The sequence below is a fragment of the Mesoplodon bidens genome (assembly GCF_964165515.1).
Source record: "Mesoplodon bidens genome assembly, chromosome: 2".
Taxonomy (NCBI): domain Eukaryota; kingdom Metazoa; phylum Chordata; class Mammalia; order Artiodactyla; family Ziphiidae; genus Mesoplodon; species Mesoplodon bidens.
Genome location: NC_138177.1, coordinates 88,033,385 through 88,105,473, shown reverse-complemented (window position 1 = coordinate 88,105,473; position 72,089 = coordinate 88,033,385). Strand labels below are relative to the sequence as shown.

At 41.5% G+C, this 72,089-nt stretch overlaps 2 protein-coding genes and 1 pseudogene across 3 annotated transcripts; 2 read left to right on the top strand and 1 right to left on the bottom strand.

Annotated features, from left to right (window-relative positions):
* Positions 1-3,106: 3,106 nt before the first annotated feature.
* LOC308607755 (acidic mammalian chitinase-like) lies at positions 3,107-13,685 on the top strand. Its single transcript, XM_081219975.1, has 11 exons — positions 3,107-3,163; positions 4,361-4,390; positions 4,975-5,176; positions 6,289-6,345; positions 7,034-7,199; positions 9,746-9,870; positions 10,052-10,175; positions 10,672-10,857; positions 11,369-11,488; positions 11,576-11,717; positions 12,466-13,685. The coding sequence occupies exons 1-11, from the start codon at positions 3,133-3,135 to the stop codon at positions 12,717-12,719; spliced, it is 1,437 nt and encodes a 478-aa protein (XP_081076101.1). The 5' UTR covers positions 3,107-3,132; the 3' UTR covers positions 12,720-13,685.
* A 9,889-nt stretch (positions 13,686-23,574) lies between these two features.
* On the bottom strand, positions 23,575-57,166 carry LOC308630162 (acidic mammalian chitinase-like; annotated as a pseudogene). The gene is made up of 7 exons: positions 56,994-57,166; positions 55,679-55,803; positions 54,934-55,057; positions 54,605-54,772; positions 53,772-53,888; positions 25,420-25,558; positions 23,575-24,176 (listed from the first exon to the last, which is right to left on the bottom strand). The product of its transcript is annotated as an acidic mammalian chitinase-like (transcript).
* CIMAP3 (ciliary microtubule associated protein 3) lies at positions 46,560-51,250 on the top strand (the record flags this gene model as incomplete). Its single annotated transcript, XM_081218281.1, has 6 exons — positions 46,560-46,578; positions 46,816-46,958; positions 47,588-47,686; positions 48,421-48,551; positions 49,944-50,061; positions 51,060-51,250. 6 exons carry the CDS (start codon positions 46,560-46,562, stop codon positions 51,126-51,128), a joined length of 579 nt encoding a protein of 192 aa, XP_081074407.1. The 3' UTR covers positions 51,129-51,250.
* Positions 57,167-72,089: the final 14,923 nt, after the last annotated feature.

Below are 72,089 nucleotides of genomic sequence, written 5' to 3'. Positions count from 1 at the left end.
CATCAGTGGACCTCGATTTCCTGGGTCATGGTTGTACAGCTGGATGGCCTGGAAGTGCAAAGCAGCATAAGGGCAATCAGGTCTGTTTTGCTTAAAAACAAAATAGTTATTAATATGAGACATATATTATAAATTATAACTCCTATCCACAGGAAAATTATACTCCATTTGCATCGAGCTAAATAACTACAAATATGTAAGGAAGAAAGGCATCTTTTTTTGCAATATTTAAATTCAGTTAATCTAATTTTGAATTTCTTCTGTTTTAATTTTTTTTTAAAGTGCCAACATTTTAAAAAGTCCAGAGATCTTAATCTCAGTCAGCAGAGGCTTTCCGCTTTCACGAGAAGTCTGATAAGACATCTTTCTCATGCAGCAGGTCAGTACTCTTTACAGCTGGAGTAAGCAGAGGAAAGAAGTAGCATTAGAAGACCTATGTAGATGAGTGACCTAGGGAAAGTGAACACACCTCTCTGAGCTCAGTTTACCCATCTGTAAGACGTATATCACAACATCTACTTCATAAGGTGCGTGCAAAGACTTTGAATGAGGTAACGTATGTCATGTGCCTGACTTAGTTATCAACCAGTAAGTGTCAACTTCTTCTTCTCTTTTTTTTATACTGAATATTTTCATCTATGAAATAAGAGGGCTGACCTAATTAATTTCTAAAGTCTCTACTAGCTCAAAACTTGTAGAATACTTAGTAAAGCAATTTCTACACACATAAAGAAAAAAGATCAAACCTACCTAACTTATTTGGTTCTGCGTTAACCTCACCATGAACTCCTTTTAATTATTAATGGATTTTCATGGCAACTATCCATCTGATTCCCAAATTCTCTCTCATTCCTAATACCTGCTTACCTCGATACAATTAAAAATATTTTCATTCATTCATTCTTACATGCATGCATTCATTTATTCAATAAATAATTTATTGAGTACTTATTGTATATTAGTTTAGTGGTTAAAAGTAGGACTTTGGAGATAAACAAATTTGGTTTGGCTTTCTCTTTAGCTATATGCAAGCTGCATGCAAGTTGTTTAACTTCAGGCAATTTCTTTTTTTCTTTTCTTCTTTTTTTTAGGCAATTTTTCTTAATGTCTCTATGCTTCAATTAAAAAAAAAACTGTACAATGAGGCAAATAACAGAATCAACCTAAGGATGAAGTTGTGAGGGCAGGCAATGCAAGCAAACTTTTTAGGTAGTGCTGATGTGCAAAAAGGACCTAATGGTTGCAATAATTATTGTTGTATATAAACGTTGTCATTATTATTAGGTAAATGCCAGGCTTTGTGCCAGGTGCTATGCAGCAATACTTAAAAATGTGTAATGAACAGACTTGCTTCTAAATTTCTAAAGAATGTTTGTCTTTCCTAAAATTGGAGGCTTCTGCCCAGAACATCAGATGCAACTGCTCCCTAAAAGAGGTATCCTTGCTTTTCTTCTAATCACTGTGAGCATTTCTGAAATATAAGAATAAAGTTACAAACCTACTCCTACAATGTTTTTCAGATAATAGTCCAAGTTTTTCTATCTCCTCCACTGTGCTGCTGAGATATATGCAGGAACCAAATCCTCAATTTAATTTTTTTTTCTTTTCTTTTTTTTTAACATCTTTATTGGAGTATAATTGCTTTACAATGGTGTGTTAGTTTCTGCTTTATAACAAAGTGAACCAGTTATACATATACATATGTTCCCATATCTCTTCCCTCTTGCGTCCCCCTCCCTCCCACCCTCCCTATCCCACCCCTCTAGGTGGTCACAAAGCACCGAGCTGATCTCCCTGTGCTATGTGGCTGCTTCCCACTAGCTATCTATTTTACGCTCGGTAGTGTATATATGTCCATGCCACTCTCTCACTTTGTCACAGCTTACCCTTCCCCCTCCCCATAACCTCAAGTCCATTCTCTAGTAGGTCTGTGTTTTTATTCCTGTCTTACCCCTAGGTTCTTCATGACATTTTTTTTTCTTAAGTTCCATATATATGTGTTAGCATACGGTATTTGTTTTTCTCTTTCTGACTTACCTCACTCTGTACGACAGACTCTAGGTCCATCCACCTCACTACAAATAACTCAATTTCGTTTCTTTTTATGGCTGAGTAATATTCCATTGTATATATGTGCCACATCTTCTTTACCCATTCATCCGATGATGGACACTTAGGTTGATTCCATGTCCTGACTATTGTAAATAGAGCTGCAATGAACATTTTGGTACATGACTCTTTTTGAATATGGTTTTCTCAATGTATATGCCCAGTAGTGGGATTGCTGGGTCGTATGGTAGTTCTACTTTTAGTTTTTTAAGGAACCTCCATACTGTTCTCCATAGTGGCTGTACCAATTCACATTCCCACCAGCAGTGCAAGAGGGTTCCCTTTTCTCCACACCCTCTCCAGCATTTAGTGTTTCTAGATTTTTTGATGATGGCCATTCTGACTGGTGTGAGATGATATCTCACTGTAGTTTTGATTTGCATTTCTCTAATGATTAATGATGTTGAGAATTCTTTAATGTATTTGTTGGCAATCTGTATATCTTCTTTGGAGAAATGTCTATTTAGGTTTTCTGCCCATTTTTGGATTGGGTTGTTTGTTTTTTTGTTATTGAGCTGCATGAGCTGCTTGTAAATTTTGGAGATTAATCTTTTGTCAGTTGCTTCATTTGCAAATATTTTCTCCCATTCTGAGGGTTAAGAAAAGTTTTAAGAACAGCTAGTACCTTCCAAGGGTTTTTATTGTTTATTTTCCAATAAATATGTGCTTTGATGCCAGGCACGAAATGTCCACCTCATGAAAACCACAATGTTTAAACAGATACTTATCAGCCCTGAGGACTGCCAAAAAAGCTAATAAGCTGGTGCTTTTCATGGTGATGGTCTCTACCACCCTGTTAAGAGCCATGACATTTTGTCCTTATTGAGCAAAGAAGGTGGTGGTGAGGGGAGTGCAGGTTGGAGGTACACAAAGTGGTGTTTGTAGGGGAGGAGGTCTGTTGACTTACTGATTAGCTATATACACATCTGGGTTAAATGCTCTCCACTTGGAAGATATCCTTTGTGATAACCTGGTACTCAGATGGTATAAAAAGAAAATCCAGGCTCTGCTAGACCAGTGCCAATGGCAACCATGGCAAAGCTTATTCTCACAGGTGAGTCTGTAATTGGAGATAGAGCCTTGCTCTTACCTGATTTCTTTTTCTCTCTGCATCTGACAGACATGAAATAGTCTTCATACACACCTCTATGCTTTTCTATTGTTCTTTCATCATTTCAAATTTCCAAGAGAATCCAGACATACACAAATAAGTCTACTTCTGATTCTCTTAATCTCAATTGACTCTGACAGCATTTCTACCTTCATTGATGCCACAAGCATGGTCCTAAAAGAAAGGCTAGTTTTCTTCCAATGCTTGTCTTACACTCCCATTCCTTGTTGGGTTGTTCCCATTTCTCTATTCATCTTTCTGCACCACCTCATTTTAATTGATATTATTTTAATTTACATGTTTGTGATTTGGGTCTATCTTTTTCAGAGATGAAAATCAGTGGGAACTGAGAGACAGTTATGCAAGTTATCTTTGTTCTACTGTTTTCAGAATTATTTCTCTTTAATCCCTTACTGTCTTACTGAGTTGCTCATGTATTATAAAAATATCAGTTAGAATTCAATCATTTAAAGGGGTTGATTCAGTACATTGTTTAGAGCCAATTTGTATCCATAGCTTATTAGTTGCTCTAGAGCTGAGATTTACAAACTTTTTATAGCTTCAGAACCTTTTCCAAATGAAACCTCTAGCTCAAGTTATAAAGCAATCAGGTCAAAAGTGTCCTGGTAGAAGCCAGGGAACAGCATCTGGAGCCTTGTCTAACAGTTTCTAGTTCTCTTATACTGTAAGGGCTCTTAAAGTTGGTATAAAAAAAACTCGAAGGCCCCAAGAGATACTGAATTCACTGATTTAGAGGATGCTTTGTGTGTGAAGCTGTATTCATCCCAGTTAAGGGTGGTGAAGCATGGATGGGTGTGTAGTCATTGAGTAGAGTAAATTTTGGGTAGTTTCAGTACATAGATCTTCCATAGGTAGTAGACTTACAATTCTGCCTTCCGTAACATTTGTTACTGACATGGAAGATGGAAGAAGAGAGAACCATGCTCATTTTCGAGTAAGAGAAGGGAAGTACAGATTTATTGGTGCCTTCACTGAAAAGCCTACACTTTGGCATAACCCCTAAGTGCCACTTGGGCTATAAAAACCTATGACCCATAGGATGGTACCCAAGGCCTCAGAATTATATTCTACAAGATATAGACACTTTGTTCAGGATACATGTGTTTTCTTTCTCTCTAGGTCTGGCCCTTCTGCTGAATGCTCAGCTAGGTAAGTCATGGACTCCGTATCGTATCCTTGACATAATTTTTTCCTACAATAAACCTAAAATCTTTATAAATTATTCATAATGCAATTGTCTGCTTAATGTATTAAATGTGATTTTTTCATATTCTAATATTACTTTTTAAAAAGCATATCAAGAGACAGATAAGCTATACTAGGAAAGAAAGCTACTGTCTTCTTTACAGACAGGTGGATTTGATGTTGGGAGAACCTGTTATTTTGTATTGGCTGCCACTGTTATTCTCTTCAGCATGACCACCTGAGAGTTGTAAGTTGGTATTCACTGGGCTTCATAGGACTACTGGGCATTTTTTCTTCAGTGGTTCCTAGGCTTCACCAAGATCCCAAAGTGAATCTGTCAAAGTTAAAAATAACCAACTTGAAAGTCAGTGACTAGTTTCCAAGTTGGAAGCTTTGAAATCATTTGCAAGATTGTTCCTGTTAACCACCCTTACACAGAGATCAGGCATCTGAGGCAAAGAGAGGGAAACAGAAACAGGGCTAAAACTTACAGCGCATTTCAGTGGCACTTAAGTCAGGCCATTTTTCTTGCTTCTTACTACTCTCAGGTTCTGCCTACCAGCTGATATGCTACTTCACCAACTGGTCCCAGTACCGGCCAGGCCTGGGAAGTTTCAAGCCTGACAACATTGACCCCTGCCTCTGTACTCACCTGATTTATGCCTTTGCTGGGATGAGAAACAACGAGATCACCACCATTGAATGGAATGATGTGACTCTCTACCAATCTTTCAATAGCCTGAAAAACAAGTAAGAGAATGGGAAGATATCTAAGTTGGTATCTCTGCAGTTCAGGTTCAGTGAGTCTGAGGTGGGAACCAAGACTCTGTATTTCTAATAAGCTTCCTTATGATGCTGATGCTTCTGGTCCAGGAGCTACACTTTAGGTATCGAGGATATAGATAACGTAGCACGTTGCCTGCTCTAGTTAGTATTAAAAAATAGTTCTGTATCTTCCTTTCACTGTAATTAATATTTTTTTTTATGACTCAGGAAACTGCAAACCATCTTAGCTACTTGCATCAGAGAACAGGAGGCAGAGGATACCGAAGATTAGACATTAACAGAGCCCAAGAAATCAGAAGAGTTTGCTGTATTTTAATAGAGTTCTGTTCTGTGTAAAAATGAAACAAAACAAACAAAAACCCTGGTATCTTTTAATTTCTAATTTGTTCAGTTAGTTACATCCAGGAGAAGTAAGGCTACAGGCCATTGCTACCTTCAGTAGTGGCAGTATCTTGAATGCAGCCCCTAGAATTTGAGTAATGATACCTAAGAAGAAATAAACCCCTTCAGAGTGGTATTTCTCAAAGTGCGATCCATTGACCATGCATCAAAATCACATGAGTCACTTGATAAAAATCTCAATCCCTAATCCAACGGAATCACAATCTCTGAGAAAGGGGTTAAAAACCTGGAATTTTAATGTTGTCTTCCAACTCCGGTCCTTGTACTTCATTCTTATATAGACTGATGTTTGAGAACCACTATTCCAGAAAATGTGCAGGATTTTAAGCCAACTGATTTATATTCATTATCATAAAGTCTGAGAAAGTAATTATGTTCAAGCAATATTTACCATTTCATCTGATAGAGTAGAATGTAAGAATTGCCAATACATTCCTATTTTTAAAAAACCCGGTCTCTTAATTTAGATTTTTCTAAAGAACTCTGAGTGCATTCATAATGATAACACAAATAATTTTTATAAAGTGTTCAGTAGTGAAGGAAAATTGTTCTACAGAATATTTTATCAAGGCAACATCAAAGTTTCTGACCAGGCCCAATACCGAAGCAATGTTATTTTAAATTGAGGAACTCATGGATTTTGAAGTTTTTCTTTTCTATCCTTTGCTTTAAAGGAACAGCCAGCTGAAAACTCTCCTGGCCATTGGAGGCTGGAATTTTGGAACTGCCCCGTAAGTCCTCTACGAGAGAGCCTGGTGTTCATTTGTTATGGAAAACAAGTTAGCCCAATGTGACCTATGTCCCTTCAGATTTCACAACTTAAGACAGGATATTAAGGATATACATTAAACAAATATGCTACTTAAATAAATTACTACACCAGAATCTCAGTATTAATTAGAACACCATTTATTTTGTATGTTTACATTTAGATGGATATTCTGGGACTACATTCACAGAAGCTTAGTTACTGAGATTTCAAAACAACCTCTTCTCAAAGTATTTCAGAAGTACAACCCCTGAGGAGAGTGTTATAGCACTTCTGTCTATTTACCTTCTGGGAGAAGGGAAGAGAAAGTCATGCAAATAAACAAGAAGACTTTTTTGAGGGTATACGAACATCAGGGACTATCTGGAGAGACAACACAGTGAGCCAAGGTAGCCAGGTGTTCAAAGCAACAGGTACAATTTGGGAGAAAGATCAGAGTTGGGTGGATAACAAAACACAGAGAATACTGAGGTACCATGGCTGACAGAGCAGTGATTACAAAGTAAGTACAGGAGAAAGCCAGGAACATAGTTTTATCTGGGATGTGGATCTTGGTGAAAAGCTCTGAGGCAGAAATATAGGAGTTTGACTTCACTACAAGATGTTGGGACTACCAAGGCCTCACCCTGCCTTCTTTGGATCTCCTTCAGTTTCACTGCCATGGTTTTCACTCCAGAGAATCGCAAGACTTTCATTTCTTCAGTCATCAAATTCCTGCGTCAGTATGGATTCGATGGTCTGGACTTCGATTGGGAGTACCCTGGCTCTCGTGGAAGCCCTTCTCAGGACAAGCATCTCTTCACTGTCCTGGTGCAGGTGAGGAGGGAGGTGGCAGTGTTTAGCCCAAGAAAATTCAAAGCCTGTTCTTTTCAAGGAGAACCTGGTGGTTCCAGAGTGAAACTAAACTGGAATTTAGAATTTTGGAAACTTTACATTGCAAAGATTCTTAGATATCATGCCTACCTTCAACAGCATTTAAGAATAATAATAACATTATCATGTGTGCTATGTGTCAGGCACAATTCTACAAGCTGTTTTTAGAATCATAACTCATTTCATCTTCATATCTAATCTATGATATAGGTAGTGTAAGTACCATAATCTTTATTTTACAGACGAGGAAGCTAATATATAGCGGGTTTAAGTAACTTGCCTAATGTCACACAACTAATAGGTGTTGTAACTACCCAAGTAGTCTGACTACAGAGCCCATTGCTTCTAACCTTTATACTAGACTGCCTATTATCACTGAGCACTTACACCATCCTAGACACTGCATTAAGTGTCAGGCTAAAGAATAAGACACAATCCTTGGCTTTAAAGAATACACAATCTTAGGTGGAAGCCTGAAAAATAACCAACAATTGCAGTACACTTAGGTAAATGTCATGATAGAGGTATTCAGAGTGCAAAAGCAGCACAGAGAGAAGGTACCTAATTCTGCTCTGGGGCAGGATCAAGAAGAGCTTGGTCTTGAAAGTGGTGTTAACCAATTAAGTGATGATGGGATTGCACAAATGGAGACATGTAGATATGTGTGAGCAGGTATGTGAGTAATGGATTATGAGGCTGCACCAGAGACAAGTATCAGATCATGTAGGATTTGTATATTATGTTAAGTAATTTGGACATTACATTCAAGGCAACTTTGAAGTATTTTCAAGTAATGGAAAGATATGACAAAGCTCATGTTTTAGAAGGATGACTGGCTTTAACCACGGCAGATGAATTAGAAGAAGGTAAGGAGGCAGGGATAGAGTTAGGAGGCTATTGCAATAAATTGAGCAAGAGATGACACTGGAAGTATATAAGAGATATTAGGAGGGTAGAATCAATAGGATTTGGAGACCAATTGGAAGTGGAAAAAGAGAGAACTTCCAGTTTTCTGACCTTGAGAACTAGTTTGACTATGGTCCTGTTAACTAAGATGGTAAATACAGGAAAAAGGGTAGATTAGGAGCAAGGAAAAGGACTCATTAATTTGTCTTTGAACAGTGCTGAGTGAGAGGAATCTGTAGGACATCCTATAGTTTTGCCTAATAGACACTGGATTAATAGATACTGGATGAATGCCAAGCTGGAGTTCAGAACAAAGGACTTGATTTGATATACTGTATTGACGTCATCAGCAAAGGTAAATAATTAAGAGATCACCAAGGAAAAATGAATGGAGTGAGAAAAGCCAAGGATGGCTTTTAGATTTACTCTCCCCCAAGACAGGGTTTTTTCCTATACCATCTGGTATACCAGATTGTCAGGCAGCCTCCAATAGTTTCAATATTAAGTAACTCACTGGTTGAAAAATAAACCTACTTACTTGTTGAACAGCTCTAGAGGTAAAAAAGAACATCTGTATTCTTAGTCAATACATGCGTCCAGTCATAATAACTTCCAGTTAGTGGTTCTTGCTATGCCCGCTGAAGTAACATAGAATGAAGCTGCACCTTTTGCAATATATTAGTTCAATATTTGAAGACGGCTATATCTTGCCTATAATTTTTCTCCTTCCAGTTAAATAACCTAGTTCCTTTAACAAGTACCCATACAACAATTTTCAGACGCACTCTTCACTGGAACACACTCTGGTACACCCTAATAATGCAGTTATAAAAACTGAATCCAGGGCTTCCCTGGTGGCGCAGTGGTTGAGAGTCCGCCTGCCGATGCAGGGGGTGTGGGTTCGTGCCCCAGTCCGGGAAGATCCCACATGCCACGGAGCAGCTGGGTCCGTGAGCCATGGCCGCTGATCCTGCGCGTCCGTAGCCTGTGCTCCACAACGGGAGAGGCCACAACAGCGAGAGGCCCGCGTACTGCAAAAAAAAAAAAAAAAAAAAAAAAAAAAAAAAACAACTGAATCCAGTGCTCCGGGTAAGATTAGAGTCACAAAATAACCTCTAGCATTGAACGGGAACCTATCACCTGGCTGTTACCACCTTCCTCACTGGCCAATTCAGCATTTCATTTGATGGGATGTCAGTCTTATAAAGTAGCTCATTTACTGGACAAAGGGAAGCAAATCTCTATATTACTAAAAGCTGGATATGGGTTACTGTAGCAAGTATAACTTCAAAGTGCAGTGATATAAGTAGAGCTCTGACTGGTCATCTGGGACCTGGGTTCTGGTCATGACCTGGATACTAACTTGCTGTGAGACTTTGGTGAAATTGTCTAACTTCTATGCATATTAGCTATAAAATGAATACCATCAATTCTGTCTACTTTATGGGGATATTGAGAAACTAAAGATAAAATATGTGAAAGCACTTTGAAAAAGAAAAGCATTATACAAACATATATTTATTAATATTTAAGGGGCTGAAATCAGTTTCATAGATGTCCTACTATAGTTGATTATTCTATAGGAAATGCGTGAAGCTTTTGAGCAGGAGGCCATCCAAACTAACAAGCCCAGGCTGCTGGTCACTGCTGCAGTAGCTGCTGGCATCTCCAACATCCAGTCTGGCTATGAGATTCCTCAGCTGTCCCAGTGAGTGACTCACCTTATCCTCAAACTCCTATAGGTATCAGTTTTGCAAAGTAGACTTGTCCTTCGTCTGTCTTGCCACTCAGGGACTTTGTTTAAGAGGCATTGGAAGTGGTATCTTTTGTCTGCACAGGTGTGGGAAATAACAATTGGAAATGCTTTTAAATGCTTTATCCCACCTCAGGTACCTAGACTACATCCATGTCATGACTTATGACCTCTATGGCCCCTGGGAGGGCTACACTGGAGAGAACAGCCCCCTCTACAAATACCCAACTGACACTGGCAACAATGCTTACCTCAATGTGGTGAGTACCCACACAGATGCAGGTTCAGACCAGAGATGTTGTAAATCACATGGAGGTTCAGAGACAAAAGAAATATAAATTCTGCAAAAGTCTCATTTGGACAACTCTCTTCTTAAGTGGCTGATCATATTTCATTAACTATAACCTCACCAAAATGTTTCAAAAAATACCAACTGGTCTTCCCTGGTGGCGCAGTGGTTGAGAGTCCGCCTGCCGATGCAGGGGACACGGGTTCGTGCCCCAGTCTGGGAAGATCCCACATGCCGCGGAGCAGCTGGGCCCGTGAGCCATGGCCGCTGGGCCTGAGCATCCGGAGCCTGTGCTCCGCAACGGGAGAGGCCACAGCAGTGAGAGGCCCGCATACCGCAGAAAAAAAAAAAAAAACCAATTAATCTATCTGTTATTAGCATCATTCAATTTTACCTGTTAGGTCAGTGGACTAGCATAACTAAGCAATGGGTCATCAGCAGATGATGCTTACCTGCTACATTTTCAGGATTATGTCATGAACTACTGGAAGAACAATGGGGCCCCAGCTGAGAAGCTCATCGTTGGATTCCCTGCCTATGGACACAACTACATCCTAAGCAACCCTTCCAACAATGGCATTGGTGCCCCTACTTCTGGTGCTGGTCCTGCTGGGCCCTACACGGGGCAGGCTGGGGTCCTGGCCTACTATGAGGTAGGTAGCCTGGATTTTACAGTTGAAATTCTGTGAATTTCATGCCTTGTGCTGCACAGTAGCCTTAGGGCTAGAATCTGTGTAGGGCTTGAATGTTCATTTTGTCCACTACTTACCTACTGTAACACAGATATTACTCCAAGTGCTTCAGGTGTTTAAGTAACCTATTCATTTACCTAATCCAGTATGAAGAATATTTGTAGTGTGCAATATCCCTTCAAACAACAGACTACATACTTAAGGTCATTTGTATTAGCACTTAAGGGAAATAAATAACTGTATCTCCCATACTAACATGGGTTCTCAAAATCAAGCACTAAGAATAGGGATAACATCTGAGTATTTCAAAAACAACTTGATCTTATTTACTGCAAATGAAAACCCATAATTAGAAATCTGATGAAAACCCCTATGGGAGGCATGACAGAAAAAAAAATCAAAGAGGAAATTGTATGTTTTCTCTTTTTTGGGAGTCATACTTAAAGGATTTGAATCTCTTGACTTTTTAAAGATCTGCACCTTCCTGAAAGATGGAGCTACTCAGGCATGGGATGCCCCTCAGGACGTGCCCTACACCTATAAGAGCAATGAGTGGGTTGGCTATGACAATGTCAAGAGCTTTAATATCAAGGTAAGGTCAGCCCCTCCAATGTGCTGTGAGCTCAGCCCTGAGTCCCCCAAAATAAAATGACTCCTGGTGTCCTCTATCCTTAAACAGGCTGAGTGGCTTAAGCAGAACAACTTTGGAGGTGCCATGGTCTGGGCCATTGACCTGGATGACTTCACAGGCACATTCTGTAACCAGGGCAAGTTCCCCCTGATCAACACCTTGAAGGATGTTCTTGGCCTGAAGAGTGCAAGTAAGTGACAGCAGGGGGATGCCCATGGTGTATAAGTGTTCCTTTTCCAACTCAAAAGACAGTCTAACATCTTCCCCCTTTGCCCCAGGAGTCTCTTCCCATTTTACCTCACTGTTCTTGCCTGCCTGAGAGAGAAGTTCTATATTCTTTCCTTACCCTTGAACGTCCACATCAGGAATTTTATGTTCTTATGAGAAACCAGGCCTACTGGGTGGGTTTTCCAGGTCTACTAATTCTTAAAGGTGTGGAAAAGCCTCAAGAAATTAGGCTGACCTTCAATATAAGCATTTATTTTTCTATGAACCCCTTATTAAGAGTCTCCTTCAGCCTGCCTGGGGAGATTGAACAAAAAAACCTAAGCAGTACTGAAATATTTCTAATCTATAATTCAGGGCAAGTACCAATTCCCTAAATTTTGTCCAGATTTTCTCTTACAGCTTATTTGCTTACTGCTTATACCCAGGTCCTAGAAAAGCATTTCGCATATACTGGGTGCTCAGTAAAATTTTTTTAAAATGATTTTAACATCATAAGAGAGAACTTTTAAAATTTAAAACTGGGCTGGCTTGAAATTATAGCTGTTCCTAATTCCTAAGATGGAGTTATCTTGTGAGCTCCTCAGTTACAGGGACCCAGAGCGAACTGCACTCCACCTCTAGACCTCACCCCAGGTCTGCTAGTTCTTCACCTCTAGGTGAATCTGAGAGCTTCTGCCAGGTCCACTAGTCTGCTCTTCATGCTGTTTCAGGTTGCACCACCTCTACTCAGTCCAGTGAGCCCAACAGTGGTACCGGAAGTGGGATTGGAAGTGGAAGTGGGAGTAGCAGCTCTGGAGGGAGCTCTGTGGGTAGTGGATACTGTGCCAGCAAAGCCAATGGCCTCTACCCTGTGACAAATAACAGAAATGCCTTCGTGAACTGTGCAAATGGAATTACATACGAGCAGTATTGCGGGGCTGGGCTTGTCTTTGACACCAGCTGTCAGTGCTGCAAGCTGGCATAAACCTGACCTGTGTCTCCATTCCCTAGTGTGCTGAACAGTCTCCTTTGCTTAGCACACCTTGCTCCTACCTAGAGTTCTGCAATAAAATCCATCAGTCAAAACATAAGTGTCCTTGGTTTTAAGCGATTTGGGTGGAGACCTTTCTAGATGTGAAAATACAAGTTGTGCATGGGGGTGGAGTGGCAGAAGAGAGTGTGTGAGGAAGTGATGACACCAACAAACCCACAAGCCTTCTACTGGCTTAGGTTGATATGCATAAAGGTTGGATGCTGTCAGGAGGAAACATCTGAATGTTTGGTGTTGGCATGGGATGAGGACATGAAGAAGATAGGTCTGCATCTTGGTGACTGTTCTCAGTAGGGAACCAAAGTGATTCTGGGAGACTCGGGGGCACAGGCCTGTTTGGCTTGCTCAAGGAACAGAAGGCCAGGACATTCTTTCCATGTCTGCTGAGGTCCCAGAGCTGGTCCAGCTCCCCTGAATTGGCAGCATTGGGAAGGTCTTTGCAGTGGGCTCCTTTGGGGATGTCTGTCTTTCTCAGGAGTGAAAGCAGAGGTCCTTTCCTTGAAACCATAGCTGTGGTCCCTAGCAGCTGTGGTTTTACTGCATTATCTCCTCCTCTGGCTTGGCTGATTGACTGGCATAGACATCAGATTCAAGAGGGCTTATCAGATTATCACCCCTTGGAATCTGCAACAGAGAACAAGGAATGGCTAACAGTCCCTGAGACTGGCTTTGCCTATATTATGTAAGCTCAGGATCTGTAGTGAGGAACTGAGGAGAAGGGAAAGTTGCCCTGGATGCAGAGCAAGAAGACTAAAGGGGAGCAATGGAGAAAAGCCACGATGAAAGATGCAGAGAGAACATTTATCAATAGCTTTCCAACTCTTCATTCTAGCTCCTTCCTGAGGCCCAGATGCATTTCTGCCTTTGGGTTCTGTGAAACACCCCTATAACTATGTAATAAACTGCTCTTTGCTACATAAGCTGGCTTAAGTTTGTTTCTTTTATTTGCAACTGAAAGAATCCTAAGTAATAAGAATATAATGGCTCCTATTTTCGGGCATGCTTACTGTATGTCAAACTCCATTTTAAGTGTTTTACATGTATTTTGTTATTTAATTCTCTCAGCAACTTTGTGAGGAAGATAACATTAACCCAAGAAACCAAATAACCTGCCCAACATCTCACAGCTAATAAGTTGCAGAGCCAGATCCAAAAGAGTTCACAGTCCTAACTACTATGTTTTACTGCCTCCTTTGACACAGATCTCAGTGTTCTCATGGTAGATGGCAGCACTGGTGGTAATGATGAAGCACATGCAGCTTTCTGGGTAATGACTATTCATTCATGAGTTCACAACATTTCTTGATTATTTATTATGTGCCAGATAATGTTCTAGGTACTAAAGACATAGTGGTGAATAACATAAAGAGTTCACCCTTATGGGGATTATATTTTGCTGATGGGAGTGTTAAGCAATAAATTAGCAAAAAAAAAGAAATGAGGAAAGTGAATCAGTGATAGAAAGTGACCAAGGGAGGAGCCTATTTTAGTTTGAGCAGTCCAGGAAGGCATCTCTGGAGAGATCCCATATGAGATGAACCTTGATATTAGAGAGGAACCAGCCATTCTGAGATTTGGGAAAAGCGCAGAGGTGTAGCAAGTACAAAGTCCTTGAGGTGGAATGAACATGGCATGTTAGGAAAAAGAAGATCAGGGGTGACGTCAATATCATGGTAGTATGAGACAGTCTGTTGGTCTCTCCTCTTCAATCTACAAGGAGTAAAACGTTCATAACTCAACAAAGGTTCCTCTGGTCCAACACACTAGGATTCTGGAGACATCCACACATCTGTACATCTGAAGATAAGTAGACTGGAACAAATAGACGAGGTGGAATTGGGAGAACATCAGAGGTGGTACTTGCAATCTGGACTCCATGGCCATGACAGTACTGAGCCAACAGTTCCAGAGGACCCAGTAGTAATAGGGGAGGCAGCACACACAAATTAGGCCTCCAGACTGCAGCAGTACCCCAGACACAGGGAACCAGGCATCAGCAGTGGAAAGGCCCATGACCTCAGCCCCTCCAGTTCTGGTGGTGCCTGGACTCTGGCACTCTTGCATCTGACAATCCCAGATGCATCAAAGGCACCCATGACCCCCTTCCCACACCACCCTCCCTCTGCCCTTGCTGTGGCAGAGTTGCCCACCACCCAAGCATCCCTGGACCCAGTGGAGGTGCCCACAATCTTGATGCCCTTGGCAGTGACCCTGGCAACAATGGCAACATTGGCAACAGCAAGGCACCAGAGATTCTGGAGGCAAAGCAGCAAGGGCATAAGTGACACCTCTGGCAGAGGCGGTGGAGGGTGGAAAGTCAATTTTCAAATATAGCCAGAGACACTTCGGGTAAAAGAAACAAAAACTTGTGCTATAGCACTACCTACTAGAAAAAAAAAAAAGGCCTCTAATAACCAACATGTTGAATTGTTAAAATCAAAGTGAAGAAACTTAATATAAAAAACTAAAGAAGAAAAAAAAAATCAAAGTGAAAAGAGTTTTACCTAATTTAAAAAGGTGTTTGCTACTTCAAAAGTGCCAGCGGAGGAACAACTCATTAAGCACCATGAAAAACCATGGTAACATGGTATCACAAAAAGAAAATGGCAATTCTCAGGAAACCAAACTTAAAGTCATGAAAGAGTGTGAACTAACTGATAGGGAATTGAAAATATCTGTCATGAAAGAACTCAATGAGCTACAAGAAAACTCAGAAAGACAGTTCAATGAGCTCAGGAATAAAATTAATGAACAGAAGGAATGCTTTACTGAAGAGACTGAAACTCTAAAGAAGAACAAAACAGAAATTCTGGAGCTGAAGAACTCAATAAATTAGATGAAGAAAGCATTAAAAGCATTGGAAATAGAGCAGACCATAAGGAAGAGAGAACTAGTAAGTTCAAAATCTACAAATGATTCAGGTAGAAGAGAAAAGAGAACTACAATTTTTTTAAATGAATAAATTCTATGAGAACTACCCAATTCCATTAGGAAAGGCAACATAAGCCTAATGGGTATCCCAGAAGGAGAAGAGAGGGAGAAAGGAACAGAGAGTTTATTTAAAGAAATAATAAGTTAGGACTCCCAAGCCTGGGAAAGAACTGGGTATACAAGTTCACAAAGATAAGAGAACACATCATTATCTCAGTGCAAGAAGACCTTTTTCAAGACACATTATATTAAAACTGTCAAAAGTCAATGACAAAGAAAGAATTTTAGGGCTTCCCTGGTGTCGCAGTGGTTGAGAGTCTGCCTGCCGATGCAGGGGACACAGGTTCGTGCCCGGGTCTGGGAAGATCACACATGCCATGGAGCGGCTGGGCCCGTGAGCCATGGCCGCTGAGCCTGCGCGTCCGGAGCCTGTTGCTCCGCAACGGGAGAGGCCACAGCAGTGAGAGGCCCGCGTACCGCAAAAAAAGAAAGAAAGAAAGAAAGAATTTTAAAGGCAGCCAGGGGGGAAAAAAAGACAGTAACCTACAAGGAGCCCCCATTAGGCTATCAGTAGATTCCTTAGCAGAAACTCTACAGCCCAGGAGAAAGTGGGATGACATACTCATAATATTGAAAAATTAAAAACTGTCAGCTGAGAATACTCTACCCAGCAAATTTATACTTAATTATAACAAAGAAATAAAGGTTTTCCTAGACAAACGAAACCTGAGGGAGTTCATCACCACTAACGCTGCCTTAAAAGAAATGTTGAAAACACTTCTCACTACCTCTACTTCAACTACGTTGGTGTCTTTGCTGTTTCTTCAATAGTCCAGGCATGTTACTGCCTCAGGGCTTTTGCACAAGCTAGAATAATCTTTCCCAAGATTTCTATTTGACTTTCTGCCTCACTTCCTGTAGGCCTTTCCTTGAAGCCACCTTCTCAGTGGGCCCCTTCCTGGCCATAAAACTCCCTTTTCCCTTCTTCCCTGTCTGTGATTCCTTTGTTTTTCCTTGGCAAAATCAATACCTGACATCCCATACATTTTATGTATTTACCATTTTTATTGCCTCCCCTGCTAGAATTAACCTCTAGGAGAACAAGGATTTCTGTTTGCTGCTATATTCCCAAAGCCTAGAGCAGTACCTGACATATTATAAGAGTTTAATAAGTACCTGTTGAATGAATAAATCCATGAGGGCAGGAAGGAAAATAATGAACAAGTTGAGTAAGCCAAGCATTGGACTTTATATAGGTTATCTCCTACATGGTGAATATTGTCCTTGTGCTACAGGTGAAGAAATTGAGATATTGTGAGGAAAATTTGCCCAAGATTATGAAGTTAATAGTTAGCAGAGTTTATTTTCAAAGTTGGGCTTTTCTGGCTCCTTCTACACCATAATGTTGCCTTGTAGAAAGCAATGTCACAATGACTTCAGGGGTGGGGGGGGCTGTTGCTTAGCAGCCACTCTGCGTTACACCCATCAAATTCCTGGTTAAAGTCCACTTGTAAGAGTGGTCACTCATGGAGATGGTATACAAGAGAGTCAGGGTTTTTAAAAGTCCCTTTGATAGAGAGTTCTGGTCCAGAGCTTCTCAGAGATCTTCAAAGTTCATGCCATCTGGGCTTCCCTGGTGGCGCAGTGGTTGAGAGTCCGCCTGCCGATGCAGGGGACACGGGTTCGTGCCCCAGTCCGGGAAGATCCCACATGCCGCGGAGCAGCTGGGCCCGTGAGCCATGGCCGCTGAGCCTGCACGTCCAGAGCCTGTTGCTCCACAACGGGAGAGGCCACAACAGTGAGAGGCCCACGTACCGCAAAAAAAAAAAAGAATCTCTGAGTGGGATGGTGGGATGGTGGGATGGTGGGATGGTGGGGGTAGTAGCTGCAATAAGTTACCTTGGCTCTCTACCCACCTTAGGTTTATTTCTACATCCTAAGCCTTAGGTACTTTTAGGTAGCTGAACCATACATACCCTTTTCTTAGTTTTCTACCTACTATAGACTTGTTTCTAAACCATAGCTGATACATGAACACAAAAAGGATGATTTTGTTTCTCTACTTAGAAGGCTTTTCATGTGTGTGTGTGTATATATATATATCACCCTCTAACATATTGGTCTTTTTCTTGGAAACAGGATATGACACCTTACCCAGGCATGTACCAGACAGTCAATCCTCGAGAGCAAAAACACAAACACAATTTTGCTCCATTTAATTCTTTGCTGCCTCGATTTAGGACATACTCAAAGGACTCTTGTTATCCTGGGTATGTGTCCCTCTTTCTGGTGCACTTCAACAAATAGCAATAGGAAAGGAAGTACAAAAAGGGGTTTCATCCCAACCATGCCCTCTAAATAAGAAATCATCTATCTTTAAAGATTCAACCTCTTGCCTTCCAGGTCTCTAGAATTATAAAATTGTAGAGTATAGTGATTCATTCAATAAATATTTATAAGTAGCCAGGCAGATTTGTAGGGTTCAGAGATTTTGCATTAAACCCATCACACAAGCTTCCTGATTTCTTCGAGCTTATATTCTAGAGTCCAAACAATGAGAAGCAAATAAACAAGAAAATATCAATGGTAATAAGGAGAGTGACCACATTATTTGTTAGTCAGACAGTGACAATTCTCAGAATGAAGGGTGTCTTATTAACAATTATACCAAGATGGTAGCCATAAACTAGGGCTGTCATGGGTGCATCAGGAAGTCTGGTGACCTGGTGATGTGCTGAATAAAATCAAACAGGATGATGATATCATACAGAGTGGTGGACTGGAATCTACTTTGGCAAGGACTGTCAAGACAGGTCTTTTTGGGGAAATAACACTATATGAAATCACAATGACAAGACTGAGCTGGCCCTGTGAAGATCGGGGCCCAGAGCTTCCCAGAGAGGAGGAATAGCAAGTACGAGTGCTATAAGCTGGGAAGGAATTTGGTGTGAGGAAAAAAGAAAGAAGATCAGTTTGGCTAGAGTGCAGTGACCAAGGAGGAAATGAGAACATAGGAGGAGGGGTGGGGCTAGAATACATAGGCCTAGTAGACCAAGGGAAGCATTCTAAATGCTTTAGGAAGGCTTTCAGAATGTGTGGAATTGTAGGGCACAGGGTCAAGGTCTTTCTTTCTTTCTTTTTTTAAAAATTTAATTAATTAATTAATTAATTTATTTATTTATTTTAACATCTTTATTGGAGTATAATTGCTTTACAATGGTGTGTTAGTTTCTGCTCTATAACAAAGTGAATCAGCTATACATATACACACATTCCCATATCTCTTCCCTCTTGCGTCTCCCTCCCTCCCACGCTCCCTATCCCTCCCCTCTAGGTGGTCACAAAGCACTGAGCTGATCTCCCTGTGTTGTGCGGCTGCTTCCCACTAGCTATCTATTTTACGTTTGGTAGTGTATATATGTCCATGCCACTCTCTCACTTTGTCACAGCTTACCCTTCCCCTCCCCATATCCTCAAGACCATTCTCTAGTAGGTCTGTGTCTTTATTCCTGTCTTACCCCTAGGTTCTTCATGACCTTTTTTTTTTTTTCTTAGATTCCATATATATGTGTTAGCATACGGTATTTGTTTTTCTCTTTCTGACTTACTTCACTCCGTATGACAGACTCTAGGTGCATCCACCTCACTACAAATAACTCAATTTTGTTTCTTTTTATGGCTGAGTAATATTCCATTGTATATATGTGCTACATCTTCTTTATCCATTCATCCGATGATGGACACTTAAGTTGCTTCCATGTGCTGGCTACTGTAAATAGAGCTGCAATGAACATTTTGGTACATGACTCTTTTTGAATGATGGTTTTCTCAGGGTATATGTCCAGTAGTGAGATTGCTGGGTCATATGGTAGTTCTATTTTTAGTTTTTTAAGGAACCTCCATACTGTTCTCCATAGTGGCTGTATCAATTTACATTCCCACCAACCCTCAGAATGGGAGAAAATATTTGCAAATCAAGCAACTGACAAAGGATTAATCTCCAAGATTTACAAGCAGCTCAATAACATAAAAACAGACAACCCAATCCAAAAATGGGCAGAAGACCTAAACAGACATTTCTCCAGAGAAGATATACAGATTGCCAACAAACACATGAAAGAATGCTCAACATCATTAATCATTAGAGAAATACAAATCAAAACTACAATGAGATATCATTTCACACCGGTCAGAATGACCATCATCAAAAATTCTAGAAACAATAAATGCTGGAGAGGGTGTGGAGAAAAGGGAACACTCTTGCACTGCTGGTGAGAATGTAAATTGATACAGCCACAGGGTCTTTCTTTTACTGGTGAGAAATCCAAGGATCAGAGAGTGAGTGTAACTTTCTCAAGGTTGTACTAAGGAAGTGGAGATGTTGAATCTTGATTCCCTCATCCATTCTATGTGTTATTTCCACAGCAAAGAGTCTACACCAAAAGACAAAGTGTTATGAACAAAGGCAATTATTAAATAATCCCATTATCAAGAAATTTCACCTGGTTCTGCTTTGCTGTCCCTAGATTACTGATAACTTTAAATTAGCACTGCACTTTTATCCTCAAATTTATATCATGAGCAGTACTTATGCATCACTGTGTTAGCTGTCTTTTATCACCCACAATTTCTGGGAACTTATGGTCTCTCAGCTAAGGATACTGAAATTCCGGAAATATTTTAAAATAGAGTTGATTTTTACTTTGTCAAGACTAGATATCTTGAACGCTAAAACTTAGTTAGAAATACATTAAAAGGTAAAGGATTCCTATGTTAATCAGTTGGCTGACTTTCCCCAAAAAGTTAGGACTCTAGATCAGAGGTAGAAATTCATATATGGCCACTAACTCATTACATATGATGTTTTGTATTTTTGTTTCTAGCCCCACCACATACAACCCAGAGATAAAGCCACCCAAAAAAGTCACCTGGCCAATGAAGTTTGGATCTCCAGACTGGGCTCAGGTTCCATGTCTACAGAAAAGAACACTGAGAGCAGAGGTAATAGGATTGGACTTCTATGGAGCCCTTTACCTAATACTTCCCTGTATACCAGTGATTCTTAACCAGGAGTCTGTGAATAAGCTTCAAGAAATCCTTGTTCCTCTGAAATTATTTGCACAGTTTTGTGTGTATATGCATATGGGGATCTTTTTGGAGAGTTACACAATTTCACTTGATTTTTAAATGTGTGTGTGAGCAAACAAGTCACATTTTCTTATTTAGTTCTCAAATAATCTATAGTAGTCCGAGATACTTATCCCTCTATGACTGAGGAGGAAACTGAGGCTCAGATGAATTAAGTGTGGCTTGTAGAAGTTGCTCAACCAGAATCTAGGTCTTGTGAGTCCTAAGCCAGTGTTCTTTCCATCACACCACTTGTGTATTAGATCATCAAGGGGCTGTGGATCATTCTAGCAAGAGCATGGATTTCAGGTACAGACTGCCTGGGTTCAGATACTAGTTCCATATTTGTTTGCTTTGTGATCCTGTGCAAGTCCTCTAACTATTCTAAGCCTCAGTTTGCTTATCTTGAAAATGGATATAATAATAGACTCAATCTGATAAAGTTGTAAAGATTGAGATATTGTAGAAAAGCATTTAGCACAGTACCTGTAACGTAATAAATGATCTCAATCCATGTCAGCTATCATAATTCCAGAGGTGCCTTTTTTCCCCTAGTGGAACTTTAGATTAATTCTACAAATATTTATTAAACGCCAAACGTATTAACGTCTTTGTGCCTATGGGTAACATTCAAGTATTAAACACACAATCTTCATTTTCAAGACGTTTACCAGCTACACTTGACAATTTACCAAGTAGAAAATAATTCCTAGAATGATATATTCCAGAGTAAGATGACAAAGAGTACATGTACAAAGCAATGCTGAGAGACTCACTAAGGCTAGGTTACTATGCAGTTGGGGTTCAGTTAGGCCACAACAGCTATAATGTACAGTTCTGTTTTGCACAGCCAGGAAGACCAGAGGCAGAAGGTTCTCATTCGAATATTGACCTAGAAAATATTCTTTCACTGCAGCTGCCCACAGACAAAGACTTTAGAAAGCCTCGGAACCGTGTGGCCTACCTAAGCCTGTATTACAACTGAAAAGCTGTGACTACCTTCATGTGTTCCTCCTGACCACAGACTCTCCAGGATTGAGGACAGAGCTGCTCTTGTCCTTCTGTATTGCTCTGGCCCACCTGTCTGCCAGCATGGGGCACAGGGAGGGGCAAGGGGCTCATAACTACTCTATAACAGCATAAAGACTAGTTCAGAGGGCTCTCTCTCCATGTGCTGGTTTGTTGTGTATACATGTAGATGGGCCAAGGGGGTTTCTACTGAGTGTTCAGTGGGGTGGCTTCACTTTTCTGAAATACTTGTGGGTCCCTGCCCTCTAGCTCTAATTCCCAGGCATGAGTTTTATGTTTTCTACCACTAGCCCTTGTGATAGGTGACTGTTAGTCTATACATATCAAGGATTTGGATGACTTGCTTGGCCTTGTATTTGGGCTTGCTAGATGCAGAGGATACTTAAAGGCAGAGTTAATATTTAGGTTTTAGGAGCTCTTCCAAGTGTCTGAGTTCCGCAGCGTGGATTGGGGAGGTCCTGATTTGATTGCCTTTCCCAGATTTGTGTAAAACTCACAGAATCAAAATATCACCCCTTTCCCATTACATCATCTATTTGGTCTGTCAGTCATCATCATATTGAGTTCCTACCATGCATCAGGCAGAGTGGCAAACACTGGAGATACAGCAAGAATCAAAATAAACTCACTTACTGGCTTCTTGAGCCTGGACTGAAGTATGAGGACTCCCCAGGGAGGCTAGTGGATTGGATCTGTTCCCCACTCCCAGTGTGAATGATGCCCTGAAGCCTTACAAGTTACTCTACGTGTGTTAAGGTCAGAACTCATGGCAGCCACATTCAATGTACTTATCTAGACACTGGCCTGGGAGACAGGCCTTTTCCTTCCAGCACAAACTGAAACAACTCAAGTATGGTTCCTTCAGAAAGGGCATTAAGTATAGTCTACCTTATCTTTTAATGGGAAGGTCCTTTTGTGCCTACTTAGCCTTCTTAGTAATTATCAGACCAATGGCAAGTCTTCATGTGTCTGGATACCAAAGAGTGAGATGCTGCTAGTGCCTCAAAAAGCTGTAGACTGCTGTACTCTTCAGGGTCAGCATATGATAAGTGTTAGCTGGTGAAAGAAGCACTAGGAGTTGAAACCTATTGGGAGTATGATGCTGAGAGGCCTAACTCCTTAGGGGCCAAGATCTTCTGAAGAAAAATGGTGAAAAACAAGTCCATCGGAAATCAAGTTAGAATATTGAGATAATGCTAAATATACCTCAGTCTAAAAACTTTTACTTCATTTAATCTGATCATTTAAAGATTTCTATTATCTTGTCAAGAAGTATTTTTATGACTTGAGATAAATCAAGATTTACATTTCTCACTGCTTTTGCCCACCTCCCTCCCTTTTCTCCTTTGGATCCACACACATGCTGCTTTTTTCAGAGGTGGTAATTTAGCATTCATTATTTTTTCTGACTTAGGGTCTTGGGCCCCTTCTTTGGAGGATATTGACAGGGATGAGAGAACATTTTTCACACTGTTTTTTGGTTCATAGTCTCAAGGCTTTTGCCAGGGAAGGCAACTCCCCTTTCTAAAATAGTAATCTGATTTGACAAAAAGTAAAAATTTTACTATAGCTTCAGTTAACCTCCAGGGTCCCTTGAAATTCTTAACTGTATATACAAGTACTTAAGAAAAAATACAAATGAGTACAAAAAATAAAGCATACAGTGTCATTTATTTTACATATGGATTTTGTTCAAGGGGTTTACAGTTTTTTTAGATTTTACTGGAGTAAAACCTAATTATAATTCTGCTTTAGTAACGTAGGGCTTCCAAATTGACAGATAGATTGATATAATATGTAGACTACATGGAGTATTAGAAGATTAAGTTTAACATGCAGCACAAGAGAATTTGCAACAAAGTAGAATTTTTCCAACATTTTAAATTGAAGGCCAATTACAACACTTGCAGTTCTGGTGGAACACCAGACCCTGAGCACACTGGGAGTGGAAGGTCTTGCCTCCAACACACTGGTGGAACTTGGTGGTGTCTTTAGGATTGCTATAAATGCCATCTGCTTTACCAGTGCAGAAACCTTCATCTCCTCCACTGCCCCCATCACTGTCACCTCCACAACTTCCTCCATCACCACCACCTTCTCCACCACTGCCGCTGTCTCCACTGATATTGACACAGAAAACTTCACTTCCGGGTGTCACTGGTGGGTTGTCTCCACCGATACTGGCACAGGAAACTTCATTTCCGGGTGTCACTGGTGGTTTGTACCAGGTCTTGGTGGCTGGTGGAGTGCATTCTAAAGAACAAAAAGACCATTTCAGAGCATCATAATAAGCTGTTTTTGAACCTAGAAGCAAAAACTATAGACCTCCTCTTATATCAGTTTTGTTCTCCAAGAACTTGAGCCCTGTGAGAGTTCTCAAGTTATGGTTGGGAAGAATGTTACAAGGGGACAGATGTCCAAAGCAAGGAGGAAGGGAGAACAAGGGCCCCTGGAGTCCTAACAGGATGTCAGCCCTAGGCTTATACTACGTTTCCACTCAGGGAGAAGTGAACCCAACCCTACCGTGATTGGACCAAGGATTTTATGCGGGGGGCTAATTAATACTTGTGTTTTCATAGAGGAGGCTTATCCATATTTCTGTCATAAGTAAAACATCTGCATTTTGTCATCTTGTTAGCAGTAAGTATTATACTTAGATTTTTTCATCTTGTTATGCTTTGTTTCGTATGCTTTATTTTTGCTTGTTTCCTTTCAACATTGCTTTTTCTCCCCTCTTTCTCCCTCTGGCAATTCAGACATTTTATATTTCATTTTACTCCATTACTAGAACCCTCTCCACCACCAGAATTTGCTGCCTCTTACTCCCTCACTCTATAATTTGAGTCCATCTTTTTATAATCATCTCTTAACAGGTTTTACAATTTAAAAAATCAATTATTCTGTCAATTTCCTGAGAGTAGAGACATACAGGACTCTTATATCTTCTACTTCTCTACCTCCATCTTTAGCCTTACCCCAGGGATGCTTAACCAAGGAACATACAAAGCCATGTGAAGAGCCGGGGTTTCTCTCCCACACTGTTGAGTCATGGACCAATCAGCAATGTGAGCCTTTGTGCCTGCTCTTCTTCAAGACCTACCTCCAACCCTCCCCACTAGCACCCAAAGACAAAATCTGTAACTAAGGCAGGTGGGAAGTGGCTAAGCTGGCCTGCTTATGTCTAAGTTAGGATATGGTGCACTGCACTGACAGGGAAGCTGTCTAGTTTAGAGAAAATGTCAGCACAGGCATCAGACTCACTTTCAAGATATCAGATTCTTCCTCCCAGACAAAATTTTCCTGAGAAGAAAGGCCCACCTCTAGGGTATAAGGTATATTCAAATCTTTGCCCACATAGCTACTGAACTTAGACTGGTGTCTTGATTGAAAAAAGTATTTCTAAAAAGCCTCTTCCAGTAAATCTGTCCCTTTTTCACATGATGCTCTGTGGCTACCTCCATGCACTCTTGCCCTTCTGCAGTTGCCATTCTTGCAGCTTGACCTACATCATCTTTAGAACAATGTGGTGAACTTAGCAGTGATGCACCTGAGGACAAGCACAGGAGCGACTTCAGCTTGATTGTGAGTGAATATTTGCCCTTATTGCAGAAGGAGCCTAAGAAGTCATCCAGATCAATGGCCCAAATCACGGCCCCACCAAAATTGTTCTCCTTAAGAAAGTCAACCTGCACGGGCTTCCCTGGTGGTGCAGTGGTTGGGAGTCCGCCTGCCGATGCAGGGGACACGGGTTCGTGCGCCGGTCTGGGAAGATCCCACATGCCGCGGTGTGGCTGGGCCCATGAGCCATGGCCGCTGAGCCTGCGCGTCCGGAGCCTGTGCTCCACAACGGGAGAGGCCACAACAGTGAGAGGCCCGCGTACCGCAAAAAAAAAAAAAAAAAAAAAAAAAGAAAGTCAACCTGCAGACACAAAGAGCACTTGGTAGCCAGAATCAAATGGCATCTACACAACAAAGAATGGAGTACAGGGTGACAAGGGGATATTAGGGAGAAAAATGCAAGTGGGTTGAAACCCTATGAATTTTTCTTTTATGAAAGGATATGTGCTTTGTGAATTCAAGGTATGATTGTCTAACTCAGTTCTATTTTTGTTTTCTTGCTCCAGTTAATAAACTCTTGGGTATTAATATAAACAAAGTTAATATTTATTTAATACTAGTATTCCAAGCTAAGCTACATTTTAACATTCATTACTTGCTTAATCTTCACAGGAACTACTAAGTAGATCCTATTATTATTACTCCTTCACAGATTTCTGGGAACTCACCCAGTCGTAGATGAGGACTTGAGAACCAGGTATATCTGACACCAAAGTCTAGACTGTTAACCACTGCACCATACAGCCCCTTTCTCCTGCATGTTGACCACCTTTCTCCTGACCAGGATTCTGTAAAAATGAACTGACAGAGCAGTGCGAAGGAAAGAGCCGGACGTGAGCCAACGTGGTAAGTCACTGAACAGAAGGCTGGCGGCAGGCCCAGGAGCAGAGTTCAGACAGCCCACCTGAGGGAGTCCAGGAGCTGCACAGAGAAGGCATCACTCAGGCTGGAGGGCTGGGCCAAGGCCCGGATGTGACAGACAGAAAGAGCCGCCATAGGGCCCTTGCTAGGCAGCTCTTTGTCCAACACCTGCAAGTGATGGCAGTAAACAACCTTCTGTTACCTCTGTCTTGCCCTTGTCCCCAGCCTTAGGCTTCCCCTGTGCCCCGAGCCCAGATATGATCAAAGTAGAATCATTTCTGGATTCGGGAGCTGCCAGGCTGGCTTTACTTCAAGTAAGAAGACACAGGTGCAGCGGTCACGACTGGGGCTGCCTCTGAGTCCAGGGTACAAGAAGAAGAGGTCCAGACCATCAAAGCCATGTGTCCTCAGGAGGGCTATCACTGAATTGACAAACTTCTGCCGGTTGGCAAATGTGGACAGCATCGTGGTGAACCTGCAAGGAGACCAGAGGTGAGACCAGGAGTGTTTTCTGCACAACCGCAGCCTCCCTTACAAGACCCCTTGGTTCACACCCCGTGGAGGGCACAGTGGATGTGACTGAGGAAAGGAAGGCAGGTTTTTGAAACTCTCAGAGGCTCTTAAAGCCCATCCCAGCATGGGGCTCCAATACCCAGGAATGGGGACTTCAGGCTCCAGGGAGGATTTGCAAACCACAAGTTCCCCTGCCAGATGGAAACAAGCACACAACCTGGGGTGGAGAGTGCAGGCTCAGGCCAGCTTGGCCTCTGAAAACATGGTCCGCCCCTAGCCAGGCACTGTCCTTCTGCGGTTTCCTCGTGGGTAACAGTTTAGTCCTGACACCCTGTCCTGGCACTGACTTTCTCTGCTTGAACAGATTAGCAGAGGGAACATGAGCCAAGGGCCAGCATTTCCAGAAAGATCTCTGAGCTAACGTGGCACAAGAGGGCCATGCTCTGACTAGGAGTTCAGTACTCTTTGCTCTTTTGTTCTTTGGCTGTTTGATTGTTTTCTATTTTTTCTAGTGTTTTCTCTCCCATAGTAAAAACACTATTGGAAAACTTGTAACTTATCAGAGTTGAACTTTAAGCAATTTGGGACTAGTCCTGAGTGCAATGATTAGAAAATTAACCAGATTCAGACTTAGGCAGGCCTAGTTCCATTATCTGGTTTCCACCCATAGCTGGGCGATCTCTCATGGTCACCTGTGTGAAATATGGTAAGTTTCTTAAGCTCGCACTCTTGCTTTTCTCTGCAAATTTAGAATGTAAACAGCCACTTTGTAAGCCTCTCCCAAGTAACCATGAGATAACGCATGCAAAGCCTCTGGCCAGCGTCGGTACACAGCGAATGTTCAAGAAGTCGTGGCCCAGGGAGAGGCGAGGCCTGGGGTCAGGCAGAGCCGGTTCTCACCCAGCTCCCTGCATCCTCCCTGCATTGCTCCTGGGTTCTGGGCCAGGTGCTTCCTCACATTCCCCCACTCTCAGGCCTCCAGGTGTCCCTGTCCTACAGCTCCTTCCTCTAAGGCAGGAAGGGAGGCAACTCTCTACCCTTGGCCTCAGCCATGAAATAGGGGACAAGTTTCTTCAGAGAACATGAAGGCAGTTTGTCACCACCACACTGCCTAGTGGAGGGTAACGCAGAGTAGCCACCATGCACTGGACACAGACCATGTGCCCAGGTGCTCAGCTGAGCATCTTGTTTATATCACTTTCTTTCCTCCCATCCTTTCAGGTTGATGCCACTGGCTCCATTTATAAAGCGAGGAAACCCAGGGCCTGGGAGGCTTGGGGTTTACCCGTGTCCCAAACAAGACTCCTCCCCTCTCTGAGGCAAAAGCCCTGCCTCTTCTGAAGCATTGAGGGGACAACTGTGAGCACCCCATTTTGCCCCTCATTTCCCCCCAGCCCCTTTCTCACCACCTCCTGGACCCGCCTTGTCTCCCCTCACTCACCATAGAGGAGAGGTCAGGGGACCCTGGAGTCCAGGGCCAGGTCAGGACTTGGGGGAGTACTAGCGTGTCTCCCCATGGCCCAGCTGGCTCCCCACTCTCTTCACCTCCGGCCTGCCTGCTCCTCCCCCATACACTCCCCCACCCCAGAGCGAAGGCCTGACAGCACAGTCTCGCCTCGATGAGCCGAAGCTCCAGCCCCGACGGACGGCAGTGTGTTCAACTCCCTGTTCCTGTGATGCAGGACAGAGTCTGTGAGCTGGGTTCTCATTCGTTCATTTGGGGAACTGTGGCATGCAGGGGGGATGGGGGGACAGGAACGGAAAGGGGGAGACGGGTGGGGGAACCTAAGGGAGAAAAGAGCAGAGCCCAGCAGAACCCAAGAAGGGAAGAAGGAAAAGAGGGAGAACAACCAGCCCACACAAAGGTCATCACACCCAGGAACCCCCAGGCTGTCCAAAGACCCCTAAACTCCCCGCTCCCATGACAGTCCCATAAAAAGGAAAAGAAAAGGCAGCCTAAAATTTCTCTTCACCCACTTTCTTAGTCAAAAAATATTTACTGAGCAATTATTATTTGCCACTGACTGCTTTAGGTGCTTGAGATACAGCAGTGAACAGTGGACAAGCTCCCTGCTCTCCTCTCCAGAGCTTGTAATCTAGTGACATGGATTTCCCCCACCCTTCTATAACCATCATGCAGTGACAGACCACCCCCGGGGCAGGAGAGCCCAGGAGTCCTGGGGAGGGAGCACCAGCTCTCTGCCGGGCACTGACCCAGCCACTGGTGAACAATGATATCACAGACATTGGTCCTTCCCTTGGGGGGCTCATTTGCAGGTGATAGATCGTAATAGAAACACTAGCATTTGTGAAGCATTTGTGATGCACAGCCCTCTCTGAAGCACTTCAACAGCATTAATACATACAATCCTCAACACGGAGCTAGAAGGGTGAGTTGGGATATACCAGGCAGAGAAGAGAGAGGAGGGCATTCCAAGCAGGGGTCACAGCAGCCACGAAGGCAAGGAGACAAGGACAAGCTCAGAGTGCTGGTCAGTGAGAAGCTCCCAAGGCAGGTAAGCTCCGGAGCGCCCTGGACAGGAGGCTAGGACACAAGAATCAGAGGAAAGTTTATGACTCACAGGAGAAAAGGATTAACTCTCTTCCATTTGTAAAATACAACCCCGCATCCAAAGTGAACACACCTCTCCTTGAGCTTGTTGAACTCTGGGTAGAGGATTTTCTCATCCTCGGGATCCTTAGGAACAATCTGATTGTTGTTCATTGAGGCAAAGGCAAATACCAGGTGGGTGCAGAGAAAGGGGTCCAGGTCCCAGGGCAGGATCGAAGCAGGGCTGGGCCGACTAAATGCCCAGTTGGTGAAATAACACACCAGTTTGTGGGCAGAACCTGGCAGGGGAGAGCAGGTATTTGTTGGCAGAAACCAAGGTGGGGATGGAGCTCAGCTTCCACAGAGCAGCGTGGACACAGCTCAAGAAGCACGGCCACTGTAACACCCCCCCCACTCACACCCCAAATCTACACTGAAGGCAGGTCCCTCCCCCACCGCTGGGGTCCCCCGGGGCAGGGGGAAGAATGCCTTATGAAACCCTGGTCAGAATGGATCCTCGACTTTGGATCCTGGCACAGAGAGTGAGCCAAACAGCAGGTGACTGAAAATCCTCTGCTGAACTGCATTGGGTCAGTGATTCCTGACACGGAGCCAGGGTAGGGCAGGGCTGCAGGGGCACTCGACCTGGAGCACTTCTCAGGTGGACACTCTCCCTGGCTCTGGAGAGGACCACACAGGGTCCTTACCCTTGTCATGTTTCAGCACAAGAACCAGCCCTGCAGGACACAAAGGAGGAATCACACGCAGATTCACAGGCACACCCAGAGTGACACAATCCAGCACGCTCTCCAGTTCTCAGTACATCCACAAACTAACACAAATGGAGACACACACACCCTTCCCTCTCTCCTCTTCTCTACACTGAGCAGATGAAGCCAGATCTACCTAAAATAATAAACACCACTTCAGTAAACACCATATGTATACACACATGCTTTGCACAGGGACAACCATGACATTTAGAAGTCCCAGCAAAAGCTCAAGGTCAGTGATTCTCAACCTTGGATGCTAATTTAAAAGTAGTGTTATCCTATTATTCAACATAGTTTTGGAAGTTTTAGCCACAGCAATCAGAGAATAAAAAGAAATAAAAGGAATCCAAATTAGAAAAGAAGGAGTAAAGCTCTCACTGTTTGCAGATGACATGATACTATACATAGAGAATCCTAAAGATGCTACCAGAAAACTACTAGAGCTATGCAATGAATTTGGTAAAGTTGCAGGATACAAAATTAATGCACAGAAATCTCTGGCATTCCTATATACTAATGATGAAAAATCTGAAAGTGAAATCAAGGAAACACTCCCATTTACCATTGCAACAAAAAGAATAAAATATCTAGGAATAAACCTACCTAAGGAGACAAAAGACCTGTATGCAGAAAATTATAAGACACTGATGAAAGAAATTAAAGATGATACAAATAGATGGAGAGATATACCATGCTCCTGGATTGGAAGAATCAATATTGTGAAAATGACTCTACTACCCAAAGCAATCTACAGATTCAATGCAATCCCTATCAAACTACCACTGGCATTTTTCACAGAACTAGAACAAAAAATTCCACAATTTGTATGGAAACACAAAAGACCCCATGTAGCCAAAGCAAACTTGAGAAAGAAAAACGGAGCTGGAGGAATCAGGCTCCCAGACTTCAGACTATACTACAAAGCTACAGTAATCAGACAGTATGGTACTGGCACAAAAACAGAAATATAGATCAATGGAGCAGGATAGAAAGCACAGAGATAAACCCACGCACATATGGTCACCTTATCTTTGATAAAGGAGGCAAGAATATACAGTGGAGAAAAGACAGTCTCTTCAATAAGTGGCACTGGGAAAACTGGACAGCTGCATGTAAAAGAATGAGATGAGAACACTCCCTAACACCATACACCAAAATAAACTCAAAATGGATTAAAGACCTAAATGTAAGGCCAGACACTATCAAACTCTTAGAGGAAAACATAGCAAAACACTCTGACATAAATCACAGCAAGATTCTTTTTGACCCACCTCCTAGAGAAATGGAAATAAAAACAAAAATAAACAGATGGGACCTAATGAAACTTAAAAGCTTTTGCACAGCAAAGGAAACCATAAACAAGGCGAAAAGACAACCCTCCGAATGGGAGAAAATATTTGCAAATGAAGCAACTGACAAAAGGCTAATCTCCAAAATTTACAAGGAGCTCATGCAGCTCAATAATCCAAAAAAAAAAAGAAAGAAAAAAACCCAATCCAAAGATGGGCAGAAGACCTAAATAGACATTTCTCCAAAGAAGATATACAGATTGCCAACAAACACATGAAAGAAGGCTCAACATCATTAATCATTAGAGAAATGCAAATCAAAACTATAATGTTATATCATCTCACACCAGTGAGAATGGCCATCATCAAAAAATCTACAAACAATAAATTCTGGAGAGGGTGTGGAGAAAACAGAACCCTCTTGCACTGTTGGTTGGTGGGAATGTAGACTGATACAGCCACTATGGAGAAGTATGGAGGTTCCTTAAAAAACTAAAAATAGAACTACCATACGACCCAGCAATCCCACTACTGGGTATATACCCTGAGAAAACCATCACTCAAAAAGAGTCATGTACCACAATGCTCATTGCAGCACTATTTACAATAGCCAGGACATGGAAGCAACCTAAGTGTCCATGGACAGATGAATGTATAAAGAAGATGTGGCACATATATACAATGGAATATTATTCAGCCATAAAAAGAAACGAAATTGAGTTATTTGTCATGAAGTGGATGGACCTAGAGCCTGTCATATAGAGTGAACTAAGTCAGAAAGAGGAAAAGAAATAACGTATACTAACATATATATGGAATCTAAAAAAAATGATCATGAAAAACTTAGGGACAAGATGGAAATAAAGACACAGACCTACTAGAGAATGGACTTGAGGATACAGGGAGGGGGAAGGGTAAGCTGGGACAAAGTGAGAGAGTAGCATGGACAAATATACACTACCACACGTAAAATAGATAGCTAAAGGGAAGCAGCCGCATAGCACAGGGAGATCAGCTCGGTGCTTCGTGACCACCTAGAGGGGTGGGATAGGGAGGGTGGGAGGGTGGGAGATGCAAGAGGGAAGAGATATGGGGACATATGTATATGTATAGCTGATTCACTTTGTTATAAAGCAGAAACTAACACACCATTGTAAAGCAATTATACTCCAATAAAGATGTTTAAAAAAGTAAATAAATAAAATAGAAGTCGTGTTATCTTGTGTCCTCCCCCAGGGATTCTGATTGAATAGGTCTGAGGTGGATGCCAGGCATAAAAATGTTTAATGTGCAGCCAGAGCTCCACCACTGCTCTGATCTCTCCTCCCTGAGCCACTCTGGCCCTTCATTGTGTCCTGTCCCACCTCTACCTAATGCAGGCCCCTGAGTCCCAGGATGCTTTTTAGGCACCAGAGAGACAACAAGCTTATGTAGCCTGGCACCCCTGGACTGAGAGACATTGCAGGGCTGGAACCCACCACACTCACCAACCCATAGGAACAGCTTCCCCATCTCCATGTTCTGAGAGCTGTAAGCCTAGACATGGAACCCCTTTATATGCGCTTCCCCAAGTATGACCCTGGGACAACACTGGGATAGCCCAGCTAAATACATACAAAACCAGGGACAATGATTAATGGGCAGCTGCCCCAGAGTCACAGTGACCCCAGAATCTCCTGTCCTCCCACCCAGCAGAGCTATAGCTCTCAGATCCAACAAAGCAACAACTCCCTTTGACACTGGCACAGAGTGGGTGTCCACCATGAGCCCTGGTGAGGACAGGGCAGTGCTCAGCCCCTCTTCCTGGAATTCAGCCCCACGTGGACTGAGTATGAGGAAGAAACACTGAAGGGCAGCAGTAATTCTATTGTTTTAAGATCAGTGGTTTTAGAGAGCTGTGTAATGTAAAGTTAAAAAGCACCAGACATGGACTCAGGCAGGCCAAAGTCTGAATCCTAGTGTCAAAAATTAGAAGTTTTAGGGCTTCCCTAGTGGCACAGTGGTTGAGAATCTGCCTGCCAATGCAGGGGGCACAGGTTCGAGCCCTGGTCCGGGAAGATCCCACATGCCGCTGAGCAGCTAAGCCCGTGAACCACAACTACTGAGCCTGCATGCCACAACTACTGAAGCCCACGCACCTAGAGCCCATGCTCTGCAACAAGAGAAGCCACTGCAATGAGAAGCCTGTGCACTGCAACAAAGCAGCCCCTGCTCGCCACAGCTAGAGAAAGCCCGTGCGCAGCAACAAAGACCCAATGCAGCCAAAAATTAAAATTAATTAAATAAATAAATTCATTAAAAAAATAAAGTAGAAGTTTTATCATCTTGGACAGTTACTTAGCTCTTTGAGCTTCAGCTTTCACACTTGTAAAACAGAGATAACACTTGAACTTACCTCATAGGGTTTTATACATATTAAAGAGAATATGTCACTTCGTCCCAGCATTGACATATACACACTACCAAATGTAAAATAGATAGCTAGTGGGAAGCAGCAGCATCCAAGGGTAGATCAGCTCGGTTCTTTGTGACCACCTAGAGGGGTGGGATAAGGAGGGTAGGAGGGAGACACAAGAGAGAAGGGATATGGGGATATATGCATACATATAGCTGATTCACTTTGTTATACAGCAGAAACTAACACAACATTGTAAAGCAATAATACTCCAATAAAGATGTTAAAAAATTAAAAAAGAGATAATGTGTGAAAAACTGTTAGTTCAGTGCTTTGCATATAGTAAGGGCTCAGTCAATGGTAGCAGGTATTAGTGAAACCGTAAGAGTCTCCCCGAGAGCAGGGTTCTCAAACTCAAATGCTGACAGGCAGGTAATGTAAATCAATGTAGTGGACACGAAAGAATAGTTCACTTTCCACTTAATTGGAAGAATAACAGTTCAAGCTCAGTGATGCACTTCAGCTAACATGAGGAGGCAGCAGAGATTGGTATGAACAGGGACAGCACTCTGAGTAGCCACTAATTTCTGCATTGTAGTGAAGTAGAACCAATCTTTTGGAGGATTCTTCAATTTCTCAAGAGAAAACAAAAATCTGAATTTTTGTTTGAGTCAACAATGTTTGAGCCAGTATAAGAGCCAATGGGGACACTGTCATGAGAAGTGTCATGAATCTAAGGAATATAATGAATCTAATTCTGGACACCTGGATTTTTAAAATATACAACAATAATACAACAATAATATGAAGGGTACAACAATTTATGAAGGATAAATAACATAAGTCTATACTCCAATGATCCATCAGCTTTTTTTTCTGCTACAGAGGCTCTCAGACCATGAGAAGGTCCCATATTTCAGGGTCTGAACCTCAACCATGGGGGACCAGAAACTGGATGTTCTCACTGTATCCACTATGCCCATCCTCTTGGAGACTCACACAGCTGACCCAATCCACATGCCATTGAGGTGCTAACCAGATATCAATATAATAAATGACACTGGCAAATAACAATGGCTATTGGTTGAATTCACTTCATTTCCAATATGCAGAAACTAGGAAAGTTTAATTTGTATCAGCAGGTTGCTTGCATATCATGGAATAAAAACAATAAGTATAAACAATGGTATAGAATGTTTAGGGCAAGGGTATTTCACTGAAACTTGGGAAAGCCAGAGAATACCCCACCCAACAGAGGCTGTGTCTCCATTCGTTCAGCCCTCTTTGCCTTCCTTTATGTATTCAATGAATATTCACTCAGCACAGGCCAGGCCCTGATAGCCACCCTATGTTTGTGGTGATGAAGACACAGTTTCTGCTCAAGGAGCTTCTAGTCTAGTGAGCACATGGATCACATCCTCCAGAGGTAGTGTGTGTCTCTCTCTTGTATCTCTTGGATGAGTGCAGTGGAAATCACATGAGTTTTGTTTCTAAACAGAATTGAGATCCAGTTCCTGCTCTGCACTATAATTATGTCCCACCTGCATGTTCAATGCCACCCTCCATACCTTGGGCTAATATTAACCTGAATCAGGAGATAACTAAGTCCCTGAATGCAATGCTAGATCAGATTTGGCAACATCTCACACCATTGGTAGATTACCCCTGGTGTGGTTTCTAACTCTAATGACCAAGCTCTTACTTGTTTCCCAGTTCTTAGCCCTTGTGCTCTAATTCTTGTTTCTGGGTCTCCACTTTGATTTCTCCTGGTTTATAAACTGTAGGTACCACAGTTGGTTCCTAGGGCCTGGGTCCTGACTCATTCTTGCCAGGCTCCTGGGGCCTTACTGCCTGTCTTTTAAGACCACCCTGATGTGAATGCCTGCTTCTCTCTGCTTCTAAGCCCCCCTTCACACCACCTCCTGCTCGCCAGATACCACATCACTGAGATTTCCCACAAGGTTTGTGCCCTTTCACCCAGACTCCTGCCAGGGGCACTAGCTGTTCATGCTGTACCCATCACAGGGTCAAATCTGCCTGCCAACCGAACCTCCTTCATCTGTACCTGGCTCAGTGTTCTGGGCTCCTAATCTGCTGTAGTGGGCAAGGCTGGATCCCAGACCTCCCTCTTCCATACATTCAAAAGTGACTAATGATGCTGAGAAGAACGGCAAGATATAACAACGGATGCCCAGGAGTGACCTCTGCTTCATTCAGGGATGACTGTGCCAAAAAATTGGCAACTAAGCCTCTGTGTGTAGGAGATGATGAATAGTGAAATGCTGAGTGAGGGTCAGGTTGAAAATCACTGTGCCATGTCGCACTGTTCACTCCCAATCCTCCTCCTTGGGTTCCTGCTATCAAAAGTACAACCGTTGCTTTGTATTTTCACACACCCGCCCAGATACTTGGAAAACACTCCTTCCTAATGCTCAGCCTGTTCTCACGAAATGAGAAAAGGCATGTACAATACCTTTAGTTGGCTTGCTGAAGAAATCCCCACTGCAGCACAACCTCTTCCACATTCTACAACACTCAACTAGATGAAGGCAAGATCACAGACGTGAAGGGCTGTGGGTTTAACAAAGCATTTGACCAAACTTTTCATGATTCTCATGTGGAAGAATTGGAGAAGTATGACTCGAACAAAAGCAATTGGTTGAATAACATAAGAACACAAAGAGTGTTGACTCCAGATCAGTGTAAACTTGAAATAGCTTTACCACATCTCTAAAATGAAGGAGATAGACTAGAGCATTATTTCCCAATATTTAATATAAAAGATGATTTTTGGTTGTACATTAGGATTTTTAAATTTTAATATTTATGTGCTTTTTTTTTTTTTTTTTTGCGGTATGCAGGCCTCTCTGTTGCGGCCTCTCCCGTTGCGGAGCACAGGCTCCGGACGCGCAGGCTCAGCGGCCATGGCTCACAGGCCCAGCCGCTCCGCGGCATATGGGATCTTCCCAGACCGGGGCACGAACCCGTGTCCCCTGCATCGGCAGGCGGACTCTCAACCACTGCACCACCAGGGAAGCCCTATGTGCTTATTTTTAATGTGTTAGAAAATGTAATTATCCAAAAACCCCATGATTTCTTAGATATTATTTAAGTGTAAAACTTGAGGCAATTCAAAAAAGAATATTTTAATAACGTAGTGAAAGTAACACTATTCATTCAATCTCCTTAGAAGACATTTTGAGAACACCACAATCCTAAATGCATCTTGTAACCCAGCAACTTCACTTTTAGAAATTTACCATGCAGACGTATCTGCCCAAGTACACAAAGAAAGTATGTTCACTGCAGGTTTATTTGTAACAACAACAAAAAAAGAGAATTCCCAACTAACTAAATGACCATTACTTGGAGACACATAAATATGTTATTGCACATCCATGCAATGACCTCTTTCTTTACCTTTTAAGACAGTGGTTTTCTACTGGGCAATAAATCACCCCCATGGGACACTTGGCAATGTCTGGAGACATTTTTGCTTGTCACGATGGGGACAGGGGTGTTACTAGTACCTAGTGGGTAGAAGACAGGGATGGTGATAAACACCCTACAAGGCACAAGACAGCCTCCAACAGCAAAGAATTATCCATTATTGATAATTAATAATCCCAAGGGTGAAAAAAACCCCAGTTAAAGCAGAGTTGCTTTCATTATTGTTCTTGTTCTTTTAATGCCATCACAAACCTGAGATCACGTATATACTTACCCCTTATTACCCCAGATTTAAAATTAAACAACTGTTTCAACTATTGCAAAGTGAGCTCTTTTAGTGAGGATAAGTGATTGATTTATCTTTGTAGCCCCAGAACCCATAATTAAATAGTCTGTCTTTGGAATGAATGAGCTAAGGAAAAGCACAGCCAAGGAGCACACTCTGGCTTAGAAAGAGGCAACTGGCATTGGGTCCAGTTATAGAAGCAGGGATTGTAACAGCTATATTTTATATTACTTGTTTTTATCTTCCCATTTCCCTCCTGTTACTTTATATGAGGGCACTGTTGATAGCTAATTGTTTAGGTTTAAAGTGAAAGTATGAACAAATGAACATCATCCCATGATGATAAATAGCTGATGGAACTTTGGGTATCTCTTGTGTTGAGGTCATGACATTTGACCTGCATTTCAGACAAGAGAGGACAGTAGGAGGCAAACAGCCTGGACCACAACAGATATTTTCCAATTATCCCTCTACCTCCCTATCTTTCTCCACCTTGCTCTCTGCCCCTGCAAGTTAGTCTGTTTGGACTACATCCAATAGCTCAGTGGGCTCTGCCTGACAGAAGAGTAGATGGAGGAAGGAGAGTGAGGTCAGCGAGTTTATTCCCCTAGGGATCACTCCCTGTGAAGTCACATCAAGATGACCGTAACCCTCCTTCAAGGTTCACTGTTTCTCTCAAGGAAGACTGCTCGACCTGACTATCTCTTCTTCCAGTTTCAGGTAACCTCTCCCTGTAACAGCTCCACTGTTCTAGCCCTGGCTTCCTATACTAGCTCTATGATTCCCCTACACCACTCCCAAAACTCCGTAGTTACTCTCTTTGTAAATGAACCCTCCTCACATTATCTTAATTTGAGTGTACCACCTGTTTTCCTTAGGACCCTGACTGACAGACCATATAATCTTGGATCATGTTGCTTAATCTTTATGAGCCTGTTTTCCCACCTATAACGTTAAAATATTAATAATTATCTTTCCAAGTGTTCAGATTATTAAAAGTCTTACTTTAAATAGAGTGTTTAAAGACTAAGTACTCAAAAATATAATGACTGTTAACTATTTGCATTTTTTAGGTGCAACAGAACACTCAACTAGAAGCAATTTAACCAAAATGAAAACTTATTTACACTCACTAAAAGAAACCCAGAAGAGATGGCTTAATCAGCACTGCTTAATTCAGGTGTTCAGCACAATCATCCAGGACCCAAGTTCTTGACGTGTTTCTTCTCTAAAGGATATGGCCACCCGTACCTGAACAAAATCAAAGTCCTGTTGGTAAATATGGAGGAAGGAGGGAGAATAGTTATTAGACAGTCAACTGTGCAGGCTACACTGTTATTAAAGTGTATGTTAATGAGCAGCTGCCCAACCTTTGGTGGCACACCAGAGTGCATGTGGCCCAGAAAGACTCTTGGGGGGTTGCTGTCAGAAGAGCAGGGTCAGAACAAGAAAGACAATACCCTTCACAGAAACCAATGAAGAGGGACTATTATTCCTGATGACAGTGATGACTTCGCAGAAAGATTCCCATAACTCTGACAACAGCTTCTATTCACTTCCAACCTCACAGAACATGCAGCATTTTCCCCACTGACCAAGACAGTAATTGTTGGAGTTGTGGGGTTGCAAACAACAGACACCGGCTCTGGCTAAATCAATCAAAACAGGAATTCAAAGGAAAGCCTGTAAGGCAACTTACAATCAATGGGCATGTTGTAGAAGAGTCTTGAAACACAGGCAGTGTATATATGTCCATTTTCTAATAGGTCTGTGTCTTTATTCCAGTCTTGCCCCTAGGTTCTTCATGACCACATTTTTTTTTTTTAGATTCCATATATATGTGTTAGCATACAGTATTTGTTTTTCTCTTTCTGACTTACTTCACTCTGTAGGACAGACTCTAGGTCCATCCACCTCACTACAAATAACTCAGTTTCCTTTCTTTTTATGGCTGAGTAAAATTTCATCGTATGTATGTGCCACATATTCTTTATCCATTCATCTGTCGATGGACACTCAGGTTGCTTCCAGTAAATAGAGCTGCAATGAACATTGTGGTACATGACTCTGCATTATGGTTTTCTCAGGGTATATGCCCAGCAGTGGGATTGCTGGGTCGTATGGTAGTTCTATTTTTAGTTTTTAAGGAACCTCCATACTGTTCTCCATAGTGGCTGTACCAATTTATATTCCTACCAACAGTGCAAGAGGGTTCCCTTTTCTCCACACCCTCTCCAGCATTTACTGTTTGTAGATTTCTTGATGATGGCCATTCTGACCGGTGTGAGGTGATATCGCATTGTAGTTTTGATTTGCATTTCTCTAAAGATTAGTGATGTTGAGCATCCTTTCATGTGTTTGTTGGCAGTCTGTATATCTTCTTTGGAGAAAGGTCTGTTTAGGTCTTCTGCCCATTTTTGGATTGAGTTGTTTGGGTTTTTTTATATTGAGCTGCATGAGCTGCTTGTAAATTTTGGGGATTAATCCTTTGTCAGTTGCTTTGTTTGCAAATACTTTCGCCCATTCTGAGGGTTGTATTTTGTCTTGTTTATGCTTTCCTTTGGTGTGCAAAAGCTTTTAAGTTTCATTAGGTTCCATTTGTTTATTTTTGTTTTTATTTCCATTTCTCTAGGAGGTGGGTCAAAAAGAATCTTGCTGTGATTTATGTCATAGAGTGTTCTGCCTATGCTTTCCTCTAAGAGTTTTATAGTGTCTGGCCTTACATTTAGGTCTTTAGTCCATTTTGAGTTTATTTTTGTGTATGGTGTTAGGGAGTGTTCGGATTTCATTCTTTTACATGTAGCTGTCCTGTTTATGTTTTGGTTTTTGATAATAGTCATTCTGACAGGTTTGAGGTGTTATTTCATTGTAGTTTTGATTTGCATTTTCCTGACGATTAGTGATGTTGAGCATTTTTTGAGGTGTCTGGTAGCCATATTTATTTATTTATTTATTTACATTTGGAAAAATGTATTTCAGGTCTTCTGTTCATTTTTATTCAAGTTGTTTGGGTTTTTTGATATTAAGTTATATGAGTGCTTTATTATTCTAGATATTAACCCCTTATTGTATATATGATTTGCAAGTGTCTTCTACCATTCAGTAGTTTGCCTTTCTGTTTTGTTGCTGGTTTCTTTTCCTTGCAAAAGCTTTTTAATTTGCTATAGCTCCATTTTTCTTTCTTTCTTTCTCTCTTTCTCTCTTTTCTTTCTTTCTTTCTTCCTTTCTTTTTCTTTCTTTCTTTCTTTCTTCCTCCCCCCAATTTTGTTGTCCTTGCCTGAGAAGGCAGATCCAAAACAATATTGCTAAGATCTAAGTCAAAGATCTGACTGCCTATGTTTTCTTCTAGGAGTTTTATGGTTTCAGGTCTTACATTCTTACATTCAAGTGTTTAAAACCAATTTGAATTTAGCTTTGTATATGCTGTAAGATAGTGTGGCCCAATTCCTTCTTTCACATATAGCTGTGCAACATTCCCAACACTATTTATTGAAGAGACTCTCTTTTCTCCCCTGTTCTGTATTCTTGCCTCCTTTGTCATAGCTTAATTGACCATACAAGCATGGATTTATTTCTCAGCTCTCTATTCTGGTCCATTGATCTATGTGTCTGTTTTTGTGGGAGTATCATAGTTTTGGTGTCATATTTTACATATTTTTATTTTGCATACCCTTAACTAATCATTTTAGATGTAGATTATTTTACTACTTTTGTCCTTTAGCCTTCATACTAGCTATAGGTGCTTGATCCTCTGCCTTTTACTTTATGTTTCCATTTACCAGTGAGAGTTTTCTTTCATAATTTTTTGTATCTAGTTGTGGCCTTTTCTTTTCCATTTGAAGAAGTCCCTTAACATTCCTTACAGGGCCAATTTACTGGTGATGAACTTCTTTTACAGTTGCTTCTCTGGGAAACTCTTTCCTCTCCCTCAGTTATGAATGATAACTTTGCTAGGTAGAGTATTCTTGCTTTTTTTTTTTTTCTTTCAGCACCTTTAATATATCATGCCACTCCCTTCTGGCCTGTAAACTTTCTGCTGAAAAATCAGCTGATAGTCTTATGGGGGTTCTCTTGAATGTAACTAGTTGATTTTCTCTTGCTTCTTTTAAGATTTATTTTATCTTTAACTTTTAGACATTTTAATTATGTCTTGGTGTGGGTCTCTCCTAGTTCATCTTGTTTGGGACTCTTTGTGCTTCCTGGTCTTGGATGTCTGTTTTCTTCACCAGGTTAGGGAAGTTTTCTGCCATTATTTCTTCAAATAAGCTTTCTGTCCCTTTCCCTCTCTCCTCCTTCTCAGACTCCTATAATATGAATGTTACTACAATGTGATGTTGTTCCCAAAGTTTGTTAAACTCTCCTCATTTTAAAAATTATTTTTTCTTTTTGCTGTTCCAATTGTATGGTTTCCACTGCTATGTCTTCCAGATTACTGATCTCTTCTTCTCTGTCATCTAATCTGATGTTGATTCCATCTAGTGTATTTTTTACTTCAGTTATTGTATTCTTCCTGATTTGTTTTTTTTTTATATTTTCTATCTCTCTGTTGAAATTCTCACTGTGTTCATCCTTTCATACTCTATGATCATTACTCTATGACCATTACTTTGAACTCCTTATCAGTAGATTACATATCTCCATTTTGTTCAATTATTTTTTTGAGGTTTAGTCTTGTTCTTTCATTGGAACATATTCCTGTGTCTCCTCATTTTTTCTAACTCTCTGTTTCTTTCTATATATTAGATAGGTCAGCTACATATCCCAGTCTTGAAGGAGTGGCTTTATGTAGAAGAATTCCTATGGGGACCAGAGAGCAATCACTTCTGGCCACCAAAGCCAGGCACACTAGAGGTGTACCCTGCATGGGCCTTCCCGTTGTGGTGGTTCTATGACAGTTGTGGGTGTGCTGGTAGGTGGCACTAGCCTCCAAGCTGGCTGAAAGTGAAGCTTAGCAAGAGCTGCTGTAGGTGTACTGGTGGGCAGAGCTGGCTCTGGGGAGCTGACTCAGGGTGCAGCTGCAACATTGAAAGCACACTTCCAGACAGCACTGACCCCTGGAATATCAGACTTAGAATTCACACCCACTACCACATTCCTCCTCTACCAGGGACAGAGCTGGTTGTGAGTCAGCCCCTCAGAACAGGGAGACAGTCAATAGTTTGCTTGCTTCAATCACCCAGTCCCCTTGAAAGAGACAATACTTTTCAGAAGAGAAAAAGGACCCAGCAATCTGCTGCTCCCCTCCCTGATTCCTGATCACAGGGTTCTACATCGCACTTACAGCTCAGAAAAGCCTGAGTCCAGCACAGCAAGTGAGCAGTCTTCACTAACAGAGACCAGGAAGGGAGCATTAGGAGAGAAGAAGAAGGTTGAGAAAGGTAAAGCCCATGGGTCTCAAGACAAAACCTGACTGGGCAATCCCCAAAGCCCACCTAAAATAATCAGAGAAGGTGGCTTGATCGCCACTTTGGGTTAAAGTCTGGCTACCACTCAAGTCTACAGTACAAGTTCCAAGGAAAGATAAAGGAAATGGAGGGAAGCCAGGTTTGACAGCCAACCTGGCAACTAACCATCCCATCTGGTCCCTTCCTGTAGTTTTGGCAATAACCTAGAAACACAGGCTTTCCAACCACACAGCCCTACAAGCCCACAATATTAATCATTTTGGATGTCAAGCAGGAAAAAGACCATATTTTAGCCATTTGCAGTCAGAGACCATACAACCCAAAAAATGGACTACAGTGTTAAGAGATCTTTCACATTCTAAAATCTCAGCTACAACAGTGCCTGCTTTAAGGAGCTACCCAATCAGTTAATGCTACGCCAACACAAGCATCCCCTCTCATTCTTCCTATTCATACCCACCAGGCCCTTGATGACAAAGAACAGTACTGTGCACGGAGAACACCAGCCCAGTGACACACTGGGAGTGCACAGCTGAGCTGAGGGCACAGCTTGCACTCTTGGTGTCCACAAGGGAGACAGTCCCATTCTCATCACCTGAAGGAAAGAGAGAGTACATACACAGAGGTTGCGAGCAGGGGCTTTGGACTCAGCCAGTTCTGGATTTGAATGCCCTCCATCATGAACAAGTTAACCACTCTGAGCATTAGTTTCCTCTTTGGTAAAGTAGGAATAACTAGTCATTTGGGGGTTGTGGAAATTAAATTAATGGGTGACATAATTGTTATCACAAACTATGTCACCATATACCCAGCCATATCATCATGTTAACACAATTGTCCCTACTATACAACTGCATTCCCTATGTAACAATCCACTTGCTTTGCGGCCCACTGACTTCTAGCCATGAATACAAGAGCCACAGCAAACAGTCAGGAATCAAATCTACGAGGACAAAAATCATCATGTTCTTCAAAGCTAAACTAAAACCACTTTTGGATAATCCCACCTCCTTACATCCCCATTAATATAATTCACCTTGCGCCCAAGTGTGCTGATGAGACTGAGCAGCCAGAGCCTCAAATTATGGAGTCAGCTCTCTTGCTCATCCTCCCCTTCCCAGAGTCAACACACAGTTCGACATGCTGCCTTACCAAAGACAAAGACTTCACTCTGCTGAGGATGCCAAGCCAGGGAGGCGGGAAGGTAGCCAGAGGCACTGCAGCCTGTAAAGGGGAGAAGAGGGGTCTGGAACAAGACTCCGAGCCCAGCTCTGAGCCAAGGCTTCTCAGGTGAAGTCACTCAAAATCCCAGGATCACCTTTATTCAGTCTCCCAAGCCCTGCTAAGGCAGTCCTGTCCTCATTCTTGACCCTCACAACCTACATCTACCCATCAGCCTCCTGCCCTTTCCAGACGTGAGTCACGGGCAAGTTTCAAAACAAAGCATGAAGATAACAACTCTGACCCCTTTGTTCACCCATCCAGGAAATGTAAATGACCCACCCAGGAACCAGCCCTTCCTCTTGGGACCCACTGCACGAAATGGGGTCAGCAGAACTTTAGTGGGAAGAAAACAATTTTGTCACTTGTGTCAAAGTGACTGGGCATCTGGAACCTACACTTTGACTCTGGCCAAGGAAAGCCTCTTCCAGGTGGATTCCTAGTACCATCTAAAAACAAAACAGCCAAGGCTAGGACTGAAAAAGAAAGAGCATGCACTCACCTCGGTATGAATTCAGAACCATTTGCTGAGCAAAGTCCCAAACCTTGATGCTAAGAAGCAAAAGGAAACAGAAACTTAATGTTGACCTACACTGTCTACATAAAAACATGTGTTCAAACAAGAAATTCCTTTAACAGACATATCCTATGTCTTTGCCTACTGGACATCCGATACAGCTTATTTTTACAGTAGATTGAAAAATCTCTAAGGAAACCTTATAGACATGGCATAATTAGTCACTGGGTTCTTATAATAAGTCCAAAACATTATTTAATGAGGCCAGTATGACACTAAAGACACACAAAGGAGGCCTAGAGACTCAATGGGAGCAGGGACTCACCAGAACTCTTTGCTACCACTGACAGCTTTTGTGCCAGAGCTCAGCACACTGACTGTAGACATGATGTCATCATGCTTATACTTGCAAAACTTGCTGACAATGAGTGTCTCATCATCCAGCTTCCACAATTCAACAACACCTATTGGGAGTGGAGAAGAGGGTGAGGAAAACAAGCTTGGATTATGCCAAGACAGCAATTCACTTCTAGGATTCAGGTAGTCCATTGTCAATAAACTAACAAATTAAGTTATTCCTATAAAAGCAAAGTCTGCATCTTTAGAATGTTTAACTAACTCTCAAGCCATTTGGCTTTATTCTGGCATTACTGATGTCCTACTAACAGTCCAGAAAATTAGGTGGGGAAAGCTTCTAGAAAAAGACAGGGAAAGATGGAATGGCTAGTAAAATCCATTTTCCTGCTTCCAGTAAGAAAACATTGCAAAATAATTCTTAGGAGACAAAGATGAATCTCCACAATGATCTGTGTAGCACACAGTCCAGTATAGTTAAATCTTCTCTGTTATTTGGACACTAATAAATATTTGTTGAACAATTTGAATAAATGTCTTACAGAGTCATAAAAAATATGTTGAATAATTCAGTGTCTTCTCAGTGACTGGCTAAGTTCAAAACCCCTCCACATAGCTGTCCTGAATAAGTAGTGTTCAAGCTCAACTGCCAGAGAGGCTCAACTTTTAACGTCCCACTTTTACCTTCCATGGAATGTCTGCCAACATCCAAATGATGTTTTTTTAAATTCCAGAGTTTCCATTGCTGAGCCTGATATTCAAAACAAAGAAAGCAAAATGGGAAGAAACGGAAAGATACAGGTAGTACAGATTGGACATTCTTTTCTCTGAGGTGCACATTCAAATTTTTACCCATTTTTAAAATTACGTTCTATTTCTTACGGTTAAATGTTACTTCTCTCTCCCTCTGCCCCGCCCCCACCCCTGCCCCACGTATAGATAATTTTTCTGATATGATTCCCCAACCACCCTAAAAACTCTACTGTTACTGTCCCAGAGATTCTCTCAAACATTATGACCATACACCCCTACCAACGTGAAAATCAACATTGATAAACACTATCATTAAATCCACAGACCCTATTCAAATTTGGCAATTGTCATAGCAACACATCTTTCTTATCTCATTCAGGAATACGTGTTGCATTCGATTTTCATGTTTCATCAATATCCCTCAGTCTGAAGTAATTCCTCAGCCTTTTTATGTTCCTCATATCCTTGGTACACATACAGTCACTTTGTTTTTGCTAGTTCACACTCTCCTGGGCTCCTGGCCCTGGAGGTGCAGGTTCCCACCCAACGTGGCTCCGGGGCAGCTCCGGGGCAGCTTCGCTTGCCGCGCATGTGTGCTAGGAGCCACTCCCCTCAAGGAGCACCGGAACTGGAGCTGCCGGCCAGCTTCTGTTTCCTAGGCAACGCAATACACAAACGCGGGCCCTAGTGGCACTGGTGCAATGCACTTCAACAAAGCAGGTGAGGAGGGCTGAGTCAAGAGTAGAGGCGGGAGGAAGACTGAGGAGACTGGGAAAGACCAAAGGGGAAAGGAGGGAAATGTGTTCACCCCCCTCCTTGGATTGGTCACGGTTTTGTTCAGAGTTCTGTCTGCCCAGGTCTCTGCTCCCCCTCCCCACACCCCACCTGCCCCCAAGCTCTCACTTAGACCATGGGGCCTTCCCTCATGTGGAGTTTCTCCTCTTTCTTGCTCTCCAGAGACGCTGGTTAACTACTCCTTTGGAACATGTCAACAGAGGAAGCTCTTTCCTCACTTCCACCCCCCAAACTTGTTGGGGAACAAGTTTCTCCCTCTTAGGGGAGCGCCCCACAGAGGGCCTGGATGTTACATAGCAGAAGATGTGAGTATTCACTTTTCTTTAAATAGGTCTCAGTTCCCAGACTATCTAAGGGTACCTAAGTTTCCTGGAAGAAAAGCCCTGTAAGATTTGTGACCTTCAGGGTCCCAACATGAGAAAGTGCCCTGGTCCTCTGCAACCAGCTGTCAGGACCAATATCAGAAATTGCGTTGCTTGCATTGCTCCCCTTTGAATCCCCACCAAATGCAAGCCTTGGCTTTATGCGGCCCCCAGTATAGTTCCCACACCCTTCCCACCTACAAAGGAATCAATAGCTCCCCTTAGTCCAAACCTGGACTGTGGCTGTGCTGGTAGGTCAGTTTATGAAATCATATAATCAGACTGACAATTGCATGAGAGAAGATTCAGCTCTGTGGGCCTTAGAAAACTGGATTCACTGGAATGCATAGAAATGTCATTCACTCTACCTATCCAGCCACGTTCCTTTGTAGAGTTGCCTGTGTTACTTATGTAATTGCTTGTATGGTCTTGATGCAGAGGAATCAAGAAAGAAAGAGCAACTTTGGCAGAGAAGATTCAGGAATACTCTAAGTTCATTCTGTTTTAATAACTATAATGTTCTCTATGTGTGTTTTTTCTTTCTTTGTTTGTTTTCTATATACTACCGGAAGAGGTATGGCTTGGCATACAACCTCTCTAAGATCCCGACCAGTATAAAAGGATATGCTTTTGGAGCCAGAACAGCTGTGAGGTTTAAGCCAATCAGCAAGGTTAGAAATGTCTGAATGTACTTAGCTTTTAGTGTGATCCATGATGCTGCATGTATTTGCATTGGGGAACAAAGCTAGAGGTTACCTAAAGGACATGCCCTGAAATTTGAGAAAAAAAGTCATTTAGATGAAAGCTACTAAGAAGCCTATATGAAAAGCTTAGATGTTAACATTGCAAATGTGTATGTGTGAGTGTCCGGGGAGAGTGGAAAATAATTCTCAGAAGGAATGGTACCAAGGCAAGGCTTCAGTCCTGAGATACCTGATGTTAAAATACTGGAAGCTTTGTTTATATGCATCATATTATCTTGTCAGTTAAAAAACAAATTCCAACTTCTTCACCCTTTTGTGTGATTGGACTTCAAGTCTTCAGTATAGGTTCCTAATCTCTTGTTGGACATTTTCTTGATGCTTTAGCTCGAGAGGGATACTGGCTCTAAAAGAATCTCTGAGTGGGATGGTGGGATGGTGGGGGTAGTAGCTGCAATAGTTACCTTGGCTCTCTACCCACCATAGGTTTACTTCTACAACCTAAGCATTAGGTACATTTAGGTAGCTGAACCATACCCTTATCTTGGTTTTCTACCTATTGTAGGTCTATTTCTATAGCTTGAGGTGGTTCAATCATAGCTGATAACATGAACAGGGAGATGATGATTTTGTTTTTTCTACTTAGAAGGCTTTACATGCATATATATTACCCTCTAACCTATTGATCTTTTTCTTGGAAATAGGATATGACACCTTACCCAGGCATGTACCAAACAGTCGGTCCTCAGGAGCAAACACACAAACAAAATTTTGCTCCATTTAATGCCTTGTTGCCTCGATTTAGGACATACTCTAAGGACACTTGTTATCCTGGGTAAGTTCCCCTCTTTCTGGTGCACTTCAACAAAGAGCAATAGGAAAGGAAGTACAAAAAGGGGTTACATCCCAACCATGCCCTCTAAATAAGAAACTATCTATCTTTAAAGATTCAACCTCTTGCCTTCCAGGTCTCTAGAATTACAAAATTATTATAGAGGATAGTGATTCATTCAATAAATATTTATAAATGGCCAAGCAGTTTTGTAGGTTCTGAAGATTTTGCACTAAACCCACCATGCAAGGTTCCTGATTTCTTGGAGCTTACACTCTAGAGTCCAGACAGGTGAGAAGCAAATAAACAAGAAAATATCAGTGGTAATAAGGAGAGTGACCATATAATTTATTAGCTAGTGTGTCACTTCTGAGAGTGAAAGGGGATCTTACTAATAATTATACCAAGACTGTAGCCATAAGCTAGGGCTGTCATGAGCACACCAGGAAGTATAATGACCTAGTGATGTGCTGAATAAAACCAAACAAGATGATATGATATGGAGTGATGGCTGGAATCTACTTTGGCAAGGACTGTCAAGATAGGTCTTTCTATGGAAATGACACCTGATCTGAAATCACAGTGATAAGACTAAAATGGCCCTGTGACGATCTAGGCCTAGAACTTCCCAGGCAGGAGGAACTGCAAGCACAAAGGCTGTAAATTGGGAAGAATTTGGTGTGAGGAAAAAGGAAAAAAGACTAGTATGGCTACAGTGTAGCGGGCAAGGAGGAAATGAGAACAGAGGAGAAGGAGGGGCTAGAGTATATAGGCCTAGTAGACCAGGAAGGCATTCTAAGTGCTTTAGGAAGCCATTCAGAGTATGCAGAATTGTAGGGCACAGGGTCAAGGTCTTTATTTTACTGGTGAGAATTCCAAGGATCAGAGAGTGAGTGTAACTCTCTCAAGGTTTCAGTAAAGGAGTAGAAGTGTTAAATCTTGATTCCCATGACCATTCTATGTGTTATTTCCACAGCAAAGAGTCTACACCAAAAGACAAAGTGTTATGAACAAAGGCAATACAAAATATCCCATTGTCAGGAAATTTCACATCATGGGCAGAACTTAAGCATCACTGTGGAAGATCTCTTTTATCATCCATCATTTCTGGGATCTTTTGGTATCTCAGCTAAGAATACTGAGGTTCAGAAATATTTTAAACTAGTCGATTTTTACCCTCACTGCCTGTCAAGACTAGAAATCTTGAACACTAACATCTATTTAGAAATACACTAACTGGCAAAGGAACACTATGCTTGCCTGACATTAAGATCTAATCAGTCTGTTGCCTTTTCTAAAGGAGTGAGGACTAGTTCAGGTGCACATGTGGTACTGATGAGGTTTGTATATGGTCACTAACTCATTCAACATAATATTTCATATTTTTATTTCTAGCCCTGGCACATATAACCCAGAGATAAAGGCACCCAAAAAAATCACCTGGCCAATGAAATTTGGATCTCCAGACTGGGCCCAGGTTCCAAGTCTACAGAAAAGGACCCTGAGAGCTGAGGTAATAAGATTGGACTTCTATGGAGCCCTGTATTTAATACTTCATGTGTATTAGTGATTCTTAACCAGGAGTCTGTGAATAAACTTCAAGAAGTCCTTGTTCCCCTGAAATTACTTGCACAATTTTGTGTGTATATGGATATGGGGATCTTTTTGCAGAGTTACACAATTTCACTTGAATTTTAAAGATGTGTGTGCTGAACAAAAGTCACATTTTCTTACTTAAACCTCAAACAATCTTTTGTGGTAGTCCAAGATAATTATCCTCTATGATTGAAGAGTAAACTGAAGCTCAGACGGATTAAGCAGCTTGTAGCTGTGACTCCTAAGCCACTGCTCTTTCCATCACAACACTTGAGTATTAGATCATCAAGCGGCTGTAGATCATTCTGGCAAGAACATGGATACCAGGGACGGACTGAGTGGGTTCAAATACTAATTCCATATTTGCTTGCTGTGTGTCCTCTAACTTTTCTAAGTCTCAGTTTGCTTGTCTTTAAAATGGATGTAATAATAGACTCAATCTGATAAAGTTGTGAAGATTGAGAGATCGTAGAAAAGTATTTAGCACCATACCTGTAACATAATAAATCCGTGTCAGCTATCATAATTCCAGAGGTGCCCTTTTTTCCCCTAGTGGAACTTTGGATTAATTCTATAAGTATTTATTAAATGCCAAATGAATTAACCTAATTGTGATAGGGCCTATTGGTAACATTCAAGAATTAAACACATAATCTTTGTTTTCAAGACATTTACCAGCTATACTTGAGTATTTACCAAGAGAAAATAATTCCTATGATATATCCTAGAGTAAGATGACAAAGAGTAGATGTACATAGCAATGTTGAGAGACTCACTAAGGCTAGGCTCCTATGGGTTGGGGTTCAGCTAGGCCACAACAGCTCTAACGTACAGTTCTATTTTGCACAGCCAAGAAGACCAGAGGCAGAGGGTTCTCATTCTAATATTAACCTAGACAACATTCTTCCATTGCAGCTGCCCACAGACAAAGAATTTAGAAAGCATCGGAACCGTGTGGCTTACCTAAGCCTGTATTACAACTGAAAAGCTGTGACTACCTTCATGTGCTCCTCCTGACCACACTCTCCAGGATTGAGGACAGAGCTGCTTTTGTCCTTCTGCATTGCTCTGGCCCACCTGTCTGCCAGCATGGGGCACAGGGAGGGGCAAGGGGCTCATAACCACTATATAACAGCATAAAGACTAGTTCAGAGGGCTCTCTCTCCATGTTGTGTATACATGTAGATGGGTCAGGGGGGTTTCTACTGAGTGTTCAGTGGGGTGGCTTCACTTTACTGAAATACTTGTGGGTCCCTGCCCTCTAGCTCTAATTCTCAGGCACGAGTTTTATGTTTTCTACCACTAGCCCTGGTGGGTGATAGGAGACTGTTGGTCTACACATATCACAGATTTGGATGACTTGCTTGGCCTTGTATTTGGGCTTGCTGTATGCAGGGGATTCTTAAGGCAGAACAAATGTTTTAGGAGCTCTTCCAATTCCTGGACAAGATGGCAGAGTAGAAGGACTTTGAGCTCACCTCTTCTCATAAGCACGCCAAAACCACAACTAACTGCTGAACAACCATCAGTAAAAAAGACTGGAAACTACCAAAAAATATTCTACATCCAAAGACATAAAGAAGTAACCACAACAAGACAGTAGGAGGGGAACATTCATGATATAATCAAATCCCACACACCCTGGGTGGGTGACCCACAAACTGAAGAATAATATCACAGAAGTTCTTCCACAGGTGTAAGAGTTCTGAACCACACATCAGGCTCCCAGTCTGCAGGTCTGGCATCAAGAAGAGCCCCCAGAGCATTTGGCTTTGAAGGCCAGTGGGGCTTAATTGCAGGAGCTCCACAGGACTGGGGGAAACAGAGACCTCACTTAAAGGGTGCACACAAAATCTCACACACACCAGGTCTCAGAGCAAAGGCAGTAACTTCATAGGACCCTGGGCATGACCTACCTTCTGGTATTTGAGGTTCTCCTGGGGAGGCAGGGGCAGCTTATCCTGGGGACATAGACACTGGTGGTGAAAATATTGGGTAGTGTTCATCTGCATGAACTCTTGCTGGAGGCTGACATCTTGCTTGGGTCATTAGCACCAAGACCTGGCCCCATCCAACAGCCTCTAGGCTCCAGTACTGGGACGCCTCAGGACAAACAACAAACTGGATGGGGATACAGCCCCACCCATAAGCAGACAGGCTGTCAAAAGACTTCCTGAGCCCACAGCGACCTCTAGACATGCCCCTTGACATGGCCCTACTCACCAGAGGGCCAAGACTTCCAACTCCACCCACCAGTAGGCAGGCACTGACCCCTCCCACCAGGAAGCCTGCACAAACCTCTAGACCAGCCTCACCCACCAGGGGGCAGACACCAGAAGCAAGGAAACTACAGTCCTGCGGCCTGTGGAACTGAGTGAGTCTTCAAACACAGCTCGGAACCTACCCTGGGACCAGCTGGTCCCTGGTCCTTGGGAGATGAGAGGGGAGTGTACTCCTGGGATACATAAGACATCCCCTACAGAGGGCCACTTCTCCAAGGCTGAGAAATATAACTAACCTTCCACATACATAAAAATACAAATAGAAGTTTAGACAAAATGAGATGGCAGAGGAATATGTTTCAGATGAAAGAACAAGATAAAACCCCAGAAGAACAGCAAAGTGAAGTGGAGAGAGCCAATCTACCTGAGAAAGAGTTCAAAGTAATGATTGTAAAGATGATCCAATAACTTGAGAAAGAATGGATGCACAGAGTGAGAAGTTACAAGAAGTTCCTAAAAAAGAGTTAGAAAATATAAAGAACAACCAAACAGAGTTGAAGAATACAATAACTGAAAAGGAGCTCTTCCAAGTGTCTGAGTTCCCTGGCATGGAGTGGGAATGTACTGATTTGATTGCCTTTCCCATATTCATGTAAAACTCACAGAGTCAAAAATCGCCCCTTTCAGGAACTTCCCTGGTGGCACAGTGGATAGGACTCCGCACACCCAATGCAGGGGGCCTGAGTTCGATCCCTGGTCAGGGAACTAGATCCCACATTCATGCCGCAACTAAGAGTTTGCCTGCCACAGCTGAGGAGCCCACGTACCGCAACTAGGGAGCCAGCAAGCTGCAAATAAGGAGCCCACGTGATCCAACTAAGGAGCCAGTGAGCTGCAACTAAGGAGCCCTAGAGCTGCAACTAAGGAGCCTGCCTACCACCACTAAGACCCCACGCAGCCAAATATATATATATATATATATATATATATATATATATATATATATATATATAAAATCCTCCTTTCCCATTACATCATCATATTGAGTTCCTACCATGGATCAGGTAGTGGCAAGCACTGGCGATACAGCAGGAATCAAAATAAACTCATCTACTGGCTCCTTGGGCCTGGCTGAAGTATGAGAAGGACTCCCCAGGGAGGCTAGTGGATTGTATCTGTCCCCCACTCCCAGTTGTAACGATGCTCTGAAGTCTCACAAGTTACTGTAAGTGTGTCAAGGTCAGACATCATAGGAGTCACATTCAAAGTATTTATCTAGACATTGCCTGGTGTCTACCCCACTTTGTGCATATTTAAACTTTGAAACCATAGATCTTAGTGAAATGGGCTCCTGATGAGCTTAAGATTCAAAGCTAGAATTGTAATTTTTTTACACTGTTCATACCTTATATCCATAGCTCTCAATATTGTCATAACCAAACCATTCAGTGTTTTTATAAGCATATAGGACTTTTTGGTCTTCAGTCCAGGCATTTGTGTCTTTATTTAGGAATATGCAGATCTATGCGGGGAATGAAGGAGGCAACATTGAACACGTCACAGATTATGTCATGTATTGGAAGGGAAAGGACTTAAATGGGAGCAAAATAATAAGAAATGGGAGGGGGATGGAAAAGGGGACGTTGTGAAATATCTACATTAATTTCACATATTTCTCTCAAAAGTGATTTTGTTTCATAAAATGAACACAAATTTCTATGAAAACAGGATACAAACAAGTGAAATTCTAATTTTGTACCCAGAGGTTGAGAAATGGTAAGCATGACCATATGTGCTGAGATCATTCTTCCACAAACACTCTAGTCTTTGGCAAACACTGTTAATCATTCTCCGGATTTTCAGCATAGTATTTGAGTAAAATCAATCAATTCAGATTGGCAGGGAGATCAAAATATTTGCCATCCCCAGGCTAGTCTGTTGAAATCCTTCTCCACCTATTTACATGGACGTACTAAAATTCAGTATTGCTTTGGGCTGTGGGAAAGATGGTGCCATATACTTCAAAATCCAAAAAGGAAATTCAGATTGATTTTTTTAAGTGAAAAGTATTACACAGCCATCAACCTGCCTTTCCACAGGCTGCTATGCTCAGAGCTGTCAGATCTGTGAAAGCCGGGATGGATAGAGGATCTGAAGAGCAGAAGGGTAGCAAGATGACTTGGAGAGTGGGAGAATTTTCCCCAGGGCATTTTAACCTGAATTAGCTGTGTTAGTTACTTCATAGTAAGACCAGAAGCCAGCCTCACCTGTATAAGGACAAAATGACCCTGCTCCAGAGACTGGGCACAGACTGAGGTGTCAGAAAGTCCTCCCATAGGTGGGGAAACCCATGATGAGCTTCTCCGAAGGGATCCCACTGTCTCTCCAGGGCTTCATGGCATATTCCTGCAGAAGGCAACACAGACATTATTGCTCACCAGCGTTTGTTCCATATGATCAACAAAGTCTAGCTAATTGTCCCCCAAAGACAATTTTTCCAACAACCAAGACTCCCAATCCCTTCCCCATCTCCCTTCTACATATGATTTGAATCTTTTCTTTCTTACACAGTTGCAATAACACATGTCACCTCCATCCTTGTTTCCTACATGCAGGAAAATGTTGTGTCCTGTATATGTGCCCTAGCCACCATGGAAGTCATAGGTCATCACACTGATGGGATCAAGGAGCCTGGAACAATAGATTTTGAGCCATCAAGATTCTGGGAGCATTTTCTTATAGACAATTTAAGAGCAAGAAATGGTAGCTGTGGAAATTCATGATGTCAAGTAGATGTCCATATGGCCCCACTAATGTGGCTTCCTTGGTGTCTCCAGGGAGCAGATTATCTTCTGTGACTCCCATAGGACTAGACAGAAAGTCTCCTTTACTTCCTTGAAAGATTAAGGGCAAACCCAGAGAAGAGGGAAAGATATGTTGTTAGAAGAGTGTGTTTTAGAAACACACATCTCCAGGGCCATGGTAAGCACAAGTGAGTAGCTTTGTCAATAATAGTTTTCCTGATTTTACAACCTTTTCGAAAAGGAACTGCTAATGAGAATTTTTATTACATATAAGGATTTGCCAAGGCCTTGAATCTTGTTCCTCTTTTCCCCAACACCCATGATAGTGGCAATTTAAATGAGTCTTCTCTTTATCCCGGAGCCATTAATTCCCCGAACTTCTTTGGCAATTGAAGGTACCAGCTTTCTCAACATTATGTTTACATAACTACTTGGGATGCTCTCCACCAAAAAGTTTACGAATCTCTGCTCTAGGATTTGGAGGCCCTGGGAAGTTCATCGCACTCACTTCCTAACCTCTGCAATTTCATATCCTGTGTCAATGGCCCCTTTGCCAGCAGATACAGCTGCTGTGATCAGTAGTCTTGGGTATCCTGTTTCATTAACCTCTTCTTCAAAAGCCTGTAGCATTGGGCTTCCCTGGTGGCGCAGTGGTTGAGAGTCCGCCTGCCGATGCAGGGGAAACGGGTTCGTGCCCCCGTCTGGGAAGATCTCACATGCCGCGGAGCGGCTGGGCCCGTGAGCCATGGCCGCTGGGCCTGTGCGTCCGGAGCCTGTGCTCCGCAATGGGAGAGGCCACAACAGTGAGAGGCCCACATACCGCAAAAAAAAAAAAAAAAAAAAAAAAAAGCCTGTAGCATTTCCTGGAGAGAACAAAGGGTGAATTTTTTCAGTCGTCTTCATTATCTCTGTCCAATAGTATGTACATTTGGGGCTGCTTTCCAGCTTATAGCAATTCCCTTATTTCTGGAAATAACCCCTGAAATATAGGGATAGGCTCTGGCAAGGTGTAACTTGGACCAAAGAGATACAAGGACACTAACAGTCCTTGAATCCAAGTCACATTTAATGACAATTCTAAAGAAAAAGCCCAGGAACCCCTGGCAGAGGGTCTAGGAGCTATCTTTCCTGCTGTGACTTCACTCTCCCTTTTAAAGCTCTAGTCTCTCAATTTTTAATAGCCATGCCTCTTTCCTGCCATTAGTCCTTTGCTAATGCTGTTACCACTTCCTTAGAAAATTCCTCTTCCTATCTTTTGTATGCCTGGCTCCTTTTAACTCCGCATATTGCAGCTTAAATATCACTTCCTCTGAGAAGGCCCCACGCCCCGACCATCCTATTTGCTGCTATCACTGCTATTATCACCATTTGCAATTATTTGATTTTTTCTTTTTTCATTTTATTTTTCTTTCTTTTCTTTGTTTTCCCCCTCTGTATCCTCCACCATGCTCTAACCCCACAAGAGCAGGGATCATGCTTGTCTTGTTCACTGCTCTATCTCTAGTGAAAAACACAATGTCTGGATCACAGTAGATGCTTAATAAATACTTACTGAACAAATGATATAACAAATGGTTCCACCTCCTCAACTCAAGAATGTCCTCCTTGTGTTCCTTCAGATACCAGTATCCTTTCGATAAATCCTCTTTTGGCTTGAGTTAACTAGAGTCTGTTTCTGTTGCCTGCAAACCACAAACACCTTCACTAGTGTACTTCCGAGGGCAGCATCCTTTGCTATCCCCAGGAAATGCAACTCTCACAGAAAATCTACTAAGGTACCAGCCTTTCTACAAGAAGACACAGAGCTAGTGCTTCATTCCCACCTTAATCAAGATGGTAAATCACTGTTTGTCCTCAGGTGGGAGGGATATTCCCTGGGATATTCTTTATCCCCTGGATATTCTATATCCAAGTCAATGCCATCAAATCCATGTTGACGAAGGAAGTCAGTGACAGGACGGATGAAGATTTTGCTTTTGACAGCTGTGGAGACCATGATGGTGAATCTAGGTAGAGAGTTTGTCTGTATTAACATCACAGATCCAGGAGTCCTCCCCACACCATTCTAATATTAATTTTTAATTTGCATTTTATAGTAACCCCTGTTGGATTTTTACAGTTAAGATGAACTCAAAAATGTTAATGTTAATTAATGGATGAATATTTTTAATTTAAACTTTTTTTTCTTTGGTATACCCATTGAATAGTATTTTTCTACTTATTCATAAGATCAAAGGTACATGTACATTTTCTTTTTTAGTGAGATCTTTCAGGGGCAGTGGTTTAGATAACTATATTTCTTTGATACTATGATGTTTGTTTTTTATACTTACTGTTCCCAAATTAAGATGTGATTTACACTTCTGACAGCACAAAGAATATGTTATTAAATATTTTCTGAATCCTGTATTTGAAGGTGTCTTAATATCTAGAAAATTTAGCTCCTCTGCCATAGTAAGCAGTTTTATAGTCTATAAACACATGTTTATACACCCTCAGAGGGGAGAGCAAGATGACGGAGTGAGAGGACGCGGAACTCACCTCCCACCATGAACATATCAAAAACACATCTACATGTGGAGCAATTCTCATTGAAAACAAACTGGAGACTGGCAGAATGACTCTTATACAACCAAGGCTGTAAGAAAGATCCACATGTAATCAGGTAGGAAGGGAAGAGAAGTGATCAGGTCAGGACCTGCACCCCTGGGAGGGGACACAGAAGAGGAGGAGGATTATGTGGACTCAGAGATCCTCTCTGGTGGGCCACATATTGGACGTCTCAGCCCTGGGGTCCAACACCAGGAGGATAAGTCCCCTTAGGAGCTTTGAAAACTAGTGGGACTGGCAAGGAGCTATAAGAAACCTAGACTCCACTCTTGAAGAGTGTACACACACTTGCTAATCCTCAAAACAAGGTGGAGGAAGCGGATTGAAACTGCTTGGGACTCTGACTGATTTCCCACCACTGCCCCAGTGCAAGCCCCAGCCTCAGTAGAGCACCCGCTCTGGCTACTTTCTCTGCAGTGCAGCTCCACAGTAGGGTCAGAGTTGCTATGGCCCAGTGGACCATGTAGTTGTGAAGGATGTAGCTGGCTTGGACCCAGAAGGCATCTCAACAGGGCAAGGGCAGCCATTGTTGGAGCCTAAGGAGGCGGTGGATCAGGATCAGTCTGGGATGCTGACTGCTGCTGAGACCACAGCAGCCTGCGCCCCAACACACACTGGGGTTCTAGTCCTGACATCACGAAAGGAGAAGGAAATGCAGAGTTGGAAGGAAGGAGGGAAAAAGGAGTAATGATCAGGAAAACTGGAGTGTGGACAGGAGGCTGTGTTACTCCTTACCTAGTTGTACCTGCAGCAGAAGAGCCAAGCCTGAAACAAATAAAGAAACAAAATACAAAAACAAGGAGTCCTCAAATGGGCTTCCCAGTTAGGACCTGCTGCTACCCTGGAGACTTCCAGGATGTCAAGGGCCCAAAGGCCTTTGGATTTATCAGTGGTCTTTCAGAGCCCAAGGCATTGGCGGGGGGCGGGGGGGCATATAGAAGCCTCACTGAAACAGAAGCCTACCCTGCTCCCCATTCCCAGGGAAAGCCCATGACCTGTGGGAAGGAAGAAGGGTTAAAAGAGTAGGAGACTCACAAGCCCAGACCAGCATCCTCCCCACCATGCCTACACACTGGCCATCTTGGGCAGCCTCTTGGCGCAGTCCTTATGTAAAGAGGAGACCCCTTTTATCATTCTGAGAACATCACAGCTGCCATCTTATGATCACAGATGCCCGAGGCTGTCACATTCATATCTCCACCCATCCCATCTCATCCCAGATTCATGAGAATCTTAGGGGAAGATAATCCCAGGAGAGTTCCCTCACTAGCCCAGGACTGGCTACTTTGAAAGAACTGCTTACTATTGGAAGCCTTAGCTTAGCACTGAGGCCAAGTCTCCCTGGGGATGTGGAAGCCCAGGGAAGGAATGAAGGGCACAATGCTGGAGTGAGGGTCCCAAGGTAAGGGCCCAGAACCAGGAAAACACATTGCAGGGGGCGGTTATTTGCGATATTGAGTATTCATTTAAGGCATGTAATTTTCCTCCTGTTGGACCATTTAAGGCCAGTGGCAAGGGTCCTGGAAGAAACCTGGTTCAGGGAAGGACTAACCCTGCTCATCTTCTCCCCCTTGTCCCCTATGATTTTACTGCCATAGTTCTGGAGGGAAAGGACAGGGGCAGACATAGGATGCTGCAGCTGCCAGCTCTCCCCCCTTATTCCAGCCCAGGGAAGAGATGGAAAGAAAGCAGCTGCTGCCAGAGAAACATGGACCTTGTATCTCCGCCCCCTCCTCCTCATTCTTGGAGGGCTGGTGGTATTGGGGTATAAGGAACATTGTGTCCTAGTTTTGCTAGAGTTTGACTCCTTAAGAAAACCAGATGAGTTTTAGAGGTGTGGGGGAAGGAGGGAGAGGTGTGCCTGGGAGAGTAGTCAGTGCTACAAGGCAGGCAGGAGTTACAGAGGTCAGGGCCTGTTTTATCTCATCTGATGCCCCAAGGCCATAGATTTGCCACTGCCAGCAGCCACATCCCTCAAACCTGGGTCTAAGCCAACCGGGCAGATAAGAGTTGATACAGGTGGAGGGGCAGCTGCCAGCCTTGGCCTTAAAGCAGGTCATCAGGTTGAGCCAAGAATTTCTTCAGTGTATCTAGCCTCCTTTAAGTCTTCTCGAGTTCATCTTTGGGTCCCTGGGAGTTGACACAGACTAGGCACTTGATACAAGTTGGTTGAATAAATGGATGTCTCTTCTTCAACAGTTCTGGTGTTGGACAATCTCATAGCCAAATATCAACAACCAAGCTCTTCCTGACTCTATTTGTTATCTATTGCTGTATAACAAATTATCTCCAAACTTAGCCACTTAAAACAATAAGAAATATGTATTATTTCATATAGAGCCTATAATTCAGGAGCAGCTTTGGCTGAGTGGTTCTGGATCGGGTTCTCTCATGAGGACTGCAGGTTGCAGTCAAGATGTTGACTGGAGCAGTTACTGAAGGCTTGACTGCATCTGAAGGATCCATTCCTAAAATGACTCACTCACATGGCTGGCAAGCTGGTGCTGGCTGTTGGCAGGAGGTCTCAGTACCTCCTTGTGGGCCTCTCTTTAGGGCTGGTGGAATATCAGCTGATTCTCCCAGGGTAAAGGAACCAAGAAGGAGCATGACGGAAGTCCCACTCCAACATATCCACAGTGTCCTTATTGGTTACACAGGCCAGTCTTCTCAGTGTGGGAGGGGATGATACAAGGGCATGAAGACAAGGAGGCAAGAATCACTGAAAGGCAATTTGGAAGCCTTATTCCAAATTTTTAAAGAAATATTTTCTTGACCACTTTCACTAGTGTATTTTTCTTGATTAACCTGATAATCAGTTTATCCAATTAAAACACACACACACACAGCTCTGGGATTTTTACATTGTGATACATTTAGAAATTACTATGTGAAAAATGACAAATTTATGGTGTTGAGTTTTCCCATATAGGTATATGATTTATTCTGATGGATTAGAAAAGCCATGAAGAAAAGAAATTTATATATTTTATTTGCTTCTGATCCCCAGGGCCTAGCAGAATTCTGGGAAATAATAGATGCTCAATACATATATGCTTATTCTTTATCTCTATCAGGTTTAGTTGAAATGTAAATAAATTGAAAAGATTTTTCTAGGCTCTGGAAGTTCTTAATTCTTTCTTAAATGTTTGAGGACTGTCTGGGCCTGGTAGCTTTGGGGGTAATTTTTAATAGCATTTTCAACATCTTCCAAGGTTATTGGGCTGTTTAAGTTTTCTACCTCTTTTTATGTCAATTTGATTAGTTCATATTTCCCTACAATTTATTCATCTAGATCTTTTAGTTTATTATAATTTGAATCATCTTTTTATCAATGGTAATCTCTGGAAAGAAAACAACATATTGATTTCACATTCAGATAAGTCTAAAGTGAGCTCTTCACTAGAATATTAGAGGGATCAATACCCTAAACATACAAAATTAGAGAAGTCTTCTCTTCTTAAATCCAAATCAACCCAGATTAGAGGTAGGAGGACGCTTTTCACCAAAGATTAGAGCAGAGTTGCAGATTACCACAGAATTCTTTGCTCAAAGTGAAAAGAATGCTAGTTTTATTCCTTTCACTAGATAGACTGGAAAAAATATATAGTCTTGAAATATTTGGTATTTAGTTTCTTTGCTGGGTTACACAGCAATAGCTGTTTCTTGATAGGCAAAATGAATTAGCCTCAAGTTCACCATAGCAAGGCAGTAATTTTGTATATAACATACTGACAGATGGAAAAGTGCATATTTTCTAGGGTTTTGTTCAGTAATTTACCTCAAAAGCCCATCTCAAACTCTCAGATGAGAAATTATTAAATGTTAGAAACCATAAGTTGTCTTGATGTTCAAGGTACTGACTCTCATGGTACCTCATTTAAATTGTAATGTCCTATGCCTAGGTGAAATGGTTCATGGGCCCTGGCCTACTCTAAATAGGATGACCATCCATCCCACTTTTCTGTGGACTCTATAGGGTTATACTATTATTCACTCAAAAATGTCCCAGTACTGATACATTTACAACATGAATACTACAATTCCGTGCATATGAATATCCTGAAGAGACAAATTTGTAGACACAGAAAGCAGATTAGTGTTGCCTGGGGCTGAGCAGGAATGGGGAGTGACTGCAAATGTGTTGTTTGAGGGATTTTTTTTTTTTCCACACTGCGCAGGATGTGGTATCTCAGTTCCCCGACCAGGGATCAAACCCACACCCCCTGCAGTGGAAGCGTGCAGTCTTACCCACTGGACCATCAGGAAAGTTCCCTGAGAGATCTTTCTAGGATGATGAAAATGTTCTAAAATTGATTTGTGGTGACAGGTCTGTAAATTTTACAAAAATCTTTGAATCGTAATATGAGTGAAATTGTAAAATTATATTGTTAAAATGAGTAAAGTTCGTGGTATGTAAACTATACCTCAATAAAGTTGTTTTTAGAGAAGGGGAAAAAAAGTATCCCAGGTTGGGAAGTAAAGCATATGGTCATCCTTGCTAGAATTTTAAATTTTTCTCTGCAAAAATAAATTTAAATCCCCACCGCAGGAATCATGTCTTGTGCCTCTGTTTCCTAGAGAATCAGTAAGTGAAACAATGTGTATGGAAGTATAGTTTCTTTGGTTCAAGTTGTTTCTCTAATTACCTGGTGTCTAAAGCCCCAGCAGAGACTTGAGCTTGGAGATCAGAAGGTATAAACCCTCACTGCAGAAGTTTCCCAAGAAGTCATCTAAGCCAAGACCCCAAACCATGGCACCATCCATCAAACCCATTGGCTTTCAGAAACTTCACTTGTGATATGAGTGTCATCTATCAACCTAGCACAAAGTCTCTTAAAACACTATAAAAGGGACTTCCCTGGTGGCGCAGTGGTTGAGAATCCGCTTGCCAATGCAGGGAACATGGGTTCGAGCCCTGATCTAGGAAGATCCCACATACCATGGAGCAACTAAGCCCGTGCACAACTACTGAGCCTGCGCTCTAGAGCCCGTGAGCCACAACTCCTGAGCCCGCGAGCCACAACTACTGAAGCCCACGCACCTAGAGCCCATGTTCTGCAACAAGAGAAGCCACTGCAATGAGAAGCCCGCGCACTGCAACGAAGAGTAGCCCCCACTCACCGCAACTAGAGAAAGCCCGCGCACAGCAACGAAGACCCAACACAGCCAACAATAAAATAATAATAAATATTTTTTTAAAAAACACTATAAAATTATTGAAAGCATTATGCAATACCTTTGTAAAAAGAAAATATAAAGAAAAACATCATCATACCACTGTAAAATAACTCATCACTTTTGCATGTTAATCACAGTCTTCATGCACCCACCATCATTATTTACAAGGCCACCATCACAGCATAAAAACCATCTTTATCCTGTTTTTTATCTTTGTTTTCACTTTGGATGACAAATAAACATTTCTCATGTTTCTGCTTAATCTTTATACTTATTTTTAATGATTTAAAATACTTTTTCATGTTTATGAAATATAATTTAATATACCATTATTCATTCTTGTGATGTTTTACAATCATAAGCAAGACTCTGAGAAATACCTTACTACATAAATGCTTTGATCATATTGTCTTTCCAAAAATACCCAAGAATTGAAATTGGAGGCTAAAGAGTATACATATTTACACAATTCCTGTTATATACAGCCATATTGTTTTCCAAAAGAGGAAGCCAACTGAATCCTATACAAGAGGCTCTTGGAATGACAAGTGTTCTTACAAACTGTGAATCTGTTAAGGTGTGGTGAATAGAGAATAAGTTTGGAATTATTCAGACCTGTAAACCAAATACTAGTACACCATTTACTATATGTCCTCCAAAAGTAAATTAACCTCTCTTAGCATCAGTTTCCTTATTAGAAAATGAAAATTATAATACATATTTCATAATAATAACACTTCCATTTGTTGAGCATACATTCATCATGCATTCTTCATGTAATCCAGCCTCTAGGCTTATTAGAAGAATTAAATGGAATAACATATGTAAAAAAGCTAGCACATTGTAGATAATCAATAACATGTAGATTTCCTTCTCTTTCCATGGAATAAAAATAAATTTTGTCATAATCTCAAAAAAGAACTCTCTAAGCAGAGAGAGCTTTGTCTTCAGTTACGCTTATGGAGTGCCAGCAGCCTCCAACAAGCATGCAGACATGGTCCTGTGGCCAGGATTTTATTGGCAAGTGCACCTACAGGCACCATCAAGTCCCCTTTTGGTCACCAATGAATCATCAAGGTCTGAGAGACTGAGGCTACCCACTTCTCACACACTTGCATTAGTGGTAATAGGGTTGATTATGGTTAGCTTTACCGTCTCCTTCTTAAAAGTTATACCAGCCAAATTTTTGGGCCCTCTGTGACCCCCTACCATGGCAAAAGTTTGGCACTTGTGTTACCCTGCTCATCAGTATAAGGGGTAATGTTCCTTCTCTTGGGCAGCTTTAATTCTGTCTCGTCTCTTATGAACAAAGGTGTATGAACACTCAGAACCTCCTTCCTGCTGCCCCAGAACAATCTCATCTTCCATTGTCTTACCTTTGCTTACTCTTCTCTAAACTTATCAAAGGAGGGAGGACAGAGATAGAAAGGCAAGGCTGAACATGCAGTTAGAGATAAAAGAGTGGGTCGGGGTTGGTGAAGAAAACAAATATTCCAGTTTCAATTTCTTCTCTACCACAACCCCTGGATTTGATTACAAAGGACCAGAAGTGAGTGTGTTTATTTGTAAAGGTCTTTTGGGTATTAGTGTATATGTGTGTCTGTGTACATGTCTAAGAAGGTAAATGTCAGTGATTCATGTTCATGTATTTTATATATATTACATATGTGTTATATAAATTATATATAATACATAAGCATGAGTCCTGACATATATGTAAATCACTGTTTTCTTTTTTTAATTTAATTTAATTTATTTTTTATACAGCAGGTTCTTATTAGTCATCAATTTTATACACATCAGTGCATACATGTCAATCCCAATCGCCCAATTCATCACACCACCATCCCCACCCCCCCTGTGGCTTACACCCTTTGGTGTCCATATGTTTGTTCTCTACATCTGTGTCTCAACTTCTGCCCAGCAAACCGGTTCATCTGTACTATTTTTCTATGTTTCACTTACATGTGTTAATATACGATATTTGTTTTTCTCTTTCTGACTTACTTCATTCTGTATGACAGTCTCTACATCTATCCACGTCTCAACAAATGACCCAATTTCGTTCTTTATTATGGCTGGGTAATGTTCCATTGTATATATGTACCACATCTTCTTTATCCATTTGTCTGTCGATGGGCATTTAGGTTGCTTCCATGACCTGGCTATTATAAATAATGCTGCAATTAATATAGGGGTGCATGTGTCTTTGTGAATTATGGTTTTCTCTGGGTATATGCCCAGTAGTGGGATAGCTGGATCATATGTTAATTCTATTTTTAGTTTTTTAAGGAACCTCCATACTGTTCTCCATAGTGGCTGTATCAATTTACATTCCCACCAACAGTACAAGAGGGTTCCCTGTTCTCCACACCCTCTCCAGCATTTGTTGTTTGTAGATTTTCTGATGATGCCCATTCTAACTGGTGTGAGGTGATACCTCATTGAAGTTTTGATTTACAATTCTCTAATAATTAGTGATGTTGAGCAGCTTTTCGTGTGCTTCTTGCCCATCTGTATATCTTCTTTGGAGAAATGTCTATTTAGTTCTTCTGCCCATTTTTGGATTGTGTTGTTTGTTTCTTTAATATTGAGCTGCATGAGCTGTTTATATATTTTGGAGATTAATCCTTTGTCCGTTGATTCGTTCGCAAATATTTTCTCCCATTCTGAGGGTTGTCTTTTCATCTTCTTTATGGTTTCCTTTGCTGTGCAAAAGGTTTGAAGTTTCATTAGGTCTCAATTGTTTATTTTGTTTTTATTTCCATTACTCTAGGAGGTGGATCAAAAAGATATTGCTTAGATTTATGTCAAAAACTGTTCTTCCTATGTTTTCCTCTAAGAATTTTATAGTGTCCGGTCTTACATTTAGGTCTCGAATCCATTTTCAGTTCATTTTTCTGTATGGTGTTAGGGACTATTCTAATTTCATTCTTTTACATGTAGCTGTTCAGTTTTCCCAGCACAACTTATTGAAGAGACTATCTTTTCTCCATTGTATATCCTTGCCTCCATTGTCATAGACTAGTTGACCATAGGTGTGTGGGTTTACCTCTAAGCTTTCTATCCTGTTCCATTGACCTATGTTTCTGTTTTTGTGCCAGTACCATATTGTCTTGATTACTGTAGCTTTGTAGTATAGTCTGAAGTCAAGGAGTCTGATTCCTCCTACTCCATTTTATTCCCTCAAGACTGTTTTGGCTATTTGGGGTCTTTTGTGTCTCCATACAAATTTTAAAATTTTTTGTTCTAGTTCCATAAAAAATGCCATTGGTAATCTGATACGGATTGCATTGAATCTGTAGATTGCTTTGGGTTGTATAGTCATTTTCACAATATTGATTCTTCTAATCCAAGAACATGGTGTATCTCTCCATCTGTTGGTATCATCTTTAATTTCTTTCATCAGTGTGTTATAGTTTTCTGTATACAGGTCTTTTGTCTCCTTAGGTAGGTTTATTCCAAGGTATTTTATTCTTTTTGTTGCAATGGTAAATGTGAGTGTTTCCTTAATTTTGCTTTCAGATTTTTCATCATTAGTGTATAGGAATGCAAAAGATTTCTGGGCATTAATTTTGTATCCTGCAACTTTACCAAATTCATTGATTAGCTCTAGTAGTTTTCTGGTAGCATCTTAAGGATTCTCTATGTATAGTATCATGTCATCTGCAAACAGTGACAGTTTTACTTCTTCATATCTGATTTGTATTCCTTTTATTTCTTTTTCTTCTCTGATTGCTGTGGCTAGGACTTCCAACACTATGTTGAATAATAGTGGTGAGAGTGGACATCCTTGTCCTGTTCCTGATCTTAGAGGAAATGCTTTCAGTTTTTCACCTGTGGGTTTATCATATATAGCCTTTATTATGTTGAGGTAGGTTCCCTCTATGCCCACTTTCTGGAGGGTTTTTTTTTAATCATAAATGGGTGTTGAATTTTGTCAAAAGTTTTTCTGCATCTATTGGGATGATCAAATTGTTTTTATTCTTCAATTTGTTAATATGGTGCATCATTGATTGATTTGCATATATTGAAGAATCCTTGCATCCCTGGGATTAATCCCACTTGACCATGGTGTATGATCCTTTTAATGTGTTGTTGGACTCTGTTTGCTAGTATTTTGTTGAGGATTTTTGCATCTATATTCATCAGTGATGTTGGTCTGTAATTTTCTTTTTTTGTAGTATCTTTGTCTGGTTTTGCTATCAGGGTGATGGTGACCTCATAGAATGCATTTGGGAGTGTTCCTTCCTCCGCAATTTTTTGGAAGAGTTTGAGAAGAATGGATGTTAGCTCTTCTCTAAATGTTTGATAGAATTCACCTGTGACTCCATCTGGTCCTGGACTTTTGTTTGTTGGAAGATGTTTAATCACAGTTTCATTTTCATTACTTGTGATTGGTCTGTTCATATTTTCTGTTTCTTCCTGGTTCAGTCTTGAAAGGTTATACCTTTCTAAGAATTTGTCCATTTCTTCCAGGTTGTCCATTTTATTGGTGTAGAATTGCTTGTAGTAGTCTCTTAGGATGCTTTGTATTTTTGTGGTGTCTCTTGTAACTTCTCCTTTTTCATTTCTAATTTTATGGATTTGAGTCCTCTCCCTGTTTTTCTTGATGTCTGGCTAATGGTTTATCAATTTTGTTTATCTTCTCAAAGAACCAGCTTTTAGTTTTATTGATCTTGGCTATTGTTTTCTTTGTTTCTATTTCATTTCTTTCTACTCTGATTTTTATGATTTCTTTCCTTCTGCTAACTTTGGGTTTTGTTTGTTCTTCTTTCTCTAGTTCCTTTAGGTGTGAGGTTAGATTGTTTATTTGAGATTTTTCTTGTTTCTTGAGGTAGGCTTTTATGGCTATAAACTTCCCTCTTAGAACTGCTCCTGCTGCATCCCATAGGTTTTGGATCATCATGTTTTCATTGTCTTTTGTCTCAAGGTATTTTTTCATTTCCTCTTTGATTTCTTCAGTGATCTCTTGGTTATTCAGTAACATATTGTTTAACCTTCATGTGTTTGTGTTTTTTATGTTTTTTTCCCTGTAATTGATTTCTAATCTCATAGTGTTGTGGTCAGAAAAGATGCTTGATATGATTTCAGTTCTCTTAAATTTACTGAGGTTTGATTTTTGACCCAAGATGTGATCTATCCTGTTCCGTGTGCACCTGAGAAGAAAGTGTAATCTGTTGTTTTTGGATGGAATGTCCTATAAATATCAATTAAATCTATCTGGTCTGTTGTGACATTTAAAGCTTCTGTTTCCTTATTTATTTTCGTTTTGGATAATCTGTCCATTGGTGTAAGTGAGGTGTTAAAGTCCCCCACTATTATTGTGTTACTGTCAATTTCCTCTTTTATAGCTGCTAGCAGTTGCCTTATGTATTCAGGTGCTCCAAGTTGGGTGCATATATATTTATAATTGTTACACGTTCTTGGATTGATCCCTTGATCATTATGTAGTGTCCTTCCTTGTCTCTTGTAACATTCTTTATTTTAAAGTCTATTTTATCTGATATGAGTATTGCTACTCCAGCTTTCTTTTGATTCCCATTTGCATGGAATATCTTTTTCCATCCCCTCACTTTCAGTTTGTATGTGTCCCTACGTCTGAAGTGGGTCTCTTGTAGACAGCATATATATGGGTCTTGATTTTATATTCATTCAGCAAGCCTGTGTCTTTTGGTTAGAGCATTTAATCCATTCACCTTTAAGGTAATTATTGATATGTATGTTCCTATGACCATTTTCTTAATTGTTATGGGTTTGTTTCTGTAGGTCCTTTTCTTCTCTTGTGTTTCCCACTTAGAGAAGTTCCCTTAGCATTTGTTTAGAGCTGTTTTGGTGATGCTGAATTCTCTTAGATTTTACTTGTCTGTAAAGCTTTTGATTTCTCCATAGAATCTGAATGAGATCCTTGCCGGGTAGAGTAATCTTGGTTGTAGGTTCTTCCCTTTCATCACTTTAAGTACATCATGCCACCCCCTTCTGGCTTGTAGAATTTCTGCTGAGAAATCAGCTGTTAACCTTATGGGTGTTCCCTTATATGTTATTTGTCATTTTTCCCTTGCTGCTTTCAATAATTTTTCGTTGTCTTTAATTTTTGCCAATTTGATTACTATGTGTCTTGGTGTGTTTCTCCCTGGGTTTATCCTGTATGGGACGCTCTGTGCTTCCCTGACTTGGGTGGCTACTTCCTTTCCCATGTTAGGGAAGTTTTCGACTATAATCTCTTCAAATATTTTCTCTGGTCCTTTCTCTCTCTCTTCTCCTTCTGGGACCCCTATAATGCGAATGTTGTTGCATTTAATGTTGTCCCAGAGGCCTCTTAGGCTGTCTTCATTTCTTTTCATTCTTTTTTCTTTATTCTGTTTCACAGCAGTGAATTCCACCACTCTGTCTTCCAGGTCACTTATGTATTATTCTGCCTCAGTTATTCTGCTGTTGATTCCTTCTAGTGTATTTTTCATTTCAGTTATTGTATTGTTCATCTCTGTTTGTTTGTTCTTTAAATCTCCTAGGTGTTTGTTCTTCAATTCTTCTAGGTCTCTGTTAAACATTTCTTGCATCTTCTCGATCTTTGCCTCCATTCTCTTTCCTAGGTCCTGGATCATCTTCATTATCATTATTCTGAATTCTTTTTCTGGAAGGTTGCCTATCTCCACTTCATTTAGTTGTTTTTCTGGGGGTTTATCTTGTTCCTTCATCTGGTACATAGCCCTCTGCCTTTTCATCTTGTCTATCTTTCTGTGAATGTGGTTTTCGTTCCACAGGCTGCAGGATTGTAGTTCTTCTTGCTTCTGCTGTCTGCCCTCTGGTGTATGAGGCTATCTCAGTCATTGATTTCTGAGCTGCCTTTCCTATGTCTCACAAGAACATAGGAAAGGCAGCTCAGAAATCATCCATTCCAGTGGCCTTGTTTTAAAAATTAGGAAACGGGCTTAATAATGGGAATTATTGGCTTAAAATCACAGTAAGACCATAACAAAGCTGTGACTGTAATTGTTATTTCCTGTCATCTTAACTAGGGCTCTTCCCACTTAGCGAATTTTTCAAGGACAGAGATAATGTAAATAGTCTTAAGGTCCATGGGCTGAAACTAAACTTATGCTCATAGCTTTCAGTATTGTCAAACCCAATCCATGCATTCCTTTGTAGTCTTAAGGGGGCTTCTGGTCTTTAATCCATGAAATGGTGGCTTGAGGTAAAAACAAATGTGCATATCTAAGCAGAGGGAACCAAGTGAGCAAAATCATGATGATGGGATTGTCAATAGGAAAGGTGAATATTTTGCTTAGATGCTCACATGCGAACAATTCTACTGTTGCACAAATCACACTTTATTGTAATTATTCCTTTGTGTTTTTGCTTCCTATACTTGGGCTATGAGCTCCATGAGAGCAGAAACTATGTCTTAACTATATTCCCAATGTCCAGCACACTTCCTGACATATATAAGTGCCCAATAAGTTATCTTAGACATACTTATTAAACAGAAGTAGCTTGAGTATTACATTGAGCTCACAAAAGAGTTATTTCCCTGAAAGCTTTTTTATTCTAAAAATTAAAAAGCAGAGATTTTAAAACTTTGCATTTTTACTTGGGTTTAAACTCTTACTATTAAAAGGAGTTACCTCTCCTATAAGTCAAACTAAGGTCATCTTATACATGGGAAGACCACTTCAATTTCCAAGGTGATTTATCTCTTCCTGGAGAATGTTTTTCATCTCCATTTGGGGTATATGGAGAGACATAAGCAATTATGCAACAAGAGTTATTTTATAATTGAAAGGAACCCAAAGTTTATCTAATCTCACTCCCTAACTGACCAGTTTCCACTGCAGTCTCTCCTGGGAGGAGTTACCTCATGGTAGATCAGAAGCCAGCCTCCTGGGTGTGGGTCCCAACAGTACCTGTCCTGAGGTGGGTGCTGCCCACCATTTGAAGAAGTAAGGTGTTTGGTCTGTCCATAGGTGGTGAACCCCATGATGAGCTTCTCATCAGAAACTCCCTTATTTCACCAATATTCTTGTGGCAAGTTCCTGGGGGAATATTCAGCTTAAGGCACATATCCAGTTCCTTTCTACCTTCCTCCCCATTTCTGCTTCCCAGTCCTAACCAATGGCTCCTACTTTACAGTGTTGAAGTAGACAAAATTTCCATGGTCAGTGGAATCCTGGTGCAGGGGGCTGTTTTGTCCTGTGCCAGTGTCCCAACCTCCATGAACATCATAGGTCATCACATGATGAAGCCGAGGAGCCTAGGAGGGAAATGGCACAGGAGGGTGGACAGCAGCTGAAGCTGTCATTGTCATGATGGCTGAGACAGGGGTCATGGTCATGGCTATGCCTGCAGCTGAGACATTTCTCAGGGACCCAGTGGATTATCTGGCGGTGTGGATTTTTATTTTGTTTTTCAGTGGTGATCCACAGAATCCTAGAAACCTGGACAAGGATGCATGAACCATGTCAACCAGAATCCTTTCACTTTTATATCTTTTCTGATTAGAGATCTGACAAATATTTCATTTGAGAAGGAGTTACAATGCTTTTTCAAAAGTTTAAAAGCCACTGGTTTGATGTAATTTCCCACCCGAGCATTAAAAATGTTCATTTAGCCTTTGCTGGACACTTTTGAGCTAATCACCTAATCAGGCATTTGATACCATTATGATGTGGCTCTCAATCTAACAACTGGCCCTAGAAAGTTAATTGTTTTATTGATCTGCAAAATGATTGCCTGTAATTTCTTCCTGTTGGCACTAGCTTTTCATTCAGGACCAACAAAACAAGTCTGTGCTCTCAGATGTAATTGTACATGATTCCCCTGCCCCACTTTTTTTGTTGTTGTTTTGGGGTTTTTTTTGCTGGATCATATGGTAGTTTCATTAATTAAAAAAATACTCAGCAGTTTATTTTAAAAAATAATTTACATGGAATGTTATATTCGTTTCAGGTATACAATATGATTCAATATTTGCATTCATTGTGAAATGATTTCCAAAGTAAGTTTCATTAATATCCATCACCTTACATCATTACAATTTTTTTTCCTTGTGATGAGAACTTTAATTTTTTTTTTTTTGCTGTCCGTGGGCCTCTCACTGTTGTGGCCTCTCCCATTGTGGAGCACAGGCTCCG

Coding starts and splice junctions, on each gene's coding strand:
- LOC308607755 (XM_081219975.1), top strand. CDS start 3,133: ATGGCAACCATGGCAAAGCTTATTCTCACAG. Junction 6,346..7,033: donor TGGAATTTTGGAACTGCCCC/GTAAGTCCTCTA, acceptor GATCTCCTTCAG/TTTCACTGCCATGGTTTTCA. Junction 9,871..10,051: donor GAGATTCCTCAGCTGTCCCA/GTGAGTGACTCA, acceptor ATCCCACCTCAG/GTACCTAGACTACATCCATG.